The 68,404-nt window shown below is 41.4% G+C and overlaps 2 protein-coding genes and 1 pseudogene across 3 annotated transcripts; 2 read left to right on the top strand and 1 right to left on the bottom strand.

The window, feature by feature from the left end:
- The first annotated feature begins 211 nt into the window (after nt 1-211).
- Nucleotides 212-34,385, top strand: LOC139441271 (sodium/glucose cotransporter 4-like). Of its 2 annotated transcripts, none has more exons than XM_071222324.1 (16): nt 212-652; nt 7,364-7,534; nt 9,448-9,519; nt 13,522-13,626; nt 15,317-15,376; nt 16,489-16,593; nt 17,221-17,326; nt 20,226-20,306; nt 20,631-20,839; nt 21,592-21,727; nt 22,866-22,973; nt 23,813-23,963; nt 25,732-25,900; nt 28,854-29,069; nt 31,324-31,450; nt 33,415-34,385. In XM_071222324.1, exons 2-16 carry the CDS (start codon nt 7,415-7,417, stop codon nt 33,624-33,626), a joined length of 1,977 nt encoding a protein of 658 aa, XP_071078425.1. In that variant the 5' UTR covers nt 212-652; nt 7,364-7,414; the 3' UTR covers nt 33,627-34,385. The 2 variants fall into 2 exon arrangements, with proteins under 2 accessions (XP_071078425.1, XP_071078438.1); XM_071222337.1 differs by lacking the exon at nt 212-652 and adding an exon at nt 2,245-2,333.
- A 10,217-nt stretch (nt 34,386-44,602) lies between these two features.
- Nucleotides 44,603-53,179, bottom strand: LOC139469379 (probable ribosome biogenesis protein RLP24). The gene is made up of 5 exons (XM_071251543.1): nt 53,068-53,179; nt 51,793-51,979; nt 50,379-50,442; nt 47,338-47,420; nt 44,603-45,100 (listed from the first exon to the last, which is right to left on the bottom strand). The coding sequence occupies exons 1-5, from the start codon at nt 53,146-53,148 to the stop codon at nt 45,024-45,026; spliced, it is 492 nt and encodes a 163-aa protein (XP_071107644.1). The 5' UTR covers nt 53,149-53,179; the 3' UTR covers nt 44,603-45,023.
- A 1,753-nt stretch (nt 53,180-54,932) lies between these two features.
- LOC139469388 (uncharacterized) lies at nt 54,933-61,121 on the top strand (annotated as a pseudogene).
- Nucleotides 61,122-68,404: the final 7,283 nt, after the last annotated feature.

The raw sequence follows: 68,404 nt of genomic DNA on the forward strand, positions 1-68,404 counted from the left end.
CATACATACATACATACATACATACATACATACATACATACATACATACATACATACATACATACAGAAAAATTGAGCACATGTTTATAGAAACACAATTCCTGTGTGAAACAGAAGGATGTATATACCGTAACGCTTGGACGAACACGACTACACAACGCTCCCCTTTGATGGCGTGTCGCAACACATGATTGTTATTTATTCGGGTCAAGGAAACACATTTCACTACTCGCAGCCGTGAATTATAGTGTCATACCTTCCCACTGGCTGATCGAGGGACAGGTAGTTCACGTTGTGTAGCTGAGCCTTACAATGAAGGCCGCAGCAGTAGAAAGTAGACCTAGTTGTATGCGTTAAGGTCACGTTTGTGTTGATCGCGTCATGTGTACATACATTGTGTAAGCCTCCGAACATTGTCGCACCTGTATCATGCCGAGGCACGCAGTGTCCCCCTAAAACTAGTGTCCCTTACTGATATCCATTTACCTGGTATCCACTGTCATAGGTAAAATACGAGTGGGGTGTGTTGAGACTTCAGTTTTAATGTTTGCACGGACAGCTCAGAAACGGGATATTCATGAGAGCGGCATTCCTACAACTTGGATCTACCGGGTTGTTTCTGATACGGATCTCTGAACAGGATTTCAGTCAGGTAAGTGCATGGCGGAATTCGTCAAATTGGACTTTAACACGAATTAGCACAACCTCAAAGCTCTGTCTTGTGCTATTCCTAATCCTATGCCCTGCCGCATAATTACTCTTCGCGAGTACCCAAGGCGGAGTACCTTCCAGCATTCTAATGCTTGTCGTAAGAGGCGACTAAACTGATTGGGTGTGCAGGCTCTGTGACTTGGCTGCTTGTATGTCATCGTACCGTGACGGCGTGGAGGCTGCTTATAATAGCATCCAGTTACATGTGGCTGGCACAGAATTCTAACGGACAGCCGTTATGTAGAGCAGAACAGAAATTATTTGGTAATATAGACACATTCAATTTATACTAGTTTTGGAATTTCTAAACAGAAACATTTTTTCAAGATAAAGAGCTAACTCTAATAAGATGTCGTCATTTGACAGATATTGTGCAGGTTGTAATAAGGATTTGTAGGTACAATATAATTCTAACCATGGTGAATTTGAGATACAGTCTGACCATTCTTGCACATACAAATATCTTGTCCTTTGCTTAAATGTATAAATTAAAACATTACTGTCTCCGACATCCTGCATCAACCATACATAACCAAACAATTACAATGTATATTTATAAACCCAATTTTTATAACGTAATTCATCATAATACACAACATGAAATAACAGCGCTCTGCATATTTGCCTACAGGCATTCTCAATAGCTTAAAACACTTAATTACTCTCACAATACCATGTTCAAACTTACTCGTTCCTCCCAGTTTATCTACTGCAGCAATATTTAAAGATGTATATCCTATTTTCAAAGTATATTTATAATATTTCGTATGTATAATTTCAATACTTTTTCTTCCTTCTTTATGCCATATATCCGCACCAGAAAGCAAAATATGTACAATTTTACAATATACTGTTTACAACGTTTACAGCTGGCTCTTTGACATCATCCTTTAAACTGGTACTAAGCCCTTGTTTGTCTATTTAGTCAAAGTAAAACATACTTGAGTAAATATATTTCTATATGAAATTAAAATATCATACTATTAATTGAATAAAATCACTTCAATCTGTTCACCATACCTTTGTTCATATTTTGATGTATGTCCTGCATTTTTAAATACAATAACTTTACTCAAATTAATGTTTAGTGTCATACCGCGGCCATATATAGCTGGAAGGCGTCTTCTGTTATACACTACAGCGCTCATCGTATCCTACTGGCGTAGATCTATGCTCGTGATGTCAGACTTGATTATTTGGGAGTGGGTCAAAACCGCCTCATGTCAGAACGGCCTCAAAAGATAACGTAAAAACGACCACAACCCACAGTTAAAACGTCCACACAAAAAAGTCATAACAGCCAAAACAAAAAAAATCATAACGGCCAAATAGAAAACAAAGACGACAAACACAAGTATTGTGTCACATTAATTGTATTATATACATTGTATAACAGTTCGTAACACCATATGCACACAGATCATAATTTAGCACTGACTCAGCACTACACACCACATATGACACATCCCTATCACATATTAAACCCCTGGTCCATAGTTTGGAGCGCATATGTTAAACAGCTCAGATGGTGTTATGTCGCTCCATAGCACAATCTCCAGACCGCGAAGATTTCTTCTTGTTGGCTCGTAGTTTTCTTTTTTTCACAACAGATTGATACACTGGTAAGTACAGAATATTAATTTATTATTAATAACAACATATGATATGTATACTCTGTACACATCCTGCTCACAAGGCAAAGTGACTGTAGTCATCTACATTTATTGGAAATTAATAGTTAATAATGATTATGATCAAATAATTATAACAATAAACGAGACGTAAGTGTTTTGCTTAGCTAAGAGGAAGGTTATCATCCTTGACCTCCTCAGCAGATATCCCAAGCACCCCTTATTCACCTCCTTTACATTCATGACCTTGAACTTATTGCCTGATCCACACATATGGAAGATCCACAGTTACAGTTACTGACTCGTGACTCGTGGAAGGCCAGGCCGATACGTACTTGGGATGTTGGTTAGGGATACACTCCAGAATGCCCATGTCAAGGAAAAACTTCGGATAGAGTACAAATGTTGACTTTAGAAAATCTGGAGTTCATTCTAAACGATCACAATAAAGCCACAAATACTTAAGCTGTACCCGTCCTGTCATATTATTTTGGTGTTGTTAATTGGACGAATTCAGGGTATTGACACCCTCACACGAAGAATCGTGTCAGACAATATACCCCACCACCCTCGCTCTTCCCTCAATCGATTATATTAACCAATCTTAATTGGCTGGCGTGGTTTGATTAACGTGGTACTTCATGATAGAATTGTATTGTGCACTTGTGCATAATTTCATTTGTCTGATGATCAGCATGTCAAGACTCATATTATGATGAAAACATAGCAGTCCACAGTTTTCTTAAACGAACCAAGGATGTGGGACATAATCTCAGCATCAATGATGATTTTGTTGATGGTTCTCTACTGCTGGACCATCTAAACGACCACTGCATCGTTTATGTGCAATGTGTTGAGCAGATCAGCAACTGTGCAGAGTCCGTCGTATGGATGAATGCGGCTGGCCTGAAAAGTGAAACAGAAGGCTTTCTGTTTGCTGCTCAGGACTAGTCACTTCCCACCCGAAACCGTCAATGTGTGATTTTGCATCAAAATGTAAATATGAAATGTAGATTATGTAATGAATTTAATGAGACTGTCCAACTCATTGTCAGTGAATGCCCAGCTTTGGCACAAACACAGTATCTTAAGCGACATGATGACATTTTATTACCATGCTTGTGGTTTTGAAACAGAGGTCCATCCAAGGTAAGACCCGGAATATACAGAGGGCGTCATTGAAAATGATAAATACAAAATTCTTTGGAAAAGATCCGTATACAGACTCAGACCTATCCAGGCCAACAAACCCGATCTTGTCCTTTTTGATAAATCCAAGAAAATCATTTATATTATTGAATTTTCTGTCCCTTTTGACAGCAATATGATTGACAAGCTTCATCAAAACTTGGCAGATGTGCAGCCTCGCTTTCGAAATGTCACGCTTGCATCCCAAGTACCAAGTTGTCCAACTCCCCATTGTTCTCGGTGCCTCAGGTTTGGTACCTCCCAATCTGTTAACTGACATAGGAAGTAGGGCTGCAACGATACAGGAAGATCACAATACTATACGCACCTCGATATTCTGGTCACGATTCGATACGTTTCTTGATACGCAATGATACAAAAACAAAACTTAAAGCATGTCAAGATTGAACCTTTCATGATTTTGGAACAGTCAAAATTATTTTATAATAACAAGACTACTGAAGTTGTTAAGCTTCAAAGTGGAACTTTTTCTAACTTCCCTTCAAAACAATTCAAAGTTCAAACACCAGAAAATAATTAATGTACTTCACCAGTGATACAACTTCAAAGAATTTTTATGCAATGGTCGAGATAATGTATCTGAAATTATTGTTTTATCAGGAATAATATATTCCAATATCGTGTTACTTCAGTTGTAGCTGTTACTATGTATGTATTTAAAATTATAAAAACCACAAGCGTAGCATTTTGGTACTGGTGATTGCTGTTGCAGGATATTTTTACGTATGGAACAATTTGACCAGTCACCGAAGGGACTTCCCGCGCGACGACAAGTATTTCGATTGCGAAAATGTTATGTTGACACATATTAGTCAAATTGCCACAAATATGGCTTTTAACGAGTCAAAGTATGGCATTTTAATATATATATCCATTCTTTAGCAACTAAAGTTCGTTTCAATGCGTCAAAAGCGGTAATCTGACCGTGGTTGCTGTATCTCTTCACGCACGATTTCACCTGACTTAATGAAAACAATATTAAATGAAATTTTGAATAAAATTAATAAAATATATTACAAACACATGTCCAAATATACAATGAACACGTTTTAATAACAAGATAGAATAATGATGGTATTGAATTGCGTACTTCAGTTCGGTTTTGCTGACTGATATTTCCGGTGTTATGTGCTTGCGGTGATCAGCTGATAATGTTTATTGAGATGGGGAAAAACATCTGTCAGTATAAAACCTGAGCTTATCAAAAATGTAAGTACGTTTTTGGGAGCCATGCGTTACCGCGCGCTCTAACCAAGTTAGCGGTTTTTTGAAAGCCACAAAAGCGAGGAAACGCTGTACTTGAGCTTTGCGTTCCGTATCGTGGCGTATCGATAAATGGGCCCACGTTTATCGTATATCGTATCGTGGGTCAAGTATCGCGATGCATCGGAATATCGGTGTATCGTTTCACCCTTAACAGGAAGAGTACCCGGGTTTGTTGCCAGGAATACAGCCCTTCTGACAATCTGGGTAATGAAGAAGGCTGCAGTGTTAGGGTGTCTTCTAATTCTCCAAAATGTTTCTCCCACATTCTCCTGAGAAAAGTCCCATACGCTGTCTGGGCTGCGTGTCAAGATTACCCAAACCCTCTTTGCTGCATTTTTTAAATAATAATAATTCCCCAGTTTTCTTAAACGAGTCAAGGATGTGGGACATGGCCCCTGGAGGGTGTCTGAGAGGAGCTAGAAGGTGGACAGTCACATTGCCATCCCATCTGAGAGGAGCTAGAAGGTGGACAGTCACATTGCCATCCAATCTGAGAGGAGCTAGAAGGTGGACAGTCACATTGCCATCCCATCTGAGAGGAGCTAGAAGGTGGACAGTCACATTGCCATCCCATCTGAGAGGAGCTAGAAGGTGGACAGTCACATTGCCATCCCATCTGAGAGGAGCTAGAAGGTGGACAGTCACATTGCCATCCCATCTGAGAGGAGCTAGAAGGTGGACAGTCACATTGCCATCCCATCTGAGAGGAGCTAGAAGGTGGACAGTCACATTGCCATCCCATCTGAGAGGAGCTAGAAGGTGGACAGTCACATTGCCATCCCATCTGAGAGGAGCTAGATGGTGGATAGTCACATTGCCATCCCATCTGAGAGGAGCTAGAAGGTGGACAGTCACATTGCCATCCCGTCTGAGAGGAGCTAGAAGGTGGACAGTCACATTGCCATCCCATCTGAGAGGAGCTAGAAGGTGGATAGTCACATTGCCATCCCATCTGAGAGGAGCTAGAAGGTGGACAGTCACATTGCCATCCCATCTGAGAGGAGCTAGAAGGTGGACAGTCACATTGCCATCCCATCTGAGAGGAGCTAGAAGGTGGACAGTCACATTGCCATCCCATCCTACTGGGTATTCATTTACTGCTGGGTAAACAGAGGCATGTTTTGATCAAAGCCACTACATGATTGCCCCATGTGCTGCAGTGTTGGACAGGGCCGAAGGCCTAGAAATTCTCAGGGGCTGCTGGGCGTGGTCAGCCACCCATCTCCTCTCCGCGACCAACGTTGCTTAAACTTCACCTGGTTAATGACCTGTGATCTGTGCACTGGACGACGTGCCACCAGATGGACTTTATGGCTTCACGGAATGCTCAGTCTCCGACCTGTGTACACCACAGACACTTGTAGCATACTGTCATGATGGTGAGGTGAGGTGAAATTGGGTTTAACGTCGCGTTCAAGATTATTGCACTTTTGAAGCGACGTGCATGCACGTGTGTGCGTGTGTGGCTGCTTGTACTAGTCCGGACTGATGCCGATTTATAGTGCTAGCTCACTGAGATACCATGCCGCAGTTTAACATGAATACCCCACTCAGACACAGTATACTGACTCCGAGCCGACCAGTCCTTGTTTCAGCCCCTTAATGCCGAGTGCCAGACAGTGTAACAACAAGTACCATCTTTTAACGTCTTTTGGTATGACGCGGCCGGGGATCGAACCCCTGACCTTCCGCTCTCTACCACTAGACCGGTCCTGTAGAGGCGGTCCTGTCATGATGGTTCTTAGTATGGGTGAGTGAGTGAGTATGGTTTTACGCCGCTTTTAGCAATATTCCAGCAATATCACGGCGGGGGACACCAGAAATGGGATTCACACATTGTACCCATGTCGGGAATCGAACCCGGGTCTTCGGCGTGACGAGCGAACGCTTTAACCACTGGGCTACCCGACCGCCCCCTTAGTATGGGGAAAAATAGAAAGTCACTACATAAACAAATACAATGAGTCAGGAGGATTAATGAAGCACAGGTAGTCATCTTTCTCAAACGTAATTGATATTACAAAATGTTTCTCAGACACATCTAGATCTATCTCAAAAGTCAGGGCGGCGGTAGGCTTGTTTAATGTTTCATAAACACCGTGATGAGGAAGGATTTTTTTTTTTCAAATTTCGCACCAAGAATACCAAGAAACAGAGCTGGCCACACACTTAACACGGCACTTTAATATAATGTCACTTGTCAATAGAATATGTTTCATATTAACAATACAAATGACTGGCGAGCCAATGCTGGTTGTAAGTAAATTTATTGCACTCTGAGCATAGTTGACGCAACACAAAGACGTTAAGATTTATTCTGACAAGCTATTATGTAAAACGGAATAGGAGCACATGTGACTTACAAAAGCATATTTTCATTGTTACAATTATACAGAAACCGGACATAACTGTTTCTCAAATAATTTAATTTATAGCTTAAGGGCATATTGTATTTAACAATTCGTTTAATTGCGTTAAATGAGTATTGTTCAATAAACTGAGGAGATGAGGACAAGCTTGGTCATATTTTCAATTTATTATTACAGTCAGTCGGCGGACTTCAGAATACGAGTGATTGCTGACGATCGGAAATACAGATGGCATCCACTGACGGATTCAACGCCACTGGAAGCGCGTTTGCGAACGCCGGCGTGGGCACGATTGACCTCGTCGTCATTATTATTTATTTGTTCGTCTGTCTTGCAGTGGGTATATGGGTAGGTACTGGCATTGTTTTATCACACGTAGTTTCCTTTTCACCAACAAGTGACCCGCTGAACATCCGTGTCAGAATTGGTCTTCAACATCCCATGCTTGTCGTAGGAGGCGACTAACGGAATCGGGTGGTCAAGTTCGCTGACTTGGTCGATGTATGCCCTCGCATCCCAAATGAGTGGATCGATACTCATAATGTCAATGACCCGTGAAGATCCGGGTTAGAATTGGCCTTCAGCAACACATGCTTGCCGTAAAATGCGACTATGCTTGTCATGAGAGGCGACTGACAGGATCGGATGGTCAGCCTCGCTGGCTTGGTTGATGCATGTGGTCCAGACTTGATTATTTACAGACCGCCGTCATATAGCTAGAATATTGTTAAACAACAAACAATCAATCAATCAGTCATGATGTCAATCAATGGATGGTCTGGTCCAGACGCGATTATTTACAGACCTCTGTCACATGGCTTAAATACTGCTGAGTGCAATCACACAAACAAAATAAACAATAATCTTTGCTTTCGGCAAAACATGTATTATCATCTTTATGTTGTGTCAGAATATAGGGAACTGGTGGCCCAGTCATCTACGACGCGGCAATTCGCTGTGCAGTCGTAGGCGTGCTCGAAACCTATGATCGAGGGTTCGAGTACCGTTTTGCCCTAATTATGTTTGATAATCTCCAAACCCGTGCTCGTAGGTTTCACCGAAATGGTGAACGCCGATGGCCTGCATCTCTTCGTGCTTCGCTCCCACTCCAATCTACTACGACGTGAAAAACCGCATGCTTGTCCCCCAGGGTGGATTCTGGAGCAGAATAGGTTCCCAGTTCTTATACTGGGAATTCCAAGTCAAAATAGTTCTTCAGTATCGCATGGTTTTCTCCCTGTGGGAATGCTGGGTTAGCATAGGTCCCCAGTACAGTCTACCAGTTGGGACTCAATAGGGCGGAATAGGGCTTCAGTTCCCCATGCTTGTCTCCTGGTGGGGTTGTGGGTCAGAATAGGTCACCAGTATCCAAAACCTGTCTCTCTGTTTGGATTCTTGGTCGGAATAGGGCTTCAATATCACATGTTTGTCTCCCTGTTGGGATTCTGGGTCAGAATAGGTCCCAAGTACTGTGTGATTGTCTGCCATTGGAGATTCCTGTCAGAAAATGACCTCAATACCGCATGTTTGTCTCCCTGTTGGGATTCTGTGTCAGAATAATGTCCCCCCAGTACCGTATGATTGTCTCCCTGTTGTGATTCTGTGACACAATATGTCCCCCCAGTACCGTATGCTTGTCTCCCTGTTGTGATTCTGTGACACAATATGCCCCCCCCCCACCCCACCCCCCCCCAGTACCGTATGCTTGTCTCCCTGTTGGGATTCTGTGACACAATATGTTCCCCCAGTACCGTATGCTTGTCTCCTTGTTGCGATTCTGTGACAGAATATGTCCCCCCAGTACCGTATGCTTGACTCCCTGTTGCGATTCTGTGACAGAATATGTCCCCCCAGTACCGTATGCTTGTCTCCCTGTTGCGATTCTGTGACAGAATATGTCCCATGTACCGTATGCTTGTCTCCCTGTTGCGATTCTGTGACAGAATATGTCCCCAGTACCGTATGCTTGTCTCCCTGTTGCGATTCTGTGACAGAATAGGTCCCAAGTACCGTATGCCTGTCGTTAAAGGCGACTCAAATTGGGATCAAGTGGCCATGCTGTTAATGGAATGACTGCGTGTTATCGTGCGTCAACTAATGGCTTGTCTGGCACAAGCTCAGTTATTTACAGGCTGTCGCGATAGAGCTGGAATGTTGGTGCTGGCTTCAATGACAACACTTCTGGATGTTGGATTTATAACTATCAAAATAACATATTCTAAAGTTGTATTTTCATACATGTTAGAGTTTTTCACTTTCAGGCGACATGGCGCACACAGCGAGGGAGCGTCAGCGGCTACTTTCTGGCAGGGAGGGACATGCTTTGGTTTGCGGTTAGTGCCATTCTAAAATCTTACCTAGTATCAAATGAGAAAACCTCTTCGTTGTGCAGGTTGCGCGCCTATTGCTATATCGAGTCTAAAATAATCTTAAATATTATTTACAGTAATGATAAAAGTTGCAAAGTGCAGTTTTCAAGGAAAAGCCATTTGGTAGTGACAAATGTCATCAGTGAGTTTTGATCACGTGGTTTCAATCCGGGTATGGGTCGGCAGTCAGGTAAATGTAAGCGGCTATAATTAAAAGAACGCGCACATGCAGTAATTTAAAGCGCTTTTGACCTATATTGAGATGCGCACATTGCTTATCGAGGGAGCACGGGTGGCCGAGTCGTCTCAAGCGCTGTGCAAAGTTGCGTCCCTTGGGCACGCCAGAAACCTATGATTGTGGGCTCAAATCCCGGTTCGCCCCGATGAGGTTTCTAGGTTCGTCTGCACCATACCCGTGCTCGGGGGTTTCGCCAAAGTCCTGCATCACTTCGGGCTTCCCTCCCACACTAAGCTGACACGACGTGATATAAATGGAATACTTTTCAAACCAACGTTAAACCAGACTCATTCACTCACTTACCCTTACCCGGATTATAATCACGTGACCAAACTCAATGATGATGTTTATTTCGAGCAAAAGGGATATTCTACATGGCTCATACTTGGAAAACGTAGAAAGACGTAGAAAGACGTGTTACAATTATGGAAATTCATTTTCTGGAACGTAAACGTTGTAGTATGAAAACATGACACATAATGCTATCTTTATGCATTGAAATAGCAGAGCCCTGCGTTGACTCAATATACACCCTATTCATATACACCCTAGCCTACATCTATTCATCGAGCGGGTTGTGTCCTGCAAACCACTCTTGTGTAAGATCCTTATATTAACATAACGCTGTTGAGTTAGTCCGAGGGTACACACAGCTTTCTGTGGCACGACTGTGAATTGCATTGCCTTCTGTGCCTGAAACAGCGGCCTTGACCTGAAGCATGCGCGTTAGAATTGGGCTGTTGTTATGAGGTTATCATGAGATGAGAGTGTTGCTCGGTTATTGACACAAAGTATGCCACACGATGTGACACCGCCATCAAAGCAGACTTCATGTTGAAGTTTGTAGTTTGTAGCTTGGATCTGACACATAGAGAAAATAGTCGAGTGGGTGGTCCTTGTAGGTAGCATGGACACAAGGAGTGTTCTGTAATTTATGAGTACACGACACCAGGGTTAATTGAAAACAATACCTCATACATATGTACATTAACGTCAACTGGAAATAATGAATGGTCCCTCACGTATCTCAACTCCCCATAGTGGTAATGATATAGTTTGACTTGGGATCACAAGACCAACGTGTAATCGTGAAGAAGAATCTAATAAATTAAGTTGGTACATCCATGACAACTGACCTTGATGTGTCTTCACAAGGGTCTGATATATGATTAGTAATATACGGTTGTCCCATATTGGTATAGTTATAATGGATAAGGGCTGCCTATACTTCAACACTACTCCATCTGTCATAAACTGACGGGTAAAAGAAAGTATACACCATTTTTGATGGTGGCGAAAACGAACAAGCAAGAAATGGTGAATTCGATGGTGAAGGGATTGATACGAGTATCACCGTTGAGTTTTGGAGTTGATGTTTCGGCGACTGTTTCAGCCTAGTAACGTTTGGATAACGTTTGTAATTTTTAGGTCAAATCTTTTTCTTCCTTTTTCATGTCTATGCTTTCTTCTGCCTGGCGGGGCGGTCGGGTAGCCCAGTGGTTAAAGCGTTCGCTCGTCACGCCGAAGACCCGGGTTCGATTCCCGACATGGGTACATTGTGTGAAGCCCATTTCTGGTGTCCCCCGCCGTGATATTGCTGGAATATTGCTAAAAGTGGCGTAAAACCATACTCACTCACTCTTCTGCCTGGCAGTTTGCATCAAGAAAAAAATTATCCTTGCATGAGTTCGTTTCGCCTTGCATGAGACCTCCTCTGTAGTCTAGTGGTAGAGCAGAGGGTATTCATGTTAAACTGTGGCATAGCGTCACAGTGGACTAGCTCTATAAATCGGCATAACTCTGGACTAGTACAAGCAGACGCACACACGCACACACAAGCGCGTGCATGCACGTTGCTATATAAGTGCAATAATCTTGGACGCGACGTTAAACCCAAATTCACCTCACTTCACCTCGTTTCGCTTAACGTCGCTACGAAAAGTACTTCAGTTTTGTCACCTCATGTCAACTTAATCCCGATGGGAAGCTCCGCTTGAATCCTTCCCTGTGTCCTCATGTCCCTATAATGCGCTGTTATCCATATTTACCGAGCGCAACGCCAGTTCACTGGAATATAGCATGACAAGTTTAAGTTTGTCAACAATGACTTCTCCGTCTTTATTGCATATTTCGCTTGTGACATGATACGGATGTCTTTCCACTTTTTCAAATTTTGACAAAATTGATGTTCTTAGCTTTAACAAGATGTCAGTAAAACGTCACATTGGACAGCGAAACGCAATCTTTAAGTAGGTGAGGTGAAATTTGGTTTAACGTCGCATCCAAGATTATTGCACTTATATAGCGACCTCCATGCACGTGTGTGTGTGGCTGGCTAGTGCCGATTTATAGTTCTAGCCCACTGAGATACCATGCCGCAGTTTAACATGAATACCCTACTCACACACAGTATACGGACTCCGAGCCGACCAGTCCTTGTTTTGGCCCCTTAATGCTAAGCGCCAGACAGGGTATTAACAAGTACCATCTTTTAACGTCTTTTGGTATAACGCGACCGGGGATCGAACCCTGGACGCTCCGCTCTACCCCGGACGATCTACCACTATTTTGAAATAGCCAATCAAATGCGAGAATAAATTTATGACGCGCCCGGGACCTTCCGCTCTCCGGACGCTCAACCATTAGACCACGGACGCGGTCCGGTCTTTATTTAATCCCGTGCATCAGGCAGCGGAGGACAATGGTTATGACGATTTCCATACATGATAACAACCATAACCATTATATACTGGTCAAATAAAGTTGGGGATCATGAACATGTTTGGTGGTATTGTTTTGAAATTGTGTCACTTAAAAATATATCCCTAAAAATCTGATCCGTAACTACTTTTGTTCAGTATATGTAACTCCCCACATTAATGTAAACGCATAGGGATAGGAAATCGGAAAGATAAATATTTGCTATTCAGGTTTGGCTCACGTTAGTGTTCTAGATTTTCCAGAATATTAACATATTGTCCAAACAAATAGAACAGAATGTGATATAAAGGATATATCATACATATGAGAATACAACAGGAGTTTAGGGTTTAATCATGATTTAAAGTTTTTAATCTATCTTAGTTTTTATGTGTGTAATCACTCGCGTCTCGTGAGATGAAGGGTAAAGCTAATGACACGTGACAAAGTGATGGTGCGTATCATGAGACGTGTGAAATACGCGTCACCTCCGATCGGGGTTCGATCCAAACCGAATGATCTGATGAAAGATGTAGACGGCCCGATTGTTGCCCAGAATGCAGTTTTTCCGGACTAACGGGTTCGAGATAACGGGATTTCGCAGTAAGACGACACAGAGACTGATGTAAAGGGAATTTGTCCATCGGTTATCCATATGGGTTAGCGATGGACAAATTCCCTGTCAGCCTCACACACACGTGCCTGCACGTCGTGGACGCGACGTTAAACCCAATATCACGTCACCTACTTAAAGACCGCGTATCGCAGTCCAATGTGACGTTTTACTGACATCTTGGGATGGTTGCTACAATTTATTACTTAGATCATAAAATCAATGTTAAATTACTGATCACAAAATTCGGTTAAAATAGGAATCTACCAAACTTTCATTGTGACAGGTTCTAGCTTTTCTACCAATAAGAAGCCCTAAATTTTTAAACAGCCAATCAAATGCGAGAATAAATGGCAATAATACCAACTTATCCGCCCCTGCTTCACAGTATTTATCAGAAACATTTTGTTTCCAGATTGGAGCATCTCTGTTTTCGAGCAACATTGGCAGCGGCAGCTTCATCGGCCTCGCAGGCACAGGGGCGGCGTCGGGAATTGCCGTCGCAAGTTATGAACTCAATGTACGATAATGTAGAGTTATCATGAGCAAATATTGACAGAACATTTCTTCTTAAGATATATATATCAAGTTTAGTGTATAAAAAGTGCTTGGTATTGTTTTGGATAAACAACAAAGAAATTGACACTCCATTTTAATATTAGCTCTAGATCTATAGGTGTTATTCAAGACCAGACCAATTGTATTCCTTGGTTGCCGAATTCACGTTCCCCGAATGCCAAAATGATGGAGGAAAATTGATTTTTACAAAAACAATCTATTACTCCATTGTACTTATTTCCATCTTCCTTTTTAAGACACACACATGTATCTTATGGGTTCTCCTTTGTATAAGACACACACATGTATATTATGGGTTCGCCTTTGTATAAGACACACACATGTATATTATGGGTTCTCCTTTGTATAAGACACACACATATATATTATGGGTTCTCCTTTGTATAAGACACACACATGTATATTATAGGCTTTCCTTTGTATAAGACACACACATGTATATTATGGGTTTTCCTTTGTATAAGACACATGTATATTATGGGTTCTCCTTTGTATAAGACACACACATGTATATCATGGGTTCTCCTTTGTATAAGACACACACATGTATATTATGGGTTCTCCTTTGTATAAGACACACACATGTATATTATGGGTTCTCCTTTGTATAAGACACACACATGTATATTATGGGTTCTCCTTTGTATAAGACACACACATATATATTATGGGTTCTCCTTTGTATAAGACACACATATATATATTATAAGTTTTCCTTTGTATAAGACACACAAACATTTATATGATGGTTTCTGCTTTGTATAAGACACACACATGTATGTTATGGGTTCTCCTTTGTATAAGACACACACATATACATTATGGGTTCACCTTTGTATAAGACACACACATGTATATTATAGGCTTTCCTTTGTATAAGACACACACATGTATATTATGGGTTTTCCTTTGTATAAGACACATGTATATTATGGGTTCTCCTTTGTATAAGACACACACATGTATATCATGGGTTCTCCTTTGTATAAGACACACACGTGTATGTTATGGGTTCTCCTTTGTATAAGACACACACATATATATTATGGGTTCTCCTTTGTATTAGACACACATGTATATTATGGGTTCTCCTTTGTATAAGACACACACATGTATATTATGGGTTTTCCTTTGTATAAGACACACACGTGTATATTATCGGTTCTCCTTTATATTATGGGTTATGGTTCTCCATATATTATGGGTTCTCCTTAGTTTGTATAAGACACACACATGTATATTATGGGTTTTCCTTCGTATAAGACACACACATGTATGTTAAGGGTTCATTTATTGGGGGGATACAATGTCACCCTTTCCTTTAAATTGGTAAGCGAGAGAGAAGAGACATGTCAATGTGACTGTCAGCTGAGACAAAGGTTACAAAACAAAACAGTTACAGATGCCTATAAAGTGAAAGACGGATTTATGAGACAAGTAATTAAATACTTCCTGGAAAATAGCTTGCCCTTCTGTTTATGCAAGTCTGATAGTAAAATACTTTTTCGGTCAACACTGAAAAACCTACAATCTTTCTTGATGGAGGAACTGGACCATTTTAATGTTTTCACAACATACATTTAAAAAGTGTGTTCCGCTGAAAATATATATGACTCTCTCTCCCTCTCCAGGGTCTGTTCTGCCTTTTGCTGTTGGCCTGGCTGTTTGTACCAGTCTATATAGCGAGCGGGGTATGTATCTGCCCTGGGTGTCAGTTGTGTGGTAACCGACGAGACGACCTATCCGTGTCAGGACAAAGCCTCCAGTTATTAGCATAACATGGCGTGGAGTAATCTCACAGTTAGCGTCCGTACCATGTGCAGAGTTGCTGTCCTGAGGCGTGCAAGATTCCGATGCTTGGTTTTAAAGCAACATATCTATATAGTAGACGAGGACAACTTGGGCTTTCTCTTTCAAACTGATGGCTTGCTGTTATTCTTATCATACAAGGCAACGTAAAAATCAATAGGTCTTCAGCAATCCATGTTTGCCGTAAAAGGCGACTATGCTTGTCGTAAGAGGCGCTTAAGGGGATCGGGTGGTCAGACTCGCTGACTTGGTTGATGCATGTCATCGTATCACTGGATTGTCTAGTCCAGACTCTATTATTAAGAGACCGGTGTCATTGAACTGAAATATTGCTGAGTGTGGCGTTTAACAACAAACAAATAAATATCAGTATGTCTTAGGGGGTCCAATTCAGTCAACTGGTACCTCAACGCAAGTTAAATCATCATAGAGAATCACAACATGAGAAAAAGGATCATTAATACAATGACTTTAATCTTTGAGTATATACATAAGAGCTGGCCCAGCATTTAAAAAAAGGGAGGGTTCAAAAACAAAATCCTGTCTCAGTTCGGGGAGGGGGGTGTCTACAACAGACAACATTTGGTTTACAAAAGGGGGGAGTCAGGGGGAGTCCGGATCCCCTGGACCCCCTCTTGATCCGCCTATGTACCATATTCGTCTTATTTCAACAGAAAGAAATTAGTGATCTTACCATTAAGCCCCCTAGGGTCTTAAAGTCCAAATAGGTCCTCAACACGCCAAGCTTGCAACAACATCTGATTAAAATAAAGTTCCAGCGATAACAATGTGTGAACTGTTTGATTGCGGGTAAATCGCTGGCGTGCATGCACCAGGCGAGGTTCCTGACAGGCCGCCGTGGCTTAATGATATATGTAATCTTTTCAATAATTCTTGTGTAAAACGTATGGATAATACATAGTCTTTAGCTTCAGCTGCTAATGGAGTCACATATGAACACATAGTTGTCATCACCCACACATGCCTATTACAGGTTTACACTTTACCGGAGTATTTGATGCGGCGCTTTGGAGGTCAACGACTACAGGTGTACATGGCGGTGTTGTCTCTGATCATCTATGTGTTTACAAAAATATCAGTAAGTACCAAATGACACTCATGACTGAATAATAAACATGCCTGAAGAATTAAGATGGCTGAACATGAAAATGGCTACGAATATACATGTTGGCGTATGTGTTGCTGTTGGGTTGTAACGGATATTAATTAAATGGCCAAAAACAGTAAAGCAACTATAAACTAAAGGCCCAGTCCATATACGGTCATATGTCATTGTTTTAATGTAAAAGGGGTAGCCAAATGATCTAATTCGACGCAAATATATGTGAAGAGTTGCGTCCCTTAGCCGTGCCAATATCCGCTGATTGTCTGTTCGTGGGTTTCATCACATTTTACATTCGATTATGTCATTGTTTAGTGCAATGCCGTGCAGTGCAACTGTTTGATGCGATGGTCTTCGTACGACGCCTCATGTTCATTTCATAATGACTTCGAATATACTATCGTGTGACTATTGCAATGAATTCATTCCTACATCTGCAGGCTGATAACGTGTATGACACACTAGCCTCGTGTACATTTAGGCTAACATAAGTGCACTACAGACGCTTTCTTTATCTGTAGGTTGACACGAGTGCATTATTAATTACTTTCTTTATCTGTAGGCTGACGAGAGTGCATTATGAATGACTTCCTTTATCTGTAGGCTGACATGTATGCTGGCGCCATCTTCATCCAACAAGCTGTCAGGTGGAACATCTACCTCGGAATCCTCGTCCTCCTCGTCATCACCACCATCAACACGGTCTCCGGTAAACACAGATTCAACCTACATCCACTCACAGTGTTCTTACATACAAAACCTATATTATATACTTGTTAATGTAGCACGTCATATCTACAGGTAACATAGCACTAGTTTATAATGTGTATCCATTCTACAAGGAGCAAATGAAACATGGACTTGATCATGTTAGCGAAGACATCTAAACAGAGAAAAAGAAACATTTATATCAAAGTATTGCTGAAAGACATATGTATACAATAGATACAATATATGAGATAAACACTGTATATGCACTGAACAAATTACGAACTGTTTATAACCATTAGCTATATATGCAAAAGCGTGTTGCAAAGTATCTAATAATCGATTAGTGTTTTTATTCTGTCCAAATTAATTAATAAAAAGTCCATAAGGACACATTATTGATATAAATTATAAATGCCAAATGCAACCACAGTATCATTTCATATTTTCTTCGCCAGAACCTGAAATTGTTCTTCTATCTACCAAAAATCAAACACCTGGACATAACAAGGCCGACAAACAATGAGCAATACAAGTCTCAATCAGTCATCACTATTTCGCAATATCTATACGTAAAACATACACAGTTTTAATCAATTGTCTCGGCTTTTGAATGATGATCAATGCGAGTAATTTAATACACCCTAACAAAATAAAAAAGCACGTTACTGGCGAACTTGTAACTGGGTGATACATCGGGAGATACAGTGACGGTTGTTAATAATCACAATGAATGACTTCTTACCTCTTTGATTCCGCGACGAGTGATCAAATGTTCAACTTGGAACAGTCCTGGTAGAGCAGATCTTGGTCGATCTTTCGTTAATGCTCTTCCAATAGGAGTTCTCTCGTGCACGTTCATCGTCTTATACCGTCAGCTGTTAATCACCAAACTCACAAGTACGTGTGTTCGTTGGTCACGGAAAAGGGATGTGTTTCTCGGTTGACATTATATGTGCTCGTAACAGAATAACAGACAGTAGATAGATATGACGTTCATCACTGAGTAGAATATATCGCGCCGTATATGTGTCTGAAGGCACACATGGCTGTCATTATTCACGCCCAAATGTCTGTCAAAAATTCATTAAGTCACCAAATCCATGGAGTCAGAAGAGGAGGAAAAGTATAGACTAAGCATTTATGTTTGCATAAACACTGTACACATTAAGAGGTTTGTTTGTTTGTTGTTTAACGCCGCACTCAGCAATAGTCCAGCTATATGACGGCGGTCTGTAAAAAATTCGTGTCTGGACCAGACAATCTAATGATTGACATCATGAGCATCGATTCACGCAGTTGGCATCGATGATAGCATCAACCAAGTCAGCGAGCCTCACTACCCGATCCCGTTAGTCTACTTTTACAACAAGCATAGTCGCCTTTTACGGCAAGTTTTGGTTGCTGAAGACTTCTTCTACCCCGGAATATTCACGGGTCCTATAATAGGTAGCATGATCACGAGGGGCACATGGGGTTTGATGCTTCCAGCCGGAGGCGAGTAGTATAAAACGTAACGAGGGACGCATTAAACCCCATGTGCCCCGTGTGATCCTGCTACAACGATTTTATCTTACCGACATGTTTGGTAAAATAATCAACACAAATAGATAGAAAACAGCTATTCGATTGAGCTGGGGTTAACTAGTGCTATGTTACTTCCATTGACTCGGAAAAAGCGTGCAGCTGTTCATTTTGAAGCGGGACATAAGGGATTTATCCTGCCTCACAGAAATCCACGTGCAGCCCCGTGGTGGGGTATAAGAGATATATTCCCCCGCTGAAGTTTATTACCCTCCAAAACGGGTCACACAGTATTTTATCAAGATCACATGGACCAATCAGATCTCATCATTCTGACATGGATGTATGATGAAGAATACTGCTACCAACCGATACAGCGAACACACATACGGATACCGGAGATGAACGAGCGTAGATTCAAATAGCTCTATGAAATAGTGATGCTATGAAATGCTGTTACAATATCTACTTTTGTAAATGCGATAGATGGCGCCAAAAGTAGCCAACATGGCATGATTCCCTCAACTGCATTGCATAGCCATGTATTTGAAACGTAAACGTACATGGCATTCAGTTATGAAAACAACTACCATGCTAAAGAACAGACACAATAGAATATGACTTAAAGCTACGGGATATTGTATTCTACTCAACAATAGCGGTTTCAGACAGGTTTTCTCCGCGTCCTTTGTGGTCATAGGGTCCCCCTTTCGAGGAAGACAACCGTATTGTAGGCCACGATTCTTACACATGGCAGAGTGAAGCGGCATGGGTTGAGGCCAATATTTTGAGTAAGTCATCGATTTGAAGTAACGGAAGACCTATTTTCTCGCTGTACTCAAACATAACATGCATTGTCAATGCAAGAGAATATCCAGTTCAGAGTATCCACCGAAACCTATTCCATTTGGCGTAAAGGGCAAAATAGCTGTGAAAATTATATGAATGGACCAGTGAAAATCAGCGATGAGAGCAAAAAGGGTCAGGATGACCTGCCCTACCGGTAGTATCCGCCATTCACACAAATTAATGTTCATAAAAAAATAAGTATCTATTGCCTGACGCCGCACAGAAGTACACCTGTCATGCAATGTTGGCCTGGAAACAAACCAGACATTTCAAGTGACTGAGAAACCGGAAAATCCAGTGACACGATAGCGTATTTACAGATTTTATGGAAACTAATAAAAACGATGTTAAATTTGAATTACGTCTGGTGTGTTCAAGTGTGGAGATCCTGCTGCTAACAAGTAAAGAAAAGCAAAGACTAGTCATTGGAAGAGTATTTCACAACTATTTCGTAAGACTATTGATAAATGCATAGTAACACACCATCACCTATTGACACACTCACTCACTGTCAAGCCATGTTTCAGGTGGTTTGAAGGCCGTCATCTACACAGACACACTACAGACCATCATCATGGTCGCCGGGGCGTTTATACTCATGGGGATCAGTAAGTGTGTTTTCTGACATTGATTAACTCTGTGTCATTCAAATTCGGGTTTCATTATAGTAAAAGTATCATTGACGAGCATATTCCTTTTTGTGTTTCAATAAATGTATTTTGATGTGATAGATTGACAGTTGTTACTATTACACAATTATTCATGTATCAGTTTAATTTTTACTTGTTTTCATAAACTTTTTAGACATTTTTTTCTGAAAATGAATCGTTGTCTTTTGAATCGTTTGGAAAATCTGGTATGACATCGCAACCCACCATGTATTGCGTGCGTTTTCGTCGTTGAGCACATGACCGCAATTCTTCCAATTTTAGGTTTTGCTAAGGTCGGCGGGTTGGAATCTGTGTATGAAAAATACTTCCAAGCCATTCCAGAGAAAGGCATAAACGGAAGTGACGTGTGTGGTCTACCGCCTAACGATGCCTTCCATTTGCTGCGGGATGCGTCAACGGGTGATCTCCCCTGGCCGGGAAACGTCTTTGGAATAACGATTCTAAGTGCTTGGTACTTCTGCTCTGATCAGGTAAGTGAGGCAGCTTGTTTTAACGTCAGACACATCTACTTACGATCCACAACTGGGACAATAGGGCATCCGTTGACTTAAACAGTAACTGAACAAAGCTGTATTCAGTCAATCAACGATGCAAGACTAGGTTTACAATGAGCAAATAAACTAGGGGATAAAAGAAAGTGTCTTGAGTTGATGTTTAATATAGCGAAAAAATTGAAAGAAATGTTAAATTTTATTATGTCTATTTAACCACCAATCATTCCTGCTACAGGTTGTAAAAAGTACTCCGGGTAATTTTGTGTGAAAATTAATATATTGGTTCAATGGTGACTGGGGTAAGGTATGTATTTGCAACCACATGACCGCGACCATTTTTAACTGTACATTTGTGACGAAATCTACATAGCGAAAGCGTCACGTTCGGCAGGTGACCGGTTCATACAGACATTATACATATTTGTTCATACAAGCCGGTTCATTTAGACCGGTTCATACAAACTTGTTCATACAGAACGGTTCATAAAGACTGGTTCACGGCGCTGTGTGCGGTGTTCCTTTTGCGACTGCTCACAATGCAACAGAAATTGTGGCCCCGTTGACGTCTCATATACTTTGAAAATAGTTAAACTGTTTGTTCTTTGAGGCAGCAACCGAACCACGATAAACAACTTAATGTTTACATACTGCTGTCAAGTAACTGCAATGGGTATCCTAATAAAAGGTCAGACAATCTGAAGTGCACTGTAACAGTAGTGGTGCTGCAGGTGCTGGTCCAGCGTTCCCTGGCAGCCAAGAACATGCACCATGTCAAGGGGGGCTCCATCATGGCGGCGTACCTCAAGGTCATTCCACTGTTCACCACAGTCTTCCCTGGCATGATCAGCAGGATTCTCTATCCAGGTAACTCACTCTCCAGGTAATTCACTATCCAGGTAATTCACAATCCAGGTCATTCACTATCCAGTTATTCACCATCCGGATAATTCGCTATCTAGCTAGTAATCTATCCAGGTAATTCACAATCCAGGTAATTCTCTATCCAGGTAATTCACTATCCAGTTGTTCACTCTCCAAATAATTTACTATCCAGGTAAATCTCTTCTCTATCTCTTACTCTCAACCTGCTAATTCACTATCCAGGTAACTCTCTTCTCTACCTAGGTAAGTTTCCAACCTGATAATTCACTATCCAGGTTATTCAGTATCCAGGTAATTCGCTATCCAGCTAGTGATCTATCCAGGTAATTCAATATCCAGGTAATTTGCTTTCCTGCTAATAATCTATACAGGTAATTTCCTATCCAGGTAATTCTCTATCCAGGAAACTCACTACTTTGGTAATTTCTTAACCTGGTAATTCACTATCCAGGAAATTCACTATCCAGGTCATTCTCTATTCAGGTAATTCACAATCCAGGTGATTTTCTATGCAGGTAATTCTCTATTCAGGTAATTCACTATCCAGGTAATTCGCTATCCAGCTAATAATATATATTCAGGTCATTCTCTATTCAGGTAATTCCCCATCCAGGTAATTTTCTATCCAGGTAATTCTCTATCCAGGTAATGTACCATCCAGGGAACTCACCACTTTGGTAATTTCTTAACGCTGTCCAGGTAATTCTCTATTCAGGTTATTCACTTTCCAGGTATTTCACTATCGAGGTAATTCACTACCCAATGTCAATGTCCAAGTAACAATAAGTATACCCGTAAAAATGCAAATGCTTCTGTGACATTTGATTGCATGCAAATCTTTTCCTGCGTTTATGTCTCCATAATGGGTGCACATTTTGTCTAAAACTGTGTAATAACTCTATATCTAAGTATTGCTCTATCCAGGTAATCAACTATCAAGATAATTCTTTATCAAGGTAATGATAATTCACAGGGATGTGCCAAGGGGATTATCTATACGGGTAATTTTGTATGCTATGCTCATTATTGTTAAAATAGTAACACGAACACTTCTCTGCGTCTCAATAACAAGTGAAGGGACGTATACCCAAACACACGTGGTATATTCATTGTGTTTCAGACCAGGTAGCGTGTGTTGACCCCGACACCTGCTGGGCGGTGTGTGAGAACAGGGCCGGCTGCACCAACATCGCCTACCCCAAACTTGTCATCGAACTCATGCCGGAAGGTACATCACGCTCTTGCCTTTCTGTAAACATGTACATGCCATCTTCTCTCGTAAACAAGTGCATGTCGATAGTCGCAGGCTGTCCCGCATTAAACTATAGAATAAATTGACAGAAGTGAGTTAGTATGGTTTTACGCCGCTTTTAGCAATATCACGGCGCGGGACACCAGAAATGGGTTTGACACATTGTACCAATGTGTGGAATCGAACCATGGTCTTCGGCGTGACGAGCGAACACTTTCACCACTAGGTTACCCGATTGCCCCATGGACAGAAGGATATTACCACACTGTAGTTGTCATGATGAAAATATTCCGTTTCACCTTTTTTTTTCTCTATATTGTGATATGAATTATTCATTATTAATTTCATATTTTCGATTTTAGATGTCAAACTAGTTCAAAATCAATTTTAGATCACAAATTAATATAGTTATATCTAAATATCAGTTTGTTTCTCGATGTTACTAGCTGATCGCATCGATGTGTATAGAATTACCGTGTTCTGTATCCAATTGGTCGTTACTGTAGTGGCTAAAAGAGATAGATTATAGGATTGAATTAAAATACTCAAACACGATTACATAGAAAACATAGGTTATCTTATAGATACAGTAAAACCTCGCAAATATGAGACCAGTGAAAATGCATCGAGTTATCCGTGGTGACGAGTTACGGGGATTAAGTGCTAAAAATTATCCTACTGGACCCCGAACATAAATCTCCTCTTCACCTATATATTTATTACTTTCTCTATCTCGTAGTCTGGATATCTCAAAAGTTTGCGAGATTTGTCATATCATTTACTTTGATGATAGGAACATGTTCATATCACCGCAGGTCTGAAAGGTCTGATGTTAGCGTCGATGATGGCTGCGCTCATGTCGTCGCTGACGTCGGTTTTCAACAGTGCCAGCACCATCTTTACTATCGATATCTGGAAGAGGATTCGACCTAAGGCCGCGGACTCCGAGTTGCTCGTGGTTGGCAGGTAGGTGGCGATGGCGTCCACAACGGAGGAGAGTGTAGCCGCTGCCATAGCGGGGATCGTAGCCGTACCCGAAGCAGGGACCCTAACAGTAGCCGTAGCGGTAATCGTGCAAGATGCCGTAGCGGTGATCGTACAAGTCGCCATAGCAGTAGACACAGCTGTGATCGTAGCAGGGGATGTATCGGTGATCGTAGCAGTAGCCGTAGCGGTTATCGTAGCGGTAATTGTAGCAGCTGCCGTAGTGGTTATCGTAGCAGTAGCCGTGGCGGTTAACGTAGCAGTAGCCGTGGCGGTTATCGTAGCAGTAGCTGTCCCGGTTATCGTAGCAGTAGCCAATCTCTCATTACGTACACATCATGTCTATGTCTAGGTCAATACAAACGTAGATTTCTCGTTGGTTTGAAAGTGTCTTTCAGTGAGGGATGGGGTGGGCGTATAATGTTTTCACGTTGCAATATTCAGCATAATGTTACGACGATCACGGGGCAGGTAAATTAGTGGTTTACAACACGGGCAACGACCCGATCATCTATTATGGAGGGTCACAAAATGGCAGTTTCTTGCCAGAATGCAAAAACAAACGTTTATTGTTCACATGTTAATAATATTTCTTCGATTTTCATAATAATTTACGTCAAACCAATACCCTACTCCCATACCCAAGAATATGTGCCATGCGTATCACACCCCACGTTGAAATCACTCAACCGTAATATGGTGATAGATAAATTTAGGACGTGTAATGTCAAAGTCCTCTGCGTTACCGAGGTTCAACTATTCAATAAATGTTCCTCTGGACTCACGTGTTCATGGTGATATAATTTACAATTTTTAAAGCATTGGGAAAAATAAGATATATGGATGAACAACTTCTTTATTACAATTAGGTGGTTCGTTTCGGCGTAGGTTCTAACACCGTTATCAAGCAAGTTATCACACCGGTATCACTTGCTTGATAACGGGTTTAGAACCTACACGGGAACGTCGCTTGTAATTGTAATAAAGAAGTTGTTCATCTATATGTATAATCCTTACTTAATACTCCAATTCCTAAAATGCCACTCAGAGAAGTCCTTAGGAAGACAGACCGCTTCCGTGGTCTAATGGTAGAGCGTCCGCCCGGAGAGCGGAAGGTCCGGGGTTCGATCTCCAGCCGCGCCATACCAAAAGACGTTAAAAGATGGTACTTGTTGTTACCCTGTCTGGCGCTCGGCATTAAGGGGCTAAAACAAGGACTGGTCGGCTCGGAGTCAGTATACTGTGTCTGAGTGGGCTATTCATGTTAAACTGCGGCATTGTATCTCAGTGAGCTAGCACTATAAATCGGCATCAGTCCGGACTAGTACAAGCAGCCACACAAACACACACATATACATGCACGTTGCTATATATGTGCAATAATCTTGGACGCGACGTTAAACCCCATTTCACCTCACCTTAGGAAGACAGTCATAACTACGTTTATAACTATGTTATAACTAGGTCACACGATTGCTTCTACGTGTATGTGCAATTCCCCACTTTCTGTGAAAAAACATCAGAGATCGTTGAACTGTGTATAATGTAGGAAAAAATCGTTCCACGGATATCATAACAATCAACATGTTAATATAATGTATGTATATGCAAATTACCTGTAGTGTAAATAAACACACACCTTCATGGATAACGTTAACGTTATTAACCATACGTACATGATATGTAAAATGAGTTCAAAGTTCTATTACACTAGAGTCAGCATGCCAACACTGTATTGGTCCTATTGCAGGGTGTTTATTCTGGTTCTGGTGGGCCTCAGTATACTCTGGATTCCAGTTCTTCAAGCTGCCCAAGGGGGACAACTCTTCAACTACATCCAAGCGGTGACGGGATATTTTGCCCCGCCAGTTCTCTCCCTTTTCCTCTGTGCTATATTATGGGGGAGAACAAATGAAAAGGTAATCGATCTATGCAATAATTTCTCTCTTAATGTGAAAAACTCCAATATATAATAAATATTGTATTTGCGGAAATTGAACAATTAGAATTTTGGAAAATGAAAAGAGTGCAAATGATCTGATCTAACCACCGTATTCACTGTGATTTTCAATTTACTTTATATAACGTTTAATTAAGAGGTTACCGATGTAAGTGAATCTATCTGACGTCGGAGTAAAGTGTTAGTGAGTATGGATTTACGCCGCCTTTGGCAAAGTATTTTATGGAACACCCACTTGAAATATGCTGCAATATCAGAGAATGATCTTGAACGTGACGTTAAACCCTATTTCATCTCACCTTTCGAAATCTTAAGGTCAAGCAACTTTGTGTACTTGTTATGCACACAAGACGCTAACGCAACTCTACTTGACATTGACCGCTTTTTAAGGGTATGTCAAACAAGAACGGTGATGGACATAGATATCTTTGTGCATACAGATAACAGATTGAGGTCAGACACAGTCAGTAAACAGCAACACCCTGCATTAAACTAAACAAACAAAGTACTCACGAAAAATAAATAAAAAAGGGTTAAGCTGGCGTATACGTACCGTATAGTATGCAAATAACCGTATATTGAGCGGAAGTAATCATTCGTTTTTTTATACCAAAATTCCCTTTAAGTTTGCCTTTTAACCATCCTCTGTTTCATTACAGCAAAGATGTATACAGTAAACTACGGTTATAACGAACACGCTTATAACGAACTGACGGATATAACGAACTTACTTTTTGTCCCGACTATTTGCTGTATTAATGCTGTATATATGCTTATAACGAACTACGGCTATAACGAACTAAAATAAGTAGTTCCCTTGAGTTCGTCATAACCGTAGTTTACTGTATATCTGTGTAGGTCTTTGATTACACTAACTTAGCTGCGAACCGTGAAATGTTAGTAGACACGCCGTCTTGTATTGTGGAAGACGAGTCAATATTCGTCACGGAAAAAAACAATACTGATCATATGACGAGTCAATATTCGAGGTCAGTGTCAGTCGCGTGATTTTGGGATCTACACTGAAATTGATTCAAATTTGTTTCGTCACGTGTTACGGAATAACCAATGGAATTGCAAGATTCTTATTAGAGGTATAACATTGACTTTATTACCCATGGGATTAGACATAACCGTGTTAATAACACTCGTATGTGCTCTAGTGCAATATCTTTTCACGCGCAGCAGTGTATTGTTGACGGTATCCGGACGGCATTGTTGTCGTCATTAAAATCTTATTGTGGGGCAAGGTCGGTACGACGTCACACTGTAAATGACGTCATAGCTGAATTTCATTCGACGTGGGTTTTTTAGACGGTGGTCATGATCAGTGCACTTTTCTGAAGGGGGAGGTCAAAAGGAATCAGAAATAATAGGTCGTAAAGAAATTAATACACTCAAATGCGTGTCATGCTGATTATAAGAAAATCGGGAAATACAAGAATTCTGACACTCGTTTCATAAAATCAGTATTTTGTGAGGATGCCAATCCCGTACAATACTGTGACAATAACACACATATCCAGATCGTTATCAGTTTATGACTTGTTTTCGTTACATTCTTCTACAGCTGCCTTACTTTTTGTCAGTGGGTGAGTTTGGTTTAACGCCGTTTTGAACAGTGTTTCCGTTAAGGGGTAGCACGTGGTCCTGCGCACAGCGCGCAGGTCACAAAAATAGATGAAGTTAATCAACGACGGTCGCGGAGAACAGTTGGATTGATGACCGTGTTTGGCAGCAGTCTTTCTAGGGCTTCGGTCCTACCCCACTCTGAAGCACATGTAGCATGTGAACCCCCCTTAGGCAAATGACTATTCGAAATATGCCTCTGTGGTTAATGAGGTTGGTTGGTTGGTTTGTTGTTTAACGCCGCACTCAGCAATATTCCAGCTGTATGACGGCGGTCTTTAAATAATCGAGTCTGGGCCAGCCAATCCAGTGATTAATATCATGCATCAACCAAGTCAGCGAGCCTGACCACCCGATCCCGTTAGTCGCCTTTTACGACAAGCATAGTCGCCTTTTACAGCAAGCATGGGTTGCTGAAGATCTATTCTACCCTGGATCTTCACCATATCGGGATCGTATATCGGTCATCCTGTAAGTCTACGAGCTGCCTCGAACTAGAGTTTTTCAAGTTTGTCCTTTAATAATAATCAGCAACCACCCCATACCCCACATACCCCACAAGCATATCCAAGATATCCATATCCATATATATATATTTGTACTTAAGATAGACTTTAATGTTCCAGGTTCGCCTGATTATGGTACTAGGTTTTTCACCACCAATCTGTGTTCGTGGGCGTCAGTAATGTGGTAAACGTCTCAGATCTGCATCTCATTCCTACCGAGCTGACATACCGTGATGAAATACTGTTCAAAGCAGGGTTAAACCTAACTCACACTCACTCACATTCAATAAAGAAAATAAGATTAAGCCTCTGAAATAAGGTTCTGCATTTACTGACAGCATTCAGCGTTGATGCATGATAGTTCAATGCAGATGATACGCTTCATCGCGATAGGATATGTAACTCGATAGTAAAGTCGAGAATTGTTTATTTTTCTGTCGTTGTGTATGGATAAACACGAAACACACCAAGGAACTATGATTCAACGAATCGCGATGGAGTGAATCTTTCCGTCGTTTACTCATCAATGAGGAATGTGCAAAATACAAAAGTCTTGAAAAATACTTCAAAGCAGATCAACATAGATAGTGAAGTTTAAATTAAAAAACAATTGTATATCAACCAATAAGTTTATTTTGACGAAACTGAAAAATCAATATTATAAAAAAATTATTTATATCTTATTTCGGCATTGAACGCTTTGCCATTTGGGGGTTTAGACCCCATAAACTAAGCTGCAAAACAAAGAAATCTTACATTAGTGTTGTTGTATAATAGGGTGCCTTCTGGGGGATGATGATCGGCTTGGTAATTGGTCTGGTCAGAATGGGTCTGGACTTCGGCTACGGAACCCCAGGGTGTGGAGAGGTTGATGATCGTCCTGTCATCATCTCCAAAGTCCACTTCCTCCATTTTACCATCCTCCTCTTTGTCGTCAGCATGGTCGCCACCATCGTCATCTCCATCCTCACTGAAGCACAGAAGCCGTCACATGTGAGTAATTCAGCCCTGCTGGGAATGTTCTTTCCCGTATCTAAGTGCCCTGTCGACATGACTGAGCATCATCCCGAGGCAAGGGCGTCAACTGACTCTAAAAGTCGTTTCCACCCTTGCCGAACTTGGCTGGAACCTTCAGGCTCGATCGTAGCGCCACCAGTGGCTATTACGAGTTATGTCCCTTCTATGTTCCGCCTATTGACCAATCAGATTCCATCTGTCATATCATTTGCAATTACTTCAAACAAAACAGCGGCGTCCAGTCAAGACGATCTGCTCGATAGTCAAGATCTGTATTGTTATTAAACGGGCCTTACCCCGCGAAGTGCCTCAAATCACGTGCGTACCTGATAAGAAAGATTTGCAAAATATCTGTCGAAGTAACAATACTTTCTATCCAAAACAGACGTATATATATTTTTAAGATATATGATTTTTTTTCACACACAAAGAGTTATCATTTAGACAAGCGTTTGAATGCATATATGTACACATCTGATCTTCAGAGTAACTCGGATACAGCCCAGTTGACAGTACATATGCTTTGGAAATCCTGCAGTCGACCGAAATCTTTACGTTGTTTAAAAACTGGATGTCTAGTTCGTTACGCGATTTTGATTGGACTATGCATAGACTTGTAAGTCCAGTCAAAATGTAACTCCATAACTCCCGCCTAGTTCGGCAAGGGTGGAACCTGACCGTCAGTTAACTTCCTTGCCTCGAGAAGATGGTCTTTGGGTCACTTATGTCTGTTCTGTACAGGTCACACAGACACATAAAAGGAAACAGTAGATGAACGTTGTTTAACGTCCAGCTGTGGAATGTTTTCACAAAAAACATCGCTCACAACGACAAAGACCATGTCATTTCGCGGACACACATTACATTTCTAGTAGGAATGAAAGTCAGGCACTTAACACCGCGATCCTATAACTCATCTGTTGTTTTGATTCATTGCATTATGTATTTTTCTCTAACAACAAAAAGGACCATTTCACGTAACAGAAACACATTAACATGAATTCCAGTTTGAATGAAAGTCAAGTACTGAACACAGAGGTCCTTTATTTCACATCTATTGTCTTGATTCGCTGCATTAAATAAGTAACTGTATCTTTAGGACATTTGGTGCCTGGACCTAAATCACAACGTGTTTGTTTGTTTGTTTGTTTGAATTTTAAAGAACATCCATTTGATGTCTATCATTTGTTGTTCAAACAAGAATACAGCGTTATCACCATCCCCTGCCATTGGGCACATTAGAATTTTGTTTATTCATATGGTAGTGTAAATATACTATAAAAAGAGCCTTAAGAAGAGATAGGCACTTGGGCCGCTCTATGTCATGAAACAATTTGATTAAATGTGAAATCAATGCACACAAAATGCCCCTTCTCTGGCAACAATAACTCAGTCTTGATAGGTATCTCTAAGATAAGCTAACTTCAGTAGTATCTGAGAAAACCTGTCCCAATTGTACACGCTATGCACCAAGAAAAACAACTGTAAAAAAACTACGAGACCAATTTTCAAACTAAATCTTGACAAGAATCTTTCTTTCGTCCCTATATCACACTGTATACACCAAGTTTAAAAACACGGAGTAAGGGACATAGCTCTCTAACAAATAATTTACGGAATATCCAATGGGCTCGATCTCAGTCTTGACAAATGTCCCTTAGATAAGCATGCAAACTTTCATTCAAGAAAATTCAGTTGTTTTTGAAAAAACATTCCCAATTTCACGTAGTGTGCATCAAGTTGAAAAGCACAGAACAAGGGCCATAACTCTTTAAAAAATGAATTTATGACACCAATTTTCAAACTGATCTGTGTGTAAGATTTCATTTCTCTAACTTAAAGAGTTTTGAGAAAAGGGCGGACGTTAGGAGTAAATGGCGAGAGGTAATGATACTTTGCAATACTTTCTGTATTGAATCTTTGACCTTCATTTTCTGAAGTGCATTGACCTCTGTTACTACCATCCATCACCAGCGACACTAACAACGCAGGGTTTCGGGAAGTTCAAGGGTAATATTATAAATAAAATATAACCGAAATTTGGGTCAATTCCTGTAATTTGATAATAACCATATTTTGGACTATGTGGTTTGAGAAGGGAATGCAAATAAAACCTCTTTGTCTTCGCATATCGTGCACCAAATGTTAAGGCCAAAGTAATGGAGTTCCATATATGAGATATCTTGTTGTGAAACCTTCATTCCTTTTCACACTGACTGTTTTGTGGCAGAGTGTCCGGCTCACATGGTGGACCAGACACAACCAGGAAGACAGAGAAGAGTTCCCGGAGGAACGAGCACGTAGGGAGAAGGGCCAAGCTCAGAGGAAGGAGGATATGGCTAAACGCAAGCCTGTGGGTAAGGATGTGTACTTCAGCGCCACATTGGCGAATGTCCATGTCATTGGAAAATTCCAATTTGGACTTGCATGAGATTTTCTACTACTTTGTAATGAATGTATTGACTGGTATTTCAAGTTGGAACCTTCGTGTTGTTTGTTTGTTTGCTTGCTTGTTTAACGCCGTACTCAGAAACATTCCAGCTGTAAATAATCGAATATGGACCAGACAATCCAGTGATTGACATCATGAGCATCCGTCCACGCAATAGTGAGTGAGTTTGGTTTTACGCCGCTTTTAGCAATATTCCAGCAATATCACGGTGGGGGACCACGCAATAGAGATGCAATGACATGACTAAACCAAATCAGCGAGCCTGACCACCAGATCCCGTTAAGTGCCTCATACGACAAGCATAGTCGTCATTTACGGCAAGCATGGGTTGCTGAAGACCTATTCTACCACGGATCTTCACGGGTCGGTACCTTCATGTAAAGTAATCAGGTGTAATGTAATACACAGCGACAGGAAGTATTAGGATATTTTTGAAACATCTAAGATGTAAGAACGACGTGTAACATCTGACTTTGACGGTTCGAAATGGAAAGGATTCATAACATTATGTCAATAAAATGTATGTTAGTAAGAGTAACATGAGACTACGCTGGTTCCTATTTCAAGCCTTACTTTAGATGCTTTACCTTGTCGGAAACAGTGACAAGGTATCTCTGTATCATCAGCTTTGTGATTAGCTGGATGCATCAGACAAAGCGTGTAATAAGGCAGAAAATCTGGTTTTGAATTATTTGACTCAAACTTCCCAGAAATAGCAATTGAAATAGGGGAGTCATTTGAGCCTGGGGAGTTACTTGAGCCTACGACGGGGGAGTCGTTTGGACCTACGGGGAGTCATCTGAGTCTAGGCTCAAACAACTCTAGAGTCGTCCAAGCCTGGGGAGTCATTTGAGCCTCCTACACAGGACGCAGTCTTCCTTAAAAGAAGGACTGAGCTTGGACAAATTGCAAGCTCTATGTTTGATTAAGTCATTTAAAGCCTTGGTTGTATGGCTGTTAACTCACACTGATTGTCAGTCGAATGGTTACCCTTATCACAAAGAGGCAATGTCTCAGTTTTACACGGGACACTTATTTTAACGTCGGGGGCACGGGTGGCCCAGTCGTCGAAGGCGCCGCGATTCGCTGTGCAGAGTTGCGTCCCTTGGGCACACCAGAAACCTATGATTGTGGGTTCGAATCCCGATTCGCGCCGATTATGTTTCTAGGTTTGTCAGCACCGTACCCGTGCTCGTGGGTTTCACCGAAGTGGTACACGTCTGAGACCTGCATCACTTCGGGCTTTCCTCCCACATCAAGCTGACACGCCGTGATATAACTGGAATACTGTTAAAAGCGGCGTTAAACCCAACTCACTCACTCACTCATTCACTCACTCACTCACTCAATTATTTCAACGTCTAGTCCAAGACTGGAAATTGGCCCCATACCGTGGCGCTCCGCCCCACTTCCAGGACGACATCATGGAGATCTCATATGTCTGTAATCATCGGTAGATTGTCCACCATTATGAGGGTTCCTAGTCATTTTGGATTTACGTTAACGTGAACAAACACCATTGTATTCAGTACTCGCCATCGTAAACAGATGTGATGGTAGACACGTTAACATGAACAAACACTATTGTAATCAGTACTCGCCATCGTTAACAGATGTGAGGGCAGACACGTTAACATGAACAAACACCATTGTAATCAGTACTCGCCATCGTTAACAGATGTGAGGGCAGACACGTTAACATGTACAAACACTATTGTATTCGGTTATCACCTTCGTTCATATGTGAAAGGGCAGACACGTTAACATGAACAAACACCATTGTAATCAGTACTCGCCATTGTTCACAGATGTGAGGCCAGATACGTTAACACGTACACTATTGTATTCGGTTATCACCTTCGTTCACAGATGTGGCCTCCTTGCCTCAGTGGCGCCGTATCATGTACTTGGTATGCGGGTATGAACCCCCCAAGGCGGAGGAGATCTCGGAAGAGGAGGAAGAAAAACAGAGGAAGGTCTTGACATCTATAGAGGAGAAACCCAAGTGGAGAATGTTCGTCAACGTCAACGCCATCGTGTTGATGACAATTGGAATATTTCTATGGGGGTTTTTCGGCTAAATTATTTGTGCTTTCATTAGGGTGTTTCTTTTAGCACATATTCTCGAGATGGCATGTTTATCCATTACTGCTACCTGCATCAATACACATTACGTATTCGCACAATGAAGGTTTCCTTAGTGTACTGTTGCTTGTCATACTTTAAATACATTTATTCAAGTAATATAATTATTTCATTATACTGTAACGCATGTCTTTTTTACTGATTTAAACGCCATTTCACCTACTAATGGAGCTCTGACGCCAGTGAAGTTCTATTGGAAGAAGAAAAATCTTAAGCTGTATGTAATTTATTCCTATAATATACAAATTCATTCCACTGCAACGCACGTCTCTTTAAAACTTTCTTAAACGCCATTTCACACTGGAACTTCACTGTCGTCAGAGTGTTTTTAGTTTGAGGTTTTAATAGAGACATCTACTATTGATCTGTAATATATTGAGCTGAGTCGGCTCTCACACACATGAGTGTCTGGCTAGGGTGAGATGGCCTCCGAAATTGTACTTAAAATGAAATTAGAATACACATTGACATGAACTGGTTGTGTAGAGGACAACTTAGAATGGCTGTGTTGTTCAGTTTCCAAAAGACAAAATGTTCCACATAACTAGAAAACTAGACACAGGGACGTATGTGAGGCTAACGGCCACAGCAGGGTATTTTTCGATTCTTTTTAAAATAATTGTTGTTGCATTTTTATACAGGGTTGTGCATGATTACAATAATAAAGAAAACTTTTAACATGACATTTGACGGTAAATAAGTTATGACACGAGGACCAGATAGTCGATTCTGGAACTCAAATTGGCTGTGAATTTTGTAAGTACAGTTTATTTGTGGACGCCCCCCTGCAAGATCCGGATAGTTGGTATACGCTCAGTGGATTAATAATGCAAATATGGTAAATGTGAAAATAATTACAATTACGTATTTTGGATCATTATTACTGTGACAAAAACCAATAAGAATGTTGCCTGGTGTTCCTTATTTCAATTTGATCGTGAAGCCAACCATGAAGTTCTCGCCAGATGGAGGTTACCTGGCTACAACCTGAAAGTTGGTGTGACGCTGCTTCTTTAGAACCTAAGCAATAACTTGAAGTGTCAAAAAATCAAAATATGTCAGAATGTATTGAAAATGTGACTGTATACTTCAGTTTAATCACATATCAAATTGCGTTTTGGCATATGAACCAAGGGCTTTGTTATAAACAAAAATTGAATGTTCAATATCGCTGCCGAGTCACACGTGAAATTGGATCAGACGTTTACTCATCAGACTCATTTGCGCAGTGAACTTCGAAATATGTTGAAAATACTGAAAGAGGAAATAAATAAGCCAAACAACGTTTTTATATATGCTGACTTCATATCAGTTTTAAACATGGCAGATGCATCGTAATGTTTATATTTGTTACACCCACATATCACCACATTTAATCCTTTAATTTGTTCTTTGATATACTTTGTCCATCGTATGTGTCATGTGTTTGTACCATGTTTCGTGTAATCAGACATGTATAACAGTTGGTAAATAAAGACGTAAGTAAACTCCAGTATTTGTGATTAAATAGTTCAACACATATGCTGGCAAAACAATTTTGGGAATCTTTTGACAATTTTTAATTTTTTTTCTGTTACGTTCATCACCAAAAACACTTTTATACAACATGGCTATATTAAGGATTCGGTAGTGCTGAAATTGACTGGTGATGCTGGACATTAACACAAAGGTGGTTGAATTCCTGTTCCTGGGTTTGTTTAACTTGATCGCCATACAGCAGCTGCCAGCAATGCGGTCACATGTGTGATGGTGGTAATGCACTTGAAGACTCGGCATCTTGTGATAGTCATGACAAAATTGACTTATAAGAGGGCGTTGATGGTAATCCAGTTTCAAAGTATGTTTCAACGACGACATTTGACAGCTGTTGCTGCTGGCTGGCTAAATGAGGGAACTTAGAAGAAGTTGTCCAAAGCATTAATGCAAGCCCTTCTGTGAATCACAGTCTGTGTCATAGATTTCAACAAACTGCGTATCAGCTTAATGTTGGAGGAAAGCCTGAGGTGAAACGGGTCCAATGCGTTTAACTCCTTAGTGTAACGCCCAGCGCGGGTTTGCTGCTGAAATGTTATCCATTTTCTTTGAAGGGTGAATTAGAAGGAAATTACTTTCTCTTAGTGGTGTGTAGCGTTGACGTAAGTAAATCCCCCCGTAACTCCCAGCGCGGGTATGCTGCTGAAATGTTATCCATTTTCTATGAAGGATGAATTAGAAGGGAATTACTTTCTCTTAGTGGTGTGTAGCGTTGACGTAAGTGAGTCCCCCCGTAACGCCCAGCGCGGGTATGCTGCTGAAATGTTATCCATTTTCTTTGAAGGATGAATTAGAAGGAAATTACTTTCTCTTAGTGGTGTGTAGCGTTGACGTAAGTGAGTCCCCCCGTAACGCCCAGCGCGGGTATGCTGCTGAAATGTTATCCATTTTCTTTGAAGGATGAATTAGAAGGAAATTACTTTCTCTTAGTGGTGTGTAGCGTTGACGTAAGTGAGTACCCCCGTAACGCCCAGCGCGGGTATGCTGAAAACGTCAGAAACGTGGAAGTCAAGCGCCGTATCCTGCCTTGGCCAGTCAGGCTATAAACAGCCGTGACCAGCTTTTTCGTGCCAAGTTGCCAGAAGACAAGAGCATGTTTTTCATGCGGTGACTCACTTCAGAAGAGACTGTCACAAAAACAACAACGCCGCATACGCGTCAGGTGCAGCTGTGAAGCAGATTCTACTCAGTTCAGGTTTCGTTCCTAAAGTAGAAAAATCCCTTTGGGTGCCTTCTCAGTCAACGGACTGGTCAGGTTTCAGGATTATTACAACATCTGTAGTCACGGATGTTCCAGACAGGAACAAGAATACGGTATTGAAGTAAGTATATGTTTTGGAAGCAGATAAATGAAAATTAGCGCATTATGTGGTTAAGGAGCCAGTTTGTGTTGCAATTCTTGAGTGAGTGAGTTGGGTTTAACGCCGCTTTTAACAGTATTCCAGTTATATCACGGCGTGTCAGCTTAATGTGGGAGGAAAGCCCGAAGTGATACAGGTCTCAGACGTTTACCACTTCGATGAAACCCACGAGCATGGGTATTCAATTCTGGAGAGGTTGTAGGGTTGAAGAATTGAAAACTCATTTTTGTCTGATTTGAGAATACAAGTTAATGTCGTTCTTGGCTTATGCTGAAGTTTTAATAATTTCTGAAGTGATTATATGATTGTTTATTTGTTGTTTAACGCCGCACTCAGCAATAGTCCAGCTGTATGACAGCGGTCTGTAAATAATCGAGTCCAGGCAAGACAATCCAGTTATTGACATCATGCGCATCGATCGAACAATTGAGAAACGATGACATGCATCAACCAAGCCAGAAGACCTGTTCTAACCCGGGATGTTCACAGGATTCTGAACTGATTACAATTTCTCATCCGGATATTGTATTTTATTAATTACACATGAATGTTTTTATTGACAAATCTAAAACTGATGTATACAGAGACGGAGCGTGGCTTGTTATAAAAAGAGCGCGTGGAAAATTGTGTCCAGTTGAATGTTTGGAAACCTTGCATGCATTCCGGGACATTCTGATCATTTCATTTTCAGAATTCTCAGCAAGTGTATGTCTGGTTGTCTTAATATAAGAAAAGGCAACATCCCCATAGCTTACACTAGACTGATGGAACTTTTCCTGGATGCATTGTCTCCCTTTGTAACGAACACTATATAAAGTCATAGTCTGCACAGCCTACGTAGTGGTGGTGTTGCAGTAGCTGCGAACAACGGCACACAAGACCGTCAATCGTGACCAAAACTCGTGCCCCATTTTTGCGACTGGGTTCCGCCTAAGCGCAAAAGGGCATAGCTAAAAGAATTGTCAACTCGTTGCGTAACGACTGTCGTATATCTCTCCCATGTATCGCATATATTCCAGATGCTATTTAAAACACATCGGGACTTGCGGTATTATACAGTATGATGGAACTAATTTAACTGTATATGTGCAGTCATACAATGGTGTGATGATGCTCTGGGTTATAAATACCTGTTTACCTCGGGTGTCGGGCAACAAAGTTGATTTGTGATAAAAAATTGTAGGATGCCACATGTGTGATCTGATGCATGCTACATCAAATGCATGTTTGTTAACACATTTGCGATAATACACATCTCGGTCGTGCAACGCTCTGCGTGCCCAACCTATTTATATGAGAAAAGGCAGTGATCAGGGCCCATTGAACGCCCAAAAGAGGGGGGGGGGGGGGGATTTTGCCCGTTCCATCATGTTCGTAGTGACGAGAAGTTACACGTATATATCAACTTCCTTGTCTCTGATAGCTGGGGGCTCCGGACCTGTCCTGCCCTGTCCAACCCCTGTAACGACTGAAACGTGCCTTCAAAACCATGTGAATATTACATACTTTTTGCAACGACTTAGATATTAGTCAAGTGCCTGCATTACTGAACAGAAACTTCTTTGTCAGCCACACTCTGGGTTTGCCTGGGTTTGTTTAACTTGATCGCCATACAGCAGCTGCCAGCAATGCGGTCACATGTGTGATGGTGGTAATGCACTTGAAGACTCGGCATCTTGTGATAGTCATGACAAAATTGACTTATAAGAGGGCGTTGATGGTAATCCAGTTTCAAAGTATGTTTCAACGACGACATTTGACAGCTGTTGCTGCTGGCTGGCTAAATGAGGGAACTTAGAAGAAGTTGTCCAAAGCATTAATGCAAGCCCTTCTGTGAATCACAGTCTGTGTCATAGATTTCAACAAACTGCGTATCAGCTTAATGTTGGAGGAAAGCCTGAGGTGAAACGGGTCCAATGCGTTTAACTCCTTAGTGTAACGCCCAGCGCGGGTTTGCTGCTGAAATGTTATCCATTTTCTTTGAAGGGTGAATTAGAAGGAAATTACTTTCTCTTAGTGGTGTGTAGCGTTGACGTAAGTAAATCCCCCCGTAACTCCCAGCGCGGGTATGCTGCTGAAATGTTATCCATTTTCTATGAAGGATGAATTAGAAGGAAATTACTTTCTCTTAGTGGTGTGTAGCGTTGACGTAAGTGAGTCCCCCCGTAACGCCCAGCGCGGGTATGCTGCTGAAATGTTATCCATTTTCTTTGAAGGATGAATTAGAAGGAAATTACTTTCTCTTAGTGGTGTGTAGCGTTGACGTAAGTGAGTCCCCCCGTAACGCCCAGCGCGGGTATGCTGCTGAAATGTTATCCATTTTCTTTGAAGGATGAATTAGAAGGAAATTACTTTCTCTTAGTGGTGTGTAGCGTTGACGTAAGTGAGTACCCCCGTAACGCCCAGCGCGGGTATGCTGAAAACGTCAGAAACGTGGAAGTCAAGCGCCGTATCCTGCCTTGGCCAGTCAGGCTATAAACAGCCGTGACCAGCTTTTTCGTGCCAAGTTGCCAGAAGACAAGAGCATGTTTTTCATGCGGTGACTCACTTCAGAAGAGACTGTCACAAAAACAACAACGCCGCATACGCGTCAGGTGCAGCTGTGAAGCAGATTCTACTCAGTTCAGGTTTCGTTCCTAAAGTAGAAAAATCCCTTTGGGTGCCTTCTCAGTCAACGGACTGGTCAGGTTTCAGGATTATTACAACATCTGTAGTCACGGATGTTCCAGACAGGAACAAGAATACGGTATTGAAGTAAGTATATGTTTTGGAAGCAGATAAATGAAAATTAGCGCATTATGTGGTTAAGGAGCCAGTTTGTGTTGCAATTCTTGAGTGAGTGAGTTGGGTTTAACGCCGCTTTTAACAGTATTCCAGTTATATCACGGCGTGTCAGCTTAATGTGGGAGGAAAGCCCGAAGTGATACAGGTCTCAGACGTTTACCACTTCGATGAAACCCACGAGCATGGGTATTCAATTCTGGAGAGGTTGTAGGGTTGAAGAATTGAAAACTCATTTTTGTCTGATTTGAGAATACAAGTTAATGTCGTTCTTGGCTTATGCTGAAGTTTTAATAATTTCTGAAGTGATTATATGATTGTTTATTTGTTGTTTAACGCCGCACTCAGCAATAGTCCAGCTGTATGACAGCGGTCTGTAAATAATCGAGTCCAGGCAAGACAATCCAGTTATTGACATCATGCGCATCGATCGAACAATTGAGAAACGATGACATGCATCAACCAAGCCAGAAGACCTGTTCTAACCCGGGATGTTCACAGGATTCTGAACTGATTACAATTTCTCATCCGGATATTGTATTTTATTAATTACACATGAATGTTTTTATTGACAAATCTAAAACTGATGTATACAGAGACGGAGCGTGGCTTGTTATAAAAAGAGCGCGTGGAAAATTGTGTCCAGTTGAATGTTTGGAAACCTTGCATGCATTCCGGGACATTCTGATCATTTCATTTTCAGAATTCTCAGCAAGTGTATGTCTGGTTGTCTTAATATAAGAAAAGGCAACATCCCCATAGCTTACACTAGACTGATGGAACTTTTCCTGGATGCATTGTCTCCCTTTGTAACGAACACTATATAAAGTCATAGTCTGCACAGCCTACGTAGTGGTGGTGTTGCAGTAGCTGCGAACAACGGCACACAAGACCGTCAATCGTGACCAAAACTCGTGCCCCATTTTTGCGACTGGGTTCCGCCTAAGCGCAAAAGGGCATAGCTAAAAGAATTGTCAACTCGTTGCGTAACGACTGTCGTATATCTCTCCCATGTATCGCATATATTCCAGATGCTATTTAAAACACATCGGGACTTGCGGTATTATACAGTATGATGGAACTAATTTAACTGTATATGTGCAGTCATACAATGGTGTGATGATGCTCTGGGTTATAAATACCTGTTTACCTCGGGTGTCGGGCAACAAAGTTGATTTGTGATAAAAAATTGTAGGATGCCACATGTGTGATCTGATGCATGCTACATCAAATGCATGTTTGTTAACACATTTGCGATAATACACATCTCGGTCGTGCAACGCTCTGCGTGCCCAACCTATTTATATGAGAAAAGGCAGTGATCAGGGCCCATTGAACGCCCAAAAGAGGGGGGGGGGGGGGATTTTGCCCGTTCCATCATGTTCGTAGTGACGAGAAGTTACACGTATATATCAACTTCCTTGTCTCTGATAGCTGGGGGCTCCGGACCTGTCCTGCCCTGTCCAACCCCTGTAACGACTGAAACGTGCCTTCAAAACCATGTGAATATTACATACTTTTTGCAACGACTTAGATATTAGTCAAGTGCCTGCATTACTGAACAGAAACTTCTTTGTCAGCCACACTCTGGGTTTGCCTGGGTTTGTTTAACTTGATCGCCATACAGCAGCTGCCAGCAATGCGGTCACATGTGTGATGGTGGTAATGCACTTGAAGACTCGGCATCTTGTGATAGTCATGACAAAATTGACTTATAAGAGGGCGTTGATGGTAATCCAGTTTCAAAGTATGTTTCAACGACGACATTTGACAGCTGTTGCTGCTGGCTGGCTAAATGAGGGAACTTAGAAGAAGTTGTCCAAAGCATTAATGCAAGCCCTTCTGTGAATCACAGTCTGTGTCATAGATTTCAACAAACTGCGTATCAGCTTAATGTTGGAGGAAAGCCTGAGGTGAAACGGGTCCAATGCGTTTAACTCCTTAGTGTAACGCCCAGCGCGGGTTTGCTGCTGAAATGTTATCCATTTTCTTTGAAGGGTGAATTAGAAGGAAATTACTTTCTCTTAGTGGTGTGTAGCGTTGACGTAAGTAAATCCCCCCGTAACTCCCAGCGCGGGTATGCTGCTGAAATGTTATCCATTTTCTATGAAGGATGAATTAGAAGGAAATTACTTTCTCTTAGTGGTGTGTAGCGTTGACGTAAGTGAGTCCCCCCGTAACGCCCAGCGCGGGTATGCTGCTGAAATGTTATCCATTTTCTTTGAAGGATGAATTAGAAGGAAATTACTTTCTCTTAGTGGTGTGTAGCGTTGACGTAAGTGAGTCCCCCCGTAACGCCCAGCGCGGGTATGCTGCTGAAATGTTATCCATTTTCTTTGAAGGATGAATTAGAAGGAAATTACTTTCTCTTAGTGGTGTGTAGCGTTGACGTAAGTGAGTACCCCCGTAACGCCCAGCGCGGGTATGCTGAAAACGTCAGAAACGTGGAAGTCAAGCGCCGTATCCTGCCTTGGCCAGTCAGGCTATAAACAGCCGTGACCAGCTTTTTCGTGCCAAGTTGCCAGAAGACAAGAGCATGTTTTTCATGCGGTGACTCACTTCAGAAGAGACTGTCACAAAAACAACAACGCCGCATACGCGTCAGGTGCAGCTGTGAAGCAGATTCTACTCAGTTCAGGTTTCGTTCCTAAAGTAGAAAAATCCCTTTGGGTGCCTTCTCAGTCAACGGACTGGTCAGGTTTCAGGATTATTACAACATCTGTAGTCACGGATGTTCCAGACAGGAACAAGAATACGGTATTGAAGTAAGTATATGTTTTGGAAGCAGATAAATGAAAATTAGCGCATTATGTGGTTAAGGAGCCAGTTTGTGTTGCAATTCTTGAGTGAGTGAGTTGGGTTTAACGCCGCTTTTAACAGTATTCCAGTTATATCACGGCGTGTCAGCTTAATGTGGGAGGAAAGCCCGAAGTGATACAGGTCTCAGACGTTTACCACTTCGATGAAACCCACGAGCATGGGTATTCAATTCTGGAGAGGTTGTAGGGTTGAAGAATTGAAAACTCATTTTTGTCTGATTTGAGAATACAAGTTAATGTCGTTCTTGGCTTATGCTGAAGTTTTAATAATTTCTGAAGTGATTATATGATTGTTTATTTGTTGTTTAACGCCGCACTCAGCAATAGTCCAGCTGTATGACAGCGGTCTGTAAATAATCGAGTCCAGGCAAGACAATCCAGTTATTGACATCATGCGCATCGATCGAACAATTGAGAAACGATGACATGCATCAACCAAGCCAGAAGACCTGTTCTAACCCGGGATGTTCACAGGATTCTGAACTGATTACAATTTCTCATCCGGATATTGTATTTTATTAATTACACATGAATGTTTTTATTGACAAATCTAAAACTGATGTATACAGAGACGGAGCGTGGCTTGTTATAAAAAGAGCGCGTGGAAAATTGTGTCCAGTTGAATGTTTGGAAACCTTGCATGCATTCCGGGACATTCTGATCATTTCATTTTCAGAATTCTCAGCAAGTGTATGTCTGGTTGTCTTAATATAAGAAAAGGCAACATCCCCATAGCTTACACTAGACTGATGGAACTTTTCCTGGATGCATTGTCTCCCTTTGTAACGAACACTATATAAAGTCATAGTCTGCACAGCCTACGTAGTGGTGGTGTTGCAGTAGCTGCGAACAACGGCACACAAGACCGTCAATCGTGACCAAAACTCGTGCCCCATTTTTGCGACTGGGTTCCGCCTAAGCGCAAAAGGGCATAGCTAAAAGAATTGTCAACTCGTTGCGTAACGACTGTCGTATATCTCTCCCATGTATCGCATATATTCCAGATGCTATTTAAAACACATCGGGACTTGCGGTATTATACAGTATGATGGAACTAATTTAACTGTATATGTGCAGTCATACAATGGTGTGATGATGCTCTGGGTTATAAATACCTGTTTACCTCGGGTGTCGGGCAACAAAGTTGATTTGTGATAAAAAATTGTAGGATGCCACATGTGTGATCTGATGCATGCTACATCAAATGCATGTTTGTTAACACATTTGCGATAATACACATCTCGGTCGTGCAACGCTCTGCGTGCCCAACCTATTTATATGAGAAAAGGCAGTGATCAGGGCCCATTGAACGCCCAAAAGAGGGGGGGGGGGGGGGATTTTGCCCGTTCCATCATGTTCGTAGTGACGAGAAGTTACACGTATATATCAACTTCCTTGTCTCTGATAGCTGGGGGCTCCGGACCTGTCCTGCCCTGTCCAACCCCTGTAACGACTGAAACGTGCCTTCAAAACCATGTGAATATTACATACTTTTTGCAACGACTTAGATATTAGTCAAGTGCCTGCATTACTGAACAGAAACTTCTTTGTCAGCCACACTCTATCCATTGCACGATGACTGTACCCTGTGCACTCAGAAGGAAAGGTAGCTTATATACTGAATATTAGGTCAAAACAATTTAAGCTGATAAACTATTCAGCAACGCTTTGTGTAACAAAGAAAGTAGGTGATATGTGCCATTTAAAGTTTCGTCATTCCAGGGGTTATCAAAAAGCCCATTGCATACTCTATTTCTGGACTCGAGAAGATCTGGGTTAGAATACGTCTTCAGCAACTAACGGGATCAGGTGACCAGGCTCGGTGACTTGTTTGATAAATGTCATGGTATCCCAAATGCGTAAATAACTAGATTGTTTGGTCCAGACTTGATTATTTACAGACTTCCGTAGAATAGGTGGAACATTTCTGACCCCAATAACCAGACTAATAAACATTGATCACAATGACATAATTATGGTAGGTTAATGATTACTTTAAATTTAAAACGAAATGCAAAATTAAAATTCCTAAAACATGTTCTTGTTTGTTGTTGAACACAGTATATGGCGGAGGCATTTAAATAATTGAGGATCAGACAAACAAGCGATGGATCTTGTGAGCAGCATCCGATGAATGTTGCCTTCCGGATTCAAAAGATATCACTTAATTAACATGCAACAAGCTTCTTAAAAGGGCTATATCTTTACAAGCAACCTTTACAGTGACTAACTTCATCGGTGTGACCAACAGAAACAAGACAGACAACTTTGTACTGTGATAATTTATTCATGACCACACAAGTGGCAAAGAACAATGCATATAAAAGTTTGTCCTAAGCCTCACGAGCCATATGTTGCATACACTGTTATGATGCACCAGAGCAACACAGCCTTGACCCTGGCAATGCTCAATATCCTGATTTCCAGTTAACCTAATTTTAACTTGCCCACACAATTGTTTCCATGGTAGTAGAACTTGTTTCAGAGAGTGATCTAACATTGGTTGCAAAACAAGCAAAATTGCACCAAGAAATTGTCAAAACATTACAAAGATTAAACTTGCTTCATGGTTACCAACAAATAAATGAGCATAGTATTCATTATATTTCAAAATATAGGATCTTGTTACAGTGAAGTTGTGAATTTAAAATTCGCAAATACCTCTCTCATCTGAAGAGTTAGCATCCTGAACGGATGAAAATTGTCTTCCTCAAAAAACCATGTCAGTTATGTGAACAAAGCCACTTTGGGATACCAAAAGTCAACCTTGACTTTGTATGTTTATAAGCTGCATGTAATGAAATCTCTGTATCCTGTGTGCAGACACTGACGTGCCCTGTTAGTTCTCCTCCATGACCTCATCATCATCCTCCACGATCACCTCCACCAGCTTCTTCTCCTTCTGTGCCAACCGAGCTGCAACAGACCAGCATCTCACAGTCAGTCATCACACAACCCTGCTTGTGTTTTTAACACCTCACTCAATAATATGACAACTTATGAATAAATGTCAGGACTAGACAAACAGTAATTGATATTGTGAGCAAGGTACCACACAGTCAAGGTACAGTGGCCCCAATCCAAGTCTCCAAGTCTGAGCAGCTGATCCATCTCTTACAAAAAGCACAAGATGTTGGGGGTCTATTCTGACATGGAATGGTCACACAGAGAATCACATAATCTATAAAGTAGGAAGTCATTCTCCCAGGTATACAGTGCAGGGTTCGAATTAAACTCAAAAGCTTCACTAGCTCAGGTAAAGTAATAACACCCTTGTTCGATGAAAACAATGGGGAAATTGGGTTGTTTGTATAAGCCAGCGGCCAGTGGACTAGTGTTAAGTTCTAACCCTGATATAGTGACTGAAAACAAAGGAAGCCTATGACTGACATGCCATCACGTTTGAAGCCTGATTTGGATCGCTTCCTGGTGAAGTAGTGACCCACCAAAGATATCATAATTTCATCTCGCCTTGTTCATATGAAGCATCTATTATTAAAGAAATCAGCAAACTTTCTTCAACACTAATTCTGTATTTGCTTATTTTGTACAATCAGTATACGATTCAATGATCGGTTTTCCCACTTTTAACATGCTTATGATTTATTTCACAACTTATAAATGTGTTTAATTGAAATTATGTCATTCAACACTATTGAAAAAATATGTACCTTTAAACAGTTGCAAGTGAACTATATCTGAAAAAGGATGTATTCAGCTTCCACTTATCTTACAGAGTTAAGCCCCTTTAACAGATCTGTTTTTAAATAAGCATGAGCCAGATGTCATACAGTTAACTGGGCTGTCTCCCATAGCCACTGACAGGGCTTCTCAACAGATTAATAACTACCCAGTCACCAATTTCCGCTGAAAGGTCTTCTGTAGAGTTATATAACAACCCCGGTACCAATACCCACAGAGAGGTCTGCTTGAGAGATACATAACTACCCTGCCACTGTGGTTTGCAGTAAAGATACGTAACTACTCTAACACTGAGAAGGCTCCTCCAAAGAGATCAGATGTAGAGATACAGAACTATCCTGCCATTGAAAGACTGATGTAGATACAGAACTATCCTGTCACTGAGAGATTGATGTAGAGATACAGAACTATCCTGCCACTGAGGGATCAGCTATAGAGATACAGAACTATCCTGTCACTGAGGGATCAGCTGTAGAGATACAGAACTATCCTGTCACTGAGGGATCAGCTGTAGAGATACAGAACTATCCTGTCACTGAGAGATCAGCTGTAGAGATACAGAACTATCCTGTCACTGAGGGATCAGCTGTAGAGATACAGAACTATCCTGTCACTGAGGGACCAGCTGTAGAGATACAGAACTATCCTGTCACTGAGTGATCCGCTGTGGAGATACAGAACTATCCTGTCATTGAGGGACCATCTGTAGAGATACAGAACTATCCTGTCACTGAGGGATCAGCGGTAGAGATACAGAACTATCCTGTCACTGAGAGATAAGCTATAGAGATACAGAACTACCCGGTCACTGAGGGATCAGCTGTAGAGATACAGAACTATCCTGTCACTGAGGGATCAGCTATAGAGATACAGAACTATCCTGTCACTGAGGGATCAGCTATAGAGATACAGAACTATCCTGTCACTGAGGGATCAGCTGTAGAGATACAGAACTATCCTGTCACTGAGGGATCAGCTGTAGAGATACAGAATTATCCTGTCACTGAGGGACCAGCTGTAGAGATACAGAACTATCCTGCCACTGAGGGATCAGCTGTAGAGATACAGAACTATCCTTTCACTGAGCGATCAGCTGTAGAGATACAGAACTATCCTGTCACTGAGGGACCAGCTGTAGAGATACAGTACTATCCTGTCACTGAGGGACCAGCTGTAGAGATACAGAACTATCCTGTCACTGAGGGATCAGCTGTAGAGATACAGAACTATCCTGTCACTGAGGGACCAGCTGTAGAGATACAGAACTATCCTGTCACTGAGGGATCAGCTGTAGAGATACAGAACTATCCTGTCACTGAGGGATCAGCTATAGAGATACAGAACTATCCTGTCACTGAGGGGTCAGCTGTAGAGATACAGAACTATCCTGTCACTGAGCTACCCAACTTCTCTGCTTCCCATGCCCAGTGAGAAGTCTGCTATATACATACCTGCTGGTGACTTAATAAGATGGATATTCTTCTCAACCTCCTTGATGTCGGCCTCCTTCCTTAGCTCCTTACCCTTCTTTAACCTACAAACACAAAAATACATAAAAAACATTCGCACCGAAACAAACTCTTGTGAACTAATAAATCATCAAAACACTTTGAAACATGATGTGCTCCACAATGTGATGAAACCAGGGGTCTGGAAACGGTCATGTGCGCCGGACATGTCCGATTGGGAATCTCAAATGTCCGGTTTAAAATATTTCTTACCGGACATTTTAAAAAACAAACAACGCTACCCTCAGGGTCCAAATAATTGATGAGCGTTATCGTATCTCTTCAGCGAATTCAGGTGAATAAACAGGTATAACAAACTTAGTCAATAAAAGTATGAAATTTGATATAAAACATCACTAGTTATGATGATTTACCATTTAAAATGTATTTCCTGCTCTCCAAGGCATTGTTTTATATGCAGAGATTAAGATTACCGTGTGTATTTTCTCGTAAACTAAGCCGGAAATAGCAATCAGCTGTGCACACGTTTCCTCCCAGTGATTCAGTCAAAACGTACCCAATGATACAACTTCAAAGAATTTTGATCTGAAATTATTATTTTATCAGGAAATATATATTCCATTATCGTGTTATTTTAGTTGCAGTTTCCACCACATATACTTAAAATTATAAGAACCACAAGCGTAGCACTTGGTACAGATGGTATGCAGGATATTTTTTGACGTATGTAACGATTTTGACCAGTCACCATAGGGACTTCCCGCGCTACATGTATTTTCGATTGCGAAAACGTTATGTTGACATTTAATAGTCAAACTGCCTCAAATATGACTTTTAGCGAGTCATGGTACAGCTTTTATGATATGCGTATTCATTCTCTTGCAACAAAAGTTTGTTTCAAGGCGTCAGTAGCGGTAATCTGATCGTGGTTGCTGTAAATAACGGTGGGTTGTGCAATCTACCAATCACTTCGCATATGATTTCGCCAAAATTATTTTAGACATCATTGTAATTATTGAATGAAATATTGAATAAAATTAATCAAATATATTGCAAACTCTAGTCCAGATAAACAATGAACAATTTTTTTTATCACCAGATATTATAATGATAGGATTAAATTGCGTACTTCAGTTCAGATTTGTTGACTGGTATTTCCGGTGTTACGTGATCGCGATGATCAGTTGATAATGTTTTCTGAGATGGGGGAAAACATTCTGTCATTGGAAAACTTGAGGTTTTTTTAAAATGTTAGTATATTTTGGGAGCTATGCTTTACTGTGCACTATAACCGAAACGCGCAATAACGAGGGAACACTGTACGTATCAACTTGTAATGTGTGTGAAAAGTCGTGCAAAAATAAGCTATTTGAAGGGGACGTGGCCTAAATGCAAATGTCCGATTGGGATCTTAAATTTTCCGGACCCCTGGATGAAACACATTCCTTTTTCCTATCATTAATGCATCATTCTAAATATCCTAATCTACTATTACAAGTTACTGAAATATAAACTTATGAAACATTAGCAGTCAAGTCTCCTTAATCAATAAAAAGGCTTTATCAAACACTAATGATGTGAGCCGGTCAAATCAGTGCTCTTTAGACCTGTTAATCTGACCACCTTGCACTCTGGCATACCTTAGTTGCAACGAATTACCGAAATAACTCATTAATCAGTCCCGTTAATCCAACAGTGATCACCGTCGCCATGGTCATCTGCCCATTATCTACAGTGTAGTTGTCCGATTTTCAATCACGAACGCTGACACTACAAAATTGTTTATCTGATATGCTAGTTAGTCCGACATAATTTTATACAACCGACCATGTTGGATAATGAGACTTGACTGTATGTATTCTGTTAGTTGTCTCATGCTGCAGGCAGCTATACTCAACCTGTACTATGGCCAGTAAATAAACATGTCTGGACCAGTCAAATCAAAATTGATATTATCAGCCATGTCTCACACCATTTAGGTACGAGAACCCTCATCCACCTAAGTCAAGCCTCATCTCACACCATTGAAGTACGATAACCCTCATCCACCCAAGTCAAGCCTCATCTCACACCATTTAGGTACGAGAACCCTCATCCACCCAAGTCAAGCCTCATCTCACACCATTGAGGTACGAGAACCCTCATCCACCCAAGTCAAGCCTTATCTCACACCATTGAGGTACGAGAACCCTCATCCACCCAAGTCAAGCCTCATCTCACACCATTGAAGTACGATAACCCTCATCCACCCAAGTCACAGCGTGTGACCCCTCAGACCAATCTCGCACCACTTACATCAACCAATACAAAAATCAGATTTAGCATTTTGTTTGATAGGCAAAAATGTAGCGCTAAGCTAAATAGTTATCAGACTGGTTGATTGAATTGCTGAATTGAGTACTTTTGAACTGACACATGAATTGCGACAAGGCTAAGCATATCATGTATCAAATTGTCATGTGTTCACTTTGCAATGCATCTATATCCATCGGTGATAAGTGACACCCGAAGTTCCTGTCTGTACTACTGTCCCCTTGTTAAGACAGACATGAAACATATAACTATTGTTTCTCCCTGTTTCGTTACAATCTGAATCTGGGTTATTATTCTGAGAAACATAGCAATCACTGGTGGTAAAGAAAAACATAAGTCATTAATTAAACAGACCGAATGCACCTGTTCACAAACTTACAATTGGTCAGCTTACATATGTGCTATGTTATTCTAAATGTTCGTGTTACATCGTTCTGATGACACTCATGTCAGTGGCAAAGTTTGCTTTTCCCTAATCCTCATTATTAACAATGATTATTATTATGATTAAGATCAAAGAAAGAATGTTTAAAAAAACAACATCTGAAGCATATTCCAGCAATATCACGGGAGGGGACACCAGAAATGGGCTTCAGACAGTGTACGCATGAAGGGAATCAAACATGGGTCTTTTGCGTGACAAGCAATCACTTTAACCATCAGACCCCATCGTCCCTCCCCCACCTGGAACACAAAGAGATGCAACTTACCTGTTTTTAACAAACTGTCTCTCCCTTCGTGACCTGATCTCCCCAATTCTCTGCATGGCTTTCACTGGAGTAAACAGTACATGCAAGAAATAAACAGTTGCTTCAAGTCGTATAGTCTGATAGTAAAAAATCAGATGTAAAATTCATTTTAGTCAAGAAAGTGCAGCTTACATAAGCAACAAAAGCCTACAAAGTCAAAGTTTATGAAATGAACGTGGTATGTGGTTTGACAGTTTGATCACCCACATGTCAAAGGCTGTGGCAGATGCTGATGTGGCATTTTATCATTAAACAATCATTAACAGCTTACTTTGCTAAATATTGATAAAAAGTAAAATACATGTGCATGTACTTTGCTCCAGTTGGTGGTGTTATAGTTTAAGGGCTGCAAGTATTCAGTAGGCAGATGGACATGAATTATCTCCCTTCGATTGCCCTGGTTGCTGAATGGCCGTTGAACAAAAATCATCCTCAATTATCCAGCTTATTGTACATGCATCTCCGTATAGGAGATGAACCTGTTTTAAAATTTGAGGTAGTCTTAACTGTAGCTTAGATACCTCTTACTTCAATTTAGAACAAAGTGCTTCAGCACAGAAAAATTAGTTGTTAGCAAGGTACCGGTGTATGTGGCTACTTCTTCTACATTACACACAGACTATAGTTTATTTTGGGGGGGTTCAGTTTGTTGTTTAATGCCGCACTCAGCAATATTCAAGCTATATGATGGTGGTCTGCAAATAATCGAGTCCGGACCAGACAATCCAGTGATTGATATCATTAGCATCGATCCACGTAATTGGGATCATTGACATGCTTCAACCAAGTCAGCGAGCCTGACCACCAAATCCTGTTAGTCACCTCTTACGACAAGCCTAGTCGCCTTTTCAGCAAGCACTGGTTGCTGAAGACCCTATAGTTTATTAACCTATGCTGGGTTTAGGGTGAAGATTGCTTTGATGATGTTGCTATATGGCTGCGTGATGGTGTGATGTTAAATTCGAGCTTACTTACTCACTCCTTCATTCTACTTGACAGCCACAGATAATTCAGGTTTGAAGTTAATTTGACAATAACATTGACATTATCTTGTAAAACCCAGGTAGACATGAAAGGTGCTATAAGATCCAAGGATCACTGTCAGGTCAAATCTAAATCCGAACCCCGGCATTCCTGGCTTGGCCAGAGCACACTTGTGAGTGAGTGAGATTTTACGCCGCTTTTAGCAATATTCCAGCAATATCACGGCAAGGGACACCAGAAATGGGCTTCACACATTGTACCCATGTCGGGAATCAAACCCGGGTCTTCGGCGTGATGAGCGAACGCTTTAACCACTAGGCTACCCGACCGCCCCTGAGCACACCTGTGACCAATGGGCCCATTGCCCTCCAGTGTTAGAGTAATAGCTCACCTGTGTTTTGCCAAAGTTCTCGGTCATATTTAACAGGAACATTTCTTCTCTTTTCAAACTCCAATGACGGGTCGATTGTAAGCTCTTTGCCATGCGCCTTCCTGAATGCCTTAGTCCATGGAGCTTTTCTGGGGTTTCTCTTCTTCTGAAATGCTTTGTGACATTTTGATCGACAGAATCTAAAAACCTGAAAACACAAGAATTAATTCATTAAATGGACATGTGTCTAACTGGTCTTCACGCCGTTAAAGTGTAGGATTAAGAAGGGAAATCTGATAAAGTCTGAGATGAAAAAATTCTATCTCTTATCAAATCCTCAAAACAAATGATTCTCAAACCTTCCAAGTAAACTGTCAGCAGCCAAGGTAAGTATTGGAGACCTCTGCAAGGTTTGTTGAAACAGTTTTCATAACAAGAGACAGCCCTGTCCCTTAGAGTGAGTGAGTATGGTTTTATGGCATTATTCTGGCAATATCATGGCGGGGGACACCAGAAATGGGCTTCACACATTGTACCCATGTCAGGTATCGAACCCAGGTCCTCGACGTGACGATCGAACGCCCTAATCACTAGGCTACCCGACCGCCACCTGTCCCTTAGATATGTTTAACTTTGAAATTCATTTGGTGAACATTATGTACTGGTTGAGCACTGCTACACATGCACTTTTCCATCTTCCGTAGGTAATGTTAACTGACAATAAAAGTCATGTTTCCACCCTTGCCCGCATCAGCTGTAATTTCATTTATATTTTGGCTGGATGAACGAATCTATGCATAGTCCAATCAAAATCGCACAATGAAATGAACATCATCTTCATAAATAACATGGTGAATGCCGTGCAGATTTCGGTGCAAGTGATATGAAAGGTGGAATCTGACTGGTCAATAACTTAATATGAGTGACATAACATGTAATAGCCACTGGTGGCACTAGGATTGAGCCTTGAAATTCCAGCCTAGCTTGGCAATGGTGGTAACTGGACTTTTATGGTCATTTAATCTCCTGAGGACTACGGACAGGGTCGGGTAATAGGGGGACGGGTAGAGGGCATTACGTAACAGAATAAACAAAAACAGGTAGTATGACAACACAAGCTGCTGAAACACGGGACTTATATATTGTCTATTCCTAAATGGGTCCGTTGTTTCAGTAACATCTCTTTCCTGCTTCAGCGGCCTCTTTCACAAGCCGATCTGCCCGACTTCGTACAAACGTAAATATTTCATGACACCTAACATTCTTGGACTTCATACCGTGTCTGGAGTTACAAACCTTACAATCGTTCCTCACAAACTGTATTCCGTGACCGGGATACACAGTAGATGAGCAGTAATAACACTTTTCAAGACGCATCTTGACGTTCGCAACCCCTCGTGTTGCGTGTGTTGATGTAAAGGAAAGTCTCGGGGTAAAGGAGAATCTCTCTTCTGATTGGATAAAACTTGAATATTGGCAAAGAAGAGTTACCTACCTTGACTATTGAGTTGAACGCGGAGGTAAGGGGTGTATGACAATTCGCAACCCAATGCAGTAAGCAATGAATTACATTATATAGAATATTAACTTAGACTTAGATGTAAACAACATATAATGTAAATGCATAGGGGCGATTTGTTATTTGAAGAAGAACAACATTCGGGGTTTATCTGTTGACCCAGGCTAGTCTTAAAAAAACAACAATAAACGTCTGGGCCAGACTATGCTGTGATTGAGCATCGTTTGTTGTTTTACTGCGATGTGTTGTGTCGATGATAGTTGTATGTATGTGTATATTGTCGTGAATGTTAAAGAGAATGCTGGTTGACTTGATGAATGTGAATGCAATGATGGCGTGGTGATAAATTTGCTTTTAATATGAAATCTCATCAGCGTGTGTTTCTCCTCTATCCTTATGCGTAGAATGTAGGGCTCGGGCGAGTCCACATTTACCACCCGGGTACCCACCCCCCTATTACCCGACCCTACCCGGGTACCCGCTGTAGATCTCAAGAGGTAGGTACAAACTGTCCGATTGGGAAAAGTTTGACCGTAGCTCTGGTAAAATATGTGATTAGATACATATGTATGAAACGATCTGGTGTATACACTGACGTTAACTGAAGGTTTTCTTAAACATATAAAAGTCAGAAGGAATGGGCGTAGTAGTCAGGAAGAACTGAGAACATAAGTGACTTGTAGTTTAAACATAGAGTTTTAGAAATTTTTTAGTCATTAAACAATATATCACGTGACTAACCACGGGTCCGGGTAGTCATGTGGGTACCCGGGTCCTACTCAGTACCCACCCGATCCGAGTACCCGGGTTAATTACCCGTCCCAGACCTAGAAGAATGGACTGCTCCACTGTGACATCACACGATTCGTTACAGCAAAAAAAAAATCGCGATAAACATGGTCGTTTGAAAAGTAAGTTTGGAAACATATAATCCAACGACAATAAATTGTTTTATAAACGAAAGTGTCATATTTTTAGGGTTACACTTTTTTATTGGGGTACGTCAGTTCTAGGGGTACGAAGCCTGACAATATGAAATAATAATAATCGCTGCCCCTCTCTCAAATGTGACGAACTACTGACTAATCAGCCGTAGCTATTTATGGAAAATCTTCCTGTTATTATTTATGTAGTGGAAAGGCCCCAGTAAGATCAAATTAAAAAGTATTATTTTCAAAGTCAGTGTGATGGGTTATCTGAAAGCACAACACCCGATCATGGGGTACTATTAAGGCTGTGTACTGTCAGTAGTCATGCCTATATGGCAACCATTCCTGCTGGTGTGTACTTCAAACCCGTTAAGATCCCCTTGATAGACAACGACGATGTAATCAGATAACACAACAAGCATACGCTAGGGATACATGTCGACATGACCTGACAATATTTTTTAGTTTTTGTAGTTGTGACAAAATATATACAAATTACGTAAACAACGAACCAAAATGCATCTAATATTTGTAAACATTTGACGTCACACAGTAGAGCATGATGTTCCGTTATACCAGGGGTTTAACAGAAGTTTCCATATCTAACTGTGGATGCAAACACGTGCACGTAGGTGCACCTAAAAAAACGACACATACTTGGTGGAACACATTTTGATTACACCCTGTTGATTATATCCCGCTGATAGCCGAAGTACATTGGACACACAGGCAGGTAGGTGTGCACTGCCATACCAGTATTTGTGTTGTAATGTCACATTAGAATAATGCAGCGAACACACAACAGCAGGCGACGTGATGACAGACCATGTTGTCGCTGGACGTTGACGCTGCTGCACATCTTCACGTGTTTTGTGGCGGGATTCTGCATCCTCAGCGTTCTGATAATGCGGGGACGTGAGGCAAAGTGTTTACCTCCAATAACAGACCAGAATGGAAATGTGCTTCATTACGTAAGTCTACCAGGCTATCCCCCATCCCCTACCCCACCCCCACCCCACCCCAATGCACTCACCAACCCCCAACGCAATCACTCACTTCCCCAAAGCACTCACTCAGTCCCTAACGCACTCACCCACCCCAACGCAATCACTCACTTCCCCAACGCAAACACTCACTTACTCACTAACACATCCTTTGTAATTTATTTATTGTTACCAGGACTCGCAAATATACTACTCAAAGTTAACTAAGGACCCCACTTTAAAAGGGAATACGTCAAACTGTGTGTAACTATGGAGGCGTGCTGGCCACTCCACGCGGACAATCATCTGCCCAAAGTAGGCATCTACGACCCTGGCACGACAAAGGTCATGCGTTATCGTTCATGAGGATGATGTCCGGTCCGTTGCACCAGCATAAGGTCTCACGTACACGCCCAGAATGTCAACCCTGCAGCGCACACCCGTCAGTGTACCCCGCTGAAAGACCAGAAGATCGGTTCTTCCAGCTCTACCGATTCCACCCCAAATCAACATTGAGCCCCTTCCAGAGCGGTCATAGCGATATTGGAATCCTGAAATCTTTCTTCTTGTCTACGCCAAGTCGGGCACGGCGACCTTTGAAGTCTAAACAGTATCTCGATACATTAGTGAGAAGTACTGGAGCCCCGTGACCGGAGACCAGTCTTACGGAGACGATTACGCACTTTTTGAAGAGAAACGTATTCGCCACTGGCATTCTGCAGGTCATTTCTAAGTGTGATGGCAGTCACGACGTGATGGCGTCTTGCTGTAATCAGTAGAAATCTGACTTCCCGCTGTGTGGTGGAACGCTGTCGATCACCTACATGTCGCTGGGTAGCCCGGTACCGATTCCATGCTCTGCTGATCACACTTTGACTGACACCAAAGACATTTGCAACGTGACGTTGTGCTGACCAGTTTCAAGCATGCTTATGTATCTGTTTAATTCTTCAGTCGTCAAACGACGTCTTTGACGCTGAGGGGGCATCAGTACATATAGTTGTTGCAATCCTCACTAGAAAATGTTGTGCTCTCTGATAATGATGTGCAACGATTCTGTCCCGACACAAACAAACAGCTCCCTCTCAAAAAGGAAACGACTCAAGTTATTTCTAGGCCATCTCTTATTCAATACCCGGTTGACAACAGTGGATGTAAATCTAGTTTCTAATATTTTCAAACTATTTCATGCTAAGTGCTAGCCTTTCTTGAGTTATTCATTATTTTTTAGACACAGCAAGCACAACACAAGCTGTAAGGTGTATGTGTCACCTTGTTAATCCAGTCGTCCTATTCATTTAAGAACGTTGGCGCCAAAGAACTTCCAAAGAACGCCACAAGCCATTCCTGAAATTGTCCCCAAACAGGCAAGAAGTCCGGCAGATTGTTTAGAGGTATCTATTGTTGATTTGTATTTTCTCCAGACTGACGCCATCCTTAACGTGTTCTGCGACTTTCTCCTGTACGCTTGTGGTGTCGTGTCGGCGTGGAACATCGTGTCCTTGTCCACCCACTGCTGCTGGGAAAACAAACCGTGAGTGTGTTGCGAAGCGTGAAATCACGCGAGTAGTGAGTTGGGTTTAACGTCACATTGAACAGTATGCAATGATATCGCGGCGTGTCCGCTTTATGTGGCTGAAAGTCCGAAATGATGCTGGTCTTAGACGTTTACACCTTTGTGAAACCCACGAGCATAGATATGGTGCTGACAATCCTAGAAACATAATCTAACAGGGACTCACACCCTCGGTTATAGGTTTTTGGCACTCCTTAAGAATGCGTAAATCAGAGTTGCGACGCCGTATGCGACACGACCACACATGCCCTTAATCACAAAGTAAGTCACATCAGACAAAAAGGTACATTTTCATAATGAAAATACAAATTCATGTAAACGTCTTTCAATCGTATAAATAAAGTATCTTCCTTAGCAGTGCACATTCTAAAATGCACCTGGCTTGTCATGGCTTCCGTGGCCCACTTATGGAGCCTCTCATGTATAGTAGTATGGACCATACTACCGATAAGAATATAACAGCTGATAAAATGAAAGTGAAGGGGTAATGACGATACATAGGTGTAGATAGATATCTGGTGTGTCCACCATGTTAGGCGATACACGCACGATGGCATACTGTTGGTGAAATTGCATATGGTTGCCCTTGGTATTGTCCGCCATTCCGCCCGAAGAGCATCCTAAGCTGGGCCACGTTGGGGGGTCTCTGGCGTACATCCCACAGATTGGCGACTTGTCAGGGACACTTAACGGGCCAGTACAGTGTCCATATGCCTTCTCGTCGGCGATAATCGGTGATGATCTCGGAACGATGTTGTCTGGCGTTGTCATGTTGCAGTTCATAATTTCTGCCGATAATTCTGGCGGATAGATCAACGATAGGACACAAAATCTCGTCAACATATCGCTGGCCAGTCAAATGTAGATTCACAGCTAAATGTATTCATCTGTCATGTGTGATGTAGCCCCACACCGTGACGCTACTGCCCCCATACCGATCATTGTCAAGAATTGTTGCCCTGGCACACTGCTCGCCGCTACGTCGCAAAAAGCGTTTTCTACCATCTGTGAATCGGAGGCAAAACCTTGAATTAGGCTTTACCTCCGATTCACGGATGGCAGAAAACATCACGCCTGGGTCATCGCGTGCAAATCTCATTACGCGATGTGTGAAGTGGCCCTGAAGTGGTTATCGCTCATTAACCACCTCAAATTTAGTAAAATCAACCAATCAAATAAGATCATCCTTTAATAAGGCTGCTGAATGTGAGTTCCCCTAAAGGAGCACACACACACTTTGGCTTCTGCGTGCGTGATCTGATATTTCAGTGTGATAATATATGTGTTGCGTTCAGACGCAACGACACCGCATTGTAAATGTACATCTCAACGATAAATGCATAACAGCCAAACATTAGTTCTCATATTTTTTGCCGGTAGTATGAGGTATTTCTGACAGAGACAGTTAGTCACCGCTATGATTCACATTCGTGTGTGTTTGTTTTTATGTGCAGATGGATTGTACTCCAAACTGTGATATTCGTCACAATCAGCGTTCTCGGAATAGCTGGCTCCGCTTCAGCGACAACACAGTTCTTGATGTGGTGCAGGAACCTGCAAACAACGTACCCAGACGCAAACGAGTAAGTAACCGAGTACGACGTTTGAATGGAAGCAATCTAGACAAGACAAATAGTGACTCTTTTCCGCCTTCGTTAAAATACGGCACTTATTGTGACCCTGTCTGGCGCTCGGCATTTAGGGGCTAAATAGGGGCTGGTCGGCTCTGAGTTAGTATACTGTGTCTGAGTGAGATACCTATGTTAAACTGCGGTATCTCAGTGTGCTAGCACTATACAATAGGCATTAGTCCGGACTAGGACAAGCACACACACACACACACACACACACACACACACACACACACACACACACACACACACACGACACACACGCACGCACGCACGCACGCACGCACACGCACACACACACACACACACACTGACACACACATTGGCGTATGTAAACTCAAGACCCTATCTTAACATGGCTCCGTCAGCATGGCATATAGCAACTCAAGTCCCTCTCTTAAACCTGGCTCCGTCAGCATGGCGTATAGCAACTCAAGACCCTCTCTTAACATGGCTCCGTCAGCATGGCATATAGCAACTCAAGTCCCTCTCTTAAACCTGGCTCCGTCAGCATGGCGTATAGCAACTCAAGTCCCTCTCTTAAACCTGGTTCCGTCAGCATAGCGTATAGCAATTCAAGACCCTCTCTTAACATGGCTACATCAGCATGGCGTATGGCAACTCAAGTCCCTCTCTTGGAAGCAGATTAAGATTAAGTCTGTGAAGATGATGATGAGATGGGGCATTGCCATCAGTTTCAGGAATTACCTGCATTTACAAAACATAGCCTTTGTCTGTGAAACACTATAACAAGCCGAACATTTATAATCTGCTAAAGTGATCATGTATTGAAGACCATGTCACACGCCTTGCAGCTGTCAAATGGCCGCCGATAACGTTTTGGAAAGGACACGCTGAACATGTCATTGTACTACAGGACGGATATAATCCAACAGGTCAGTAGGTTTTGGATTTACTTCACTGGATTTCGTTTTCAAATATCTTGCGAGAAAGCAGCCTCTGTTTAAAGTTGAATATTCAATCAAATGAATACAATTCTCCGACGCATATTTCACATATCTATTGTGGCACTGATGACCCAGATGTCTAAGGTGCTGCAAAATTCGCTGTGCAAAGTTGCGTCCAGACATGCCAGAAACCTATGATTGTGGGTTCGAATTCCGGTTCGCCCCGATTATGTTTCTAGGTTTGTCAGCACCATACCCGTGCTCGTGGGTTCACCAAAGTGGCAAACGTCTAAGACCTGCATCACTTCGGACATTCCTCCCACATTAAGCTGACACGCCGTGTTACAAGAGGAATACTGTTTAATGGCCGTTAAACGTCACCCATATATTTATTGGGTTCATGCAAAATCAAATAAAAACATGATTTCACACCCTCAACAGTATTGTTGATGTTATAAATGATGATGTAATGCCATTGTTGTCACAGACATCATAATTAACATCATGCCAGTACCATTGTTTTTTCCAGTTGAACTTTGAAAATACAAAACTTCTACCCACTCACTCATGTAATAATCTTTTTCTACTATTATATAGATCAAATGATCTTAAAAAGTAGTTCCCGATCATGTATTTCTGTTTCAGGTTGGTTACATGAAAAAAGTTTGGCTTTGCCAAAAAAACAATTTGTTCCAACAAGCAATATGTAGTCCTGTTTGGGTTAGACTACTTGACAGATCATTACTTGTGTGAAATGCCATGTTTCCGTACATATTGACAATCAGTATACTTTTAAGGACCCTCTTAAATAATAGAATGACTCTTTGTCCAGATGTTTTAAAAAGCGCACTGAAACAGAGGCCCGTCGGAATTGTGAACAAAATAATGTGCTAATGTGCTATTACCGAACACTGGCAGAACATTAGTTACCAGTTTCATAGAACATTGTTATATCCTCTATCGTCATCAGTACACAGAGGGCACGGGTGGCCCAGTCGTCTAAGGCGCCGCGATTCGCTGTGCAGTGTTGCGTCCCTTAGGCACGCCAGAAACCTATGATTGTGGGTTCGAATTCCGGTTCGCCCCAATTATGTTTCTAGGTTTGTCAGCACCATACCCGTGCTCGTGGGTTTCACCGAAGTGGTAAACGTCTGAGGCCTGCATCACTTCGGGCTTTCCTCCCACATTAAGCCGACACGCCGTGATATAACTGGAATAATGTTCAAAGCGGCGTTAAACCCAACTCACTCACTCACTCACTCACTCATCAGTACACTGTGTGATGTCATGTTTCCAGAGTTGCACCTGGACCATCAGTTTCCTGTGCATGATGCTCGCGTTCATCTACATCAGCCTCCTGTGTGTCTCCAGGGTCGGAAACGACAACGACAGAACACGTGTCTTCTCTGTCAGGATCAACGAAGAGGAACAGCCTCTTATTATAACCGGTGAAGCCACAACCTACACATGAAACCATTCCCCCGACAGTGATCGAATTGCTGCTCATGTTTGTAAGGCAACATCAATTATCCACATGTATGTAACATCCTGCTTCACAAGTTTGTATATCACTTGATAACGGTGTTAGTATCTACAGTAAACTACGGTTATAACGAACTCAAAAGGACCACTAGTTTTAGTTCGTAATAACCGTAGTTCGTTATAAGCGTATACACAGCATATATACAACAAATAACCGGGACTAAAAAATGAGTTCGTAATATCGGCCAGTTCGTTATGAGAGTGTTCGTTATAAACGTAGTTTACTGTACATTGAAACATCGCATTCGTTAACAGAGGAAAGATACGGAACCGCAAAAGAAACCTCACCATGGATAGATATATGAGAAACCTTATTTGTCCAAACACTGTAAACATACTTTGAGACATATTAAAAAGATGATACTTTGCATGTCTTGAGACCACACGCCATACCTCATTTGGCACGTCGTCGCAACCACGAGTTTCAGCACGATAACGCCCGTGCCCACAGTGCGAGAGCAACAAGAGACTTCCTCCAGCAGAATGGCATCAGAACCATGCAGTGGCCTGCCCTCAGTCCCGATTGAAATCCCATTAAGCACTGGTTGGACGAGATTCAAAGACGGCTAAATGACGTCCGACCAAGGCTGACAACTGCAGCTGAACTGTGTCAGGTGTTCCTCGGAGTGTGGGCTCAAGTGCCTATGGCCTTCATCAACCGCCTCATCCATTCCATGTATCGACGTTGCACGGCAGTCATCAATGCAAATGGCGGACACACGAGATACTGATTTGTGATGCCATATTCTCAGAGACTAGTGTTGTGTTTCACTTTAAGAACATTTGACACTTTAATTTCAACCTTGATGATAAGTTTTGCCAAATTTCATCTGTTTAATATGTTTCAAAGTATGTTTACAGTGTTTGGACAAATAAGGTTTCTCATAATATCTATCCATGCTGACGTTTCTTTTGCGGTTCAGTATGTAATGAATGCGACGTTTCGGTGTAGATACTAAGATCGTTACCAAGCAAGTGATTAACAGAAATGTGAAATAGGAAGGTTACATACATGGTAACTGATGTTACATGGTAGAATGATGATAGATGGATATGTATACAACAGATAAGGTTGAAGTACGAAGCCTGTTTATGGACACATTGTAATAAATAGGATTAGTAAAAACAATAAAGTGATTGGTAAGGAGAAGTTGATCTAAAGCCAGTTTAAGATAAGAAGGATTAAGATCCATTGATTGACATCATGAGCATCGATCCAGCATTGGTATACAGTGACATACATCAACTACGTCAGCGAGTCTGACCACCCGTCAGTCACCTCTTACGACAAGCATAGTCGCCTTTTACGGCAAGAATATGTTGCTGAAGACCACGGATCTCCACGGGTCCGGAAATGAGATTAAGATTGTTTACTGATGAACTCATGGCAGGCCGTTGGGATGTAATACTCTTGTTCTCTGTTGATGGCTGGGTGGAGTGTTTTACGGAAGGGTAGTAGGGCCACGGTGAATTTTTTTTGTCTAAGTATCTCCTACGTAGGACTTGGTATCTCCTACGTAGGACTTCCTGTTTCCTACGTAGGACTTAGTATCTCCTACGTACGACTTAGTATCTCCTACGTACGACTTAGTATCTCCTACGTAGGCCTTAGTATCTCCTACGTAGGAGATAGTTTTTTAGGCCATACTAAGTCCTACATGGGAGGTAGTAAGTCCTACGAAGGCGATACTAAGTCCTACGAAGGAGATACTTTGACAAAAACAATCACCGTGGCCCTACTACGCTTCCGTAGTGTTTTGATGTGGGTGGCTTCTTGGAGTTTCCTGATCTTGTAGTTGGTATGATTTTAGTTGAGTACGTAGATATTGTTCCAATGCATGTCGTGGTCTGGATGGGCTTAGATATGGTAAGAGATGGCAGATTTAGAGTCTTCCTTCTGTACTGAGTATTGGTGTTCCTTAATTCATTTTGGGAGAGGTCTTGATGGTCCTCCAACATTATCACCACAATCACATGTACTCACATGTAATCACAGTAATAACTGCATCAGTGGGATCATCTGCCGTTACCTTGGACAGACAGACAGACTGTTTTTATTACAATGTCACCCCAATTCATGACCCCATTGTAATACATAGATAGGGTCTCTCCGTACAAAGTTAGGAGGGACAATTCTAAAACGTATTCACATATTTAGCAAAAATCATAAATAACAGAAGCTGACTAGCAGCTGTATAAAACACTAGCGAATGTTTGGATGTTTTTTCCTCTCTCGAACACTACATCAATGTTGGCGTGGTGTTTAATTAGGCGGCTGATTTGATGGCTGGCTGTTCCTGTGTAGGGTAAGCTGTGACAAATGGAGTTGGTTGGTGGCGTGGGGGCTTCTCTCTTGGGTTGAGGTGGTTTGATGTCTACTGGTCTGGCAGTGTAGTTGTTGAAGTACAGTAAAGTACGTTTATAACGAACTCGAAGGGACTACTTATTTTTGGTCGTTATAACCGTAGTTCGTTATGAGCATATATACAGCATAACTACAGCAAATAGTCGGGATAAAAAAAGTAAGTTCGTTATATCCGTCAGTTCGTTATAAGCGTGTTCGTTATAACCGTAGTTTACTTTATTTGAAAACAAGGCGTGGAGCAGATGTTCTTGGCCCGTTGGGCTAGGGTGGTTATTATATCTAATATAGAAGTTGTATAGCAAAAGAACTATTTCCCTTGTTCATCACACCAAATTCTAAATGCCACTTAAAGAAATTAAGCCTTTCCTCTTGTATACGATATGCACATAAGTGAAAACTCTGCAACATGTATCACAATGTGTGTTGCTGATAGCCTGTGTGAGTGTAATACGCTGTCAATTTTATAATCAATGTACTCGTTTTCAATTGTGAGCACAGACCCGTGGAGATGCGTGTTAGAATATTTCTTCAGTAACCCATGCCTGTCTCCCCCAGCGAACATCCTGGTTAGAATTGCTTTCAGCAACTCATGTTCCCTCCCCCCCCCCCCCCCCCCCCCCACACACACACACACACCCACCCACCCACCCCCTTCCACTGATTTACACACCTAAACCAGAAATAAAGGAGGCAAGTGAGACCGCCTCATCTGTTTCATATTTAGATCAATGCAAAAAGATTCAGAGTGACAAAACACTCTCCACAAGATTGTATGTCAAGAGGGATGACTTCAACTTTCCAACAGTTAACCTTCCCTTCATGTCGAGCAATATTCCAGAAGCCCCAGCCTTTGCTGTTTACATTTGACAAGTTTTGAGATACAATCTAGCATGCTCTTTCCACCAAGATTTCAAAGAGATTGCCTCAGAAGTTGTTTGATCAAGGTTAAAACATTCAAGGCCTCAGTAATGCTTTCAAAACGTTTTATGATGGGCATGTGGAGGACACTTCCAAATTTGCCGCATCAGTGACAAAATGATGTCAGATTCAATTCCCTATTTTGACTTGTACCATATGTTCCCGTGTTTTTTCAGTAATGCTTTCAAAAGGTTTTATGATGGGCATGTGGAGGACACTTCCAAATTTGCCGCATCAGTGACAAAATGATGTCAGATTCAATTCCCTATTTTGACTTGTACCATATGTTCCCGTGTTTTTTCATGTCAACAAATGTGTTTGTGACGGGTCCCACCAGTGGGGCAGGATACGCTCAACCTATTTGATTCCTATTCACACCAGCTTTATAGTGATTGATGGCATGGTATTTCTTCGACTTGGGGTTAAAAACACCTCCAAATGATCTTTATCGATGGTTATAGCAATTAAAGATATCACATTTGTACAGTTTTAGAACAGTTTTTCAGATGAAGTTATGTTGTATATAAAAGCTGAAATCGTTTTCAAAATGCCATATAAAGCATGCTGTCGATCACTGATGTAACGGCTGTCATGGCCTATATATTTGTATGTGTACGCTTAAAAGATTATCATGCTACGATGTGTGATGACAGAATAAAGCATGTGAAATCTATTACGTGTTAATTCCCAAATTAAAACATTATGTTAACCCATAACTCTGAACGTAAAAGAACTTCGTGTGAAACCAACCAACAAACAAAAACTTATACAATCAGAAAATGTATTACACAAGTTCACTAGGTTAACAAATCAATACAAATGACTGCACAGCAATTACAATGGCAGTACACAACAGAGTGTGTACAATATTCAGTGGCAATAAATAATATGATGTGAGTTGTCAGTATTCAATACAAAAATACAGTGATAATAATATATATTCACCCAGCAGCGACAGTGGCCAAGCGTTCGAGATGGACAAGGAAGGGAATCAGGGGTGATGAGCGATTCTCACAAGAAAGCTGGTTCGGATGGGATGAAAATGCATAAGAGATACGTAAACTCGCTCTTGTCCCCTTATAAACAATCTTCCCAGCCACTGGAAAGTTTCACATAGTGCCCTCACCAGTCCATCGACACCAGGACATTAAAGAGGTTTCTATAACATACTATCACCGTCCGCAGTATACCGAACCGGAAGTTTACACACCACACTAGCATCTAAATATAGTAACTTCCTGACGACTGATCACTGTCAAAACACAATGCAATGAGCGTCTACCGAATCCCAAGAGAAACAATGCAACACGCTGTTAAACAATAAAATACTCTGCCACACGACGAATCATTTCTAGCTGTAGTGTTTTTACCCCACACACAATATCCTAGATGGACATTTTCCCCACACACATTTCCCCACACGGGAATTATCCACCATGGACATTTCTAACAAATACATTTCCCCATACGTACATTTCCCCTCAAAGACATTTCCCAATACCGACATAACCCCACATGGACAATACTCACTATGGACATTTCTAACACGGTCATTTCCCCGCACGGACATTAACCATCATGGACATTTGCCCACACGGACATTTCCCAACATGGACATTTCCCCACACGGACATTACCCACTATGGGCATGTCTGACACGGACATTTTCCCACTATGGACATTTCCCCACACGGACATTTCCCTTCACAGACATTTCCCCACACGAACAATACCCCACGCATTATGTCAAATTGTATATAAAAAACAATTTCAGAATATTGTGTTTTTTTACATCATTGTTATATTGTTTGCATATCTCCTACTCTACTGGGGCAATGTTTGTTTTACTAAAAGTTTAACGGTGAAATGAAGCAATAATAACACATAAATTGTTCCTGGTGATATGATATCTATGACCTTTGTTCTATGAGGTTCTAAGCAAGTCGGATCTTCTTTGCCGTGGAATGAAGGAAATTATTCTGGAGTTATCTGTCCATTTGAGTACGACACACAAAGTGACACCTTTTCGTGACAAAGTGGATGATGTGTGGCTTGATGCCATTGCTGACTCTCCTGCTGGCCCTAAAGTGACTGCCTTCATGGACTATGTGACAACCAGTTGGGTTCAAGGAGGGGCCAGAGATTTGGAACCATTTCGAAAACCAAGGCCACCTTACCAACAATCACCTGGAAGGGTGGCAGAACAAGATAAAGAAACTTGCCAAGAAGTGCCACCCGAACATCTACGAGGTAGTGAAGCTATTTCAGCGAGAGCAGTCACTCAAAGAGGTTGCAGTCCTGAGACTCTCTCACCAGGGGTCAGAACCTTCACGAAGAAAGAAGTACAAGGCAATCGATGCACGTATTGCAGTAATGCAGTAATGACATTAAATCCATTATGATATTCATATGCTATTCATATTCATCAATGTAAAGTTTTGATGAATATGTTATCCTTGTTGAATAAAAAATGAGAAAACAAGACTTGTTTTGTTATATACGGTAACCTGTTAGAATCACAAAGCATGTTTTGACAGCATAGCCGCAAGAGCCACATTATACAATCACGCAACCATAACCATTGCCGCGAGAGCCACATCAATTTGGGCTATCTATTTTCGAAATGTGGCTTTGCCGGCCTGTAACCGTTTCAATCGCTTCTGGCGGTCACGTGTCATGAGATCATGACGTGTAGATGACGCTTGTTCCATCATGTTTGTGATGACCATGGCGGCGACTCGTCTGTGGCCATCTCTGCCGTGCTTGTAGGAGAATGTAGATCCAACATCAGTGTAGTTAACGTCAGTGGTAAGGGCACCTTTACAAGACAGTGTCACCCTGCTTGAACATACCCACCTGACTTTCGTCATTCGTGTATATCGCTTGGTGAACATGTAGCCTTTAAAGCCTTTGTTCTCCATAACTTCCATCATTCTAACTATACCAAAGATGTTGTGGTTGCTTTCAGCGTTCAAGAGGCAGCCTTCATCTACATATATTTATGCATATGTGTAAATATTTTGGATGTGTTATTTTCAAATATTTCTCAAGCATGTTTAATTTACTTTAATTAAATATATGTATGATGAATATGGATTAGTTGAAAAATACATTATTGATAAAACTTCACTAGAACAAAATGTTACACGTGGTTTTATTTTCCTCTGGGGGATTTCAATAATTATGCGCTTAAAAAAATTGAACTTAAAAACAATGTATTTCATATGAGAAAAGATTATTCGTTAACATTTGAATACCACGCAGAACCTACACGAAATCCACACAAGTTATTTTATTTTATCATCACAATAGGTCATTTTTATTCATTTTTCATTCACCCCTTCCGAGTTATATTTTTTTTCAAAGTAAATAAATGTGTATGTTGCATTATTTCCGGAGTAGTGATTTTATCCGACTCCGAGCCGGCCGGGTTTATCTTTTGACGTATATCTCCAGGTAGACACTCTATCCACCAGACCATGGTGGCAGTCTCCTTGATGACAACACAACATGTGTAGAGGTACTTAAATGATCGTACTCATACTTGATCCCTGTCACATAAAACAGACACAAATATGCCTGGTCATCATTGCTATCTTATTACATCTTATCCGAAAGGACGACATCCGATACAAGGGGCCAATTTAAGGAAATGTTGTCGTGACGTTTGTAAGCAAACCCCAACAGGGCCCCAGACAAGTACGCCATCCCCTATCATATGATATGATACAAAGCGACAGTAGCCCTAGACGATTATAACTCCAATACTTTAACGTAGACTTTAAATAAAATCGACAAAGCCCTTTCCATTTTCACAAGAAATCTCTGCTGAAAGCAAAGTCCATCACAAACACAAACAAAGGCAAGTCAATTGTTCACCTGAAAAAAAAACAAGTCAAAATAGGTAAATGCATCTGACATATTTTTGTCACTGAAACATTTGAAAGCAAAAGCTACACTTTACCGAAAATCGAGAAAAGTAAAAAAACATAATCCTTCAACCAGATTACCTTAGTTATATTATAAATGTAAAACGTATAAATGAAAATTATTCATCTATAACTATTCCTGTTTGTAGTGTGTCCTTGAATGATAACATTAGGTAATCTTCTAGGTACGCCCCTTATCTGATTATAGAGCACATGACGCCTTGCACCCAGTCTATATTAACAGAAAACAGGCCACCATATATTTCCTGGAAGAGCTATGTGACCTGAGTGTCGCGAGGCTTCGTCACTTTGATACACATAGGCCACATCAGA

This window comes from Haliotis cracherodii, unplaced genomic scaffold, assembly GCF_022045235.1.
Source record: "Haliotis cracherodii isolate W230 unplaced genomic scaffold, xgHalCrac1.p SCAF_1, whole genome shotgun sequence".
Classification (NCBI taxonomy): Eukaryota; Metazoa; Mollusca; class Gastropoda; order Lepetellida; family Haliotidae; genus Haliotis; species Haliotis cracherodii.

Excerpts from the sequence above, each read along its gene's own strand:
- LOC139441271 (XM_071222324.1), top strand. The coding sequence starts at position 7,415 with ATGGCATCCACTGACGGATTCAACGCCACTGGAAGCGCGTTTGCGAAC. Across the intron at positions 16,594-17,220 it reads ATGTGTTTACAAAAATATCA|GCTGACATGTATGCTGGCGC; the intron begins GTAAGTACCAAA and ends CTTTATCTGTAG. Across the intron at positions 29,070-31,323 it reads AAGCACAGAAGCCGTCACAT|AGTGTCCGGCTCACATGGTG; the intron begins GTGAGTAATTCA and ends GTTTTGTGGCAG.
- LOC139469379 (XM_071251543.1), bottom strand. The coding sequence starts at position 53,148 with ATGCGTCTTGAAAAGTGTTATTACTGCTCATCTACTGTGTATCCCGGT. Across the intron at positions 51,980-53,067 it reads TTGTGAGGAACGATTGTAAG|GTTTTTAGATTCTGTCGATC; the intron begins GTTTGTAACTCC and ends TTGTGTTTTCAG. Across the intron at positions 50,443-51,792 it reads AGAACTTTGGCAAAACACAG|TGAAAGCCATGCAGAGAATT; the intron begins GTGAGCTATTAC and ends TGTTTACTCCAG.